Raw genomic sequence first — 58318 nt, forward strand, 5'->3', positions numbered from 1 at the left:
GGCAAGATGACGGTTCCACTGAAACTTTTTCAGAGGCTCCTGGGCCATATGGCATCCGCAGCGGCAGTCACACCTTTCGGGTTACTTCATATGAGAGCGCTTCAGCACTGGCTTCACGACAGAGTCCCGAGATGGACATGGCAACAGGGCACGCTCCGAGTGTCAGTTACTCCGGCCTACCATCAAACGTTCACCCTGTTGTCCAACCTCTCATTTCTATGGGCAGGTGTTCCCCTAGAATGAGTTTCCAGGCATGTTGTCTCAACAGATGCCTCCGCCACGGGCTGGGGTGCCATGTGCAACGGACATGCTGCGTCAGGCTCCTGGACAGGACCCTAACTCCAGTGGCATGTCAATTGCCTCGAGTTGCTAGCAATACATCTTGCTCTGCACTGCTTCAGGGGCAAGCACGTACTGGTCCTGATGGACAACACTGTGACTGCGTAAATCAACTGTCAGGGTGGTCAACAATCCCGCCGCATGCTCGCTGCCATCTCCTCTTATGGAGTCAGAAGCATCTGAGGTCGCTTCGTGCCAGTCACATCCCGGGCGAGCTAAATCGTGCAACCGACGAGCTCTCACGACATCGCTCTCACCCCGGGGTGTGAAGACTCCATCCCCAGATGATTCAGCTGATTTAGGAACGCTTCGGAGATGCACCGGTAGATCTGTTTGCCTCTCCAGACACTTCCCACTGCCAGTGGTTTTACACCCTGACCGTCGCCATGGAGGCTCTGGCACACAGCTGGCCATGGTGCCTTTGCAAGTATGCATTTCCCCCGTGAGCCTGCTCGCACAGACCACAGGACGACAATTCCTCTGAGGAAGGACCTCCTTTCTCAGAGGGGGGGCACCCTCTGGTACCCATGTCCCGATCTTTGGAACCTACATGTGTGGGTCCTGGAAGGTTTAAGTGAGATTTGGTTGACCTAAGCTAGTAGGGAAACACAACCTGGTCATCAGGTTCTTGCGAGGAGCTAGGAGGCTCAATCCACTCCTACCTCAGCAGATACCCTCTTGGGATCTCTCAGTGGGTCTATCTAACCCCGGCCGGGATATGTGCCCAAAGTTCCCACCACTCCCTTCAGGGATCAGGTGGTCAACTTGCAAGCTCTTTCCCTGGAGGAGGCAGATCCAGCCCTAGCACTGCTCTGTCTTGTCCAGTACGCGCACTCCATGCTTACGTAGATAGAACTCAGTGTTTGAGGACCTCAGACCAGCTCTTGTTTCAGGAACTCAGACCAGCTCTTTGTCTGTTACGGATGCCAGCAGAAGGAAAAGGCTGTCTCCAAGCAGAGGTTGTCCCACTGGATAGTGGATGCTATTACCTTGGCTTACCAAGCCCAAGGACTGCCATGTCCCCTAGGTGTGAAAGTTCACTCGACCACGAGTGTTGCTTCCTCCTGGGCGTTAGACATGGCGCCTCGCTAAGAGACATTTGTAGAGCTGCAGGCTGGGCGAAACCTAACAAATTTGCAAGATTCTATAATCTCCATGTAGAGCCCGTGTCCTCCCGTATACTCGCTTCAAGCAGCCAGTAAGTAGGACCTGCTCTGTGTCATTCACTTACTTTGCCATTCCACTCCACGGACTGGATGTGTGTGCTGATTTCCTCAGGTGAGTTTCACAGTTCTGAACCCTGGGTTCCCTTAGCACTGTTGACGTCTAACACCTGTGTGCTGCCCAGTTGACCAGCCCTCGTGTCGGATTAGGTGTCTTCATGTGTTGCGATTCCCCTGCTTGGGCAATCCCAACACGATATTTGTATTGTATTTCCACGGTAAGTCTCCTCTGTTAGCGCGTGTCTTTCCCTTAGCAAGACCACTCTTGCCTCTCTGAGGTTGAAATAGTCTCCACCCTCTGGCTGGGTATCTCAGAGATCAAAACATCCTCTGTGCTATTATTGCTATAGTTGTGGTGTGGACTTTTATTTTACATTTTTAATTATTTTTACAGCTATACCTTTATAACTTTCGTCCTTGGTGTGAACGAGCCTTTAAAGGGGAACTTGGCAACTATTTCAACTTAATAAAATAGTTTAGAAATCATTTGCATGGTTAAATAACCTGTTCTGGTGAGAATGGTGACTTTCCACGCTCCCCCCCAGTGTTCCCAGGCAGAAAACCAACCTTGCAACATGGGGACTAACGTCCCGGTAAGTTGGAAATTGGAAGTCTTGTGAGAACGAGTGAGAAACACAAACTGCTTTACGGCAATTCGACATTAAATATTGCTCATACAATGCTAAATCATAAATCGGATGTTTACATTACGATGTCCAGCAATCGATTTAGATAGTAAATTGGGTTACATTTTTTTTCTTTTTTTTCATGGTGTTAGTACCAAGAATTTGCACATGAATAAATGCATAGATCCGACTATTCTACATATGTACTTTAAAGGGAAATTAAGCAGTCAGTAAAGTTTACATGATTTACAAGATGGATTTCCATTATAATCAAAAATTATATAAGAAATATATAACTTGTCAACACCATGGTTGCAATACATGGTCAAGATCGGCGTCTTGACAGCAGATGTGCTATCGTGGCGTAATAATCTGTTTGGTTGTAATGTATTACTTACCTGAATGAAATGAAATCGAATGTATCGTCCTGTGGAATCATTAATTCACAGACAGCTTACGAAGATGTTCAACTAATAAAGATCTTCATCGCTGGCAAACAATATAGATTTGCAGATTTGCTTTCACTAGACTGTACTGTAGGTCCACGGCCACTTCAACGCTCTTGATGTTTTTAATCTTCCTGTTACGACTCCGAGTCGAGTGTGAATTGAAAGCGCTTCAGTGATTCAGTGCGTGCAGGAAACCGAACAGATCATTCAAACTGATTCACGAACCGATTTAGACAGATCTCCCAAATCTCGTTATATGCAGGGCTATACAAATTATGGTGTTATGGTGTATTAGGTGTAGCTCATACCTGTCAACTCAGGTATTCAGGTAATACATTTTACAACCAAACAGATTATTACGCCACGATACCACGATCCATCTGCTGTCAAGAAGCTGATCTTGACCATGTATTGCAACCATGGTGTTGACAAGAGACAGGAATATGATGGCAGACATCGCGAACAATGTTTCCATGTGCAGTTTGTTAACGTTAGACGTCGTCTTTTTGTCTGGTACTAATAAAGTTCACTCGCTAAACACTAAGTTAGCGTTAGCTAGTTCATGCTTACAGCTGTTAGCTAACAATGACTGTACCTAACGTTAGTTGTTCGCTGGTTCGACCAGCTTACATGCATCTTTCACTGTATTTTACTGAACTCAGCACAGAGCAAACCAACCCCGTGACGTCACCGGTTATAATACTGCACAATGGCGGCGCCCTTGCCGCGAAAGATATAACGGTGTTTCTTTCATATGTTAACATTTGTCATGTTTCTTATATAATTTTTGATTATAGTGGAAGTCCATCTTGTAAATCATGTAAACTTGACTGACTGCTTCATTTCCCCTTTAAAGCAGCACGATGCAGTTTTTGCTCTCTGGGTCCCCCTACAGTTAGGAAACAGTATTGTCTTCTACTACTTTCGTAAAATCAGTCACACGTGCATTTGTTGACAAGCCGACAGAGATGCGCGGATAAACCGCGGATCGGGCGGATGACGTGACGGAAAAAAATATTTTAATTAAATTCGGGCCGTGGCGGGCGGTTTCTAGTCTCGCGGCTGTCATCAGCAGCGCCTTGTATCACCGGATGGAGGCGGGAAAATTGGTCAAAAACGTTGGTGCGGATGGATGGCGGACGGATGATGAGTTTTGTGATGCGGTTGCGGATGAAATAATAGCCCATCCGCGCATCTCTACAAGCCGATACCGTCTTGAGTTCCACGTGGAATCTCTTCATCCCAGGTACATTGGTTAATTATTCCATAATTTCATGGGTTTTATTTTTTTTAACGCCAAAAGATCGCGTAGCTCACGTTTACAAGCCAGCGTCATAATAGTAGTCTATTGGCTACTCTTTTACATTATGGATAATTCAATTCAATGTTTGTGTGGTAGGTAATAGCCATATATCGTCAATATTATAATATCAAGCTACCATAGATGAATCTGCAAATTTGAAAAATCGATTTGCATTATAGCCTGAGGCAAGACACTTTCACCAGAAAAATAAATAAACAAACATGACTATCATGAAGATAAATGGAGGAACAGACAGATTCCGTAACATGGCCAGGCAGACAACAAATTAGAAAAAAAAGAGATAGTATGCAAGCAATATATTTAACTTACTAGTCCAAAAGCATGACGGCCAGGTCAGCATCGGTCGTGCACCCCTCCTCCTTTAGCTCACACCAGCGAGCGAACATTGGACCAATGTTGATCCTTGTCCTGGCTTTTAATTGGTCACTCTCGCTTTTTCTTTTTTTAGTCTCCTCTGACAAAACCTTTGCCTTCTTCCTTGTAGTAGTTGGTTCGGCCATGACAACAACATACAGACTGGTATCAAACGCTAGTTGGGCTCTCACGTCAGAATTCGAGGAAGTGGGGGGTGGTGGGGGAAGTGAGGTATGCCGTAAAGCAGTCGAATTTTGTAGTTCTTTTTGTGCTCTGGTTCCTACCCGAAACCCGAAGCGATACAGACACTGTCAGGCTATGGCAGACGTATCATTCAACCTACACATGAATTACACATATGATGTTTGTCAATTTAAAAGATACATTTTAAAGTCAAGAAAGTCGCAGTTTGATGTAAAACTGTTGAGGTATAAGACTGTGAAAATACGTAATTACAAAGACTACAAACCCAAAAGGCGCGCATGTGAGGTCTTACCTTTCCTCTCAATGAATGAAGCTAACTTTACAGAAGCTAACTTTACTGAAGCTAACATTTGTAATTTTTTCTATAGTCTTACGTTAAAATCGTAACGTTACGCCGTCATGCCTGTGTGTTTTGTACTACCAGACTGCACACACACATGCTTTGTGACGTACATAGTGCGAGACGAGATATGTAGTTCATTGAGTGATTTTCACATAAAACTAAATGTTACTCTTCTGTTTTATGACAAACTGTGACTTTCTTAATTATCTTTTAAATTGACAAACATCATATGTGTAATTCAGGGCACAGTTCAGACGGAATAAAAAGATAAGTTGTCTCTCGCCATTGACTACCATGAATATTTTTTCCGATATAAGGTCCCATGAGCCGGAAGCGGAGGGGCGGGGCTTAGGCTCTATAGAGATACAGCGGGTAAATGCTGGCCACGAATAATTTCTCGTTGGATCTGCACAAATCACGTAGGTGACCCATTTTGGTTTTAAAACTGCGAATTTCGCCGAAAGGTGAGTTTTCATGCCTGAACATTACAATTAATTATTTGATATGTTGCACTTTTTGTGTACATACATGTTTTTACATTGTACATATATTTTAAAAAAATACCTACATGTAATTACACTGTTGACTATAGACCAATTAGATTTTTTTTTTAAAGATACCGATTCTAACACAAATATTGACTGATACTGATATTTGTCACACTCTCTTATTTGAACTTTTGCCATTAAAAAAGATTTGATCATATTTTAAATTAGCAAAGTTAAAAAACACACATTAAAGTATACCAGCTGGTTTATTGATGCATCATCAAATAAGATCAATTGAGCAATGATTGGATCCACTTAACATTCAACAGGCCAACATAAATATAACAAAACAGATGCATATGAAATGGCAGGTTAAATAATGCCTTTCAGGTACAGAAATAATCAAATGTAAAATGTATTTTTCATTGTATAAATTGGCTATAAAGTTACAAAAGTTTAGTCAAGAGTGATTTTTTTTTTTGGTCTTTTGTTTGATTAACATTAAAACACAGCAGTGCAGCAGGAATATTAGGCTGCTGTCACTTTAAGAGCTGCACGGATCCAATATACTGATACACAATATACATCTCTAATGTTGACCTCTTAACCCAGCCTTAAAACCTACCCATACCACCAAACCTGTCCTAACCATAGACTGAATCCGAAATCGCCCCTATACCCTCAAATAGGGCAGTATATGAGGGAACAGACATTTGTAGTGTTGTCCGAAACCATAGTGTACGTTATTTAGTACACTCATTCTATCCCACAATGCACTGCAATAACGAGTACAGCCGATATCCGCTCAACGGCTGTCCGAATTCGCTCACTCGTTCTCTTACTCCTTCAAGTGACTAACGTAGGGAGTAGTGATTAAAGGTTTAGGGGGCGATTTCGGATGCAGCCAAAGACTGTAAAAAGAAGATGGACGAGACACCTTTACTCTCTTCAATTGTGGTAAGTGAAGTCTCGAGTCTGCGCAGTAGTGAGTGCGGAGTGAAAAAAAAACTCATTATGGCGGTGTGAAATAAACAGTTATGGAAACGTAGAAATTAATCTCCTCCCGAAAATCCAGAAATAAGTCTGTTGGCGCTTCAGTGAGTGACTTGACTACTACATTCAGAGGAGCTGTCAATCTCAGCTGTCAATCAGGACGTCACAAACTAAAACCTAAAGAACGAACACTTGAACTATCATCAGAGTGATAAAAACTGCCTAAAATGACAAAAAAACATTTGGAAAAAATTATTTGAAGTGTTATTTGATTGATTAGTTTGTTTCACGTTCCATTGCACGGAGAGGGCGGGGTTTAAGAGCTATACTGCATCCAGCCACCAGGGGCGATCAACTCATTGACTTCTATTGAAAATAATTTTTTTAATATATTTTTTGTAAATCATGAACCATCCCATTCAAGTTTATACATTTACATTTAAGCGAGACCATCTACATTGAGTTTCCCAGTGATCACAGCATCCCCTTTCAACAACAAGCTGAAACAATGAAATCATTGTCAATAATAAACTTGAATAAACTTTTATTTATGTACATCACACAATATACACACAAATCTGTACATAAATTCTCCAATTCACCAAAAAGTAATGCTAATTTTTTTTTAAAATACCACAAAAAAAAACGTTTTGCCAGAAAACTGACATTCGGTGTAAAAATGAGACGTCACTCAAAACAACAGATGCATATTAGAATGGAAATTATTAAAAATCTAAGAAACTAAAACATCCAGATTTTGTCCCCCTGACATTCTTTATAAATTTCCAAAAACGTTTGGTTTAAATACATTTTTACTTCTAAAACTGCACAGAGAGAGAACAGTGACGGAGTAAACCCTGAAAGTGAAGGTTAAAGATGAAGCGCTGCTGGAGACGAACACGCATGCGATGCTTACAGGACAAGAACTTTATCTAACACACTTTATCCTCCCCTTCCAACATTTAAAAACATGTACATCAGAAGCATTAGCACCAAACCAAGTGTTCATGAGGGAAACACTGAGGGAGAAAGAACAGATGAAAGAGTCATTTGCATAATTCGACAGTGGTGTGTGTGTGTGTGAACGGAAGAAAGAGTAGTTCTCCAGTTTTCCTGAGCTACTGAAGGCAGGAGCGGGCGTTCGCTCTCTTCAAGGCAGAATCGATGGTGAGAACGGAGGGACACTTGGTGTAAAGCTGCAGATTTATATCTAAAGGCTGTGCTGTTCAGGACTGATGATGCACTTCAGTACAAAACACCTCGTTACACAACGATAAAATAAATTAAAAGATATCAGAGATAGTTTCTGGCATTTGGTGGTGATTTCAAACTCTAGCTGCCATGAGAAGAAACCATTCTTCATTGACATCAGTTATAAAAATGTCCACTTAAAACAAAAGAATAATCTTTGGCAGCCACGTTTAAATACACAATCTCTGCTTTGGTTACTGAACATTGTGATAAACTGTGACGGTGTGTGTTATTCAGTGCCGTCTGAACACTGAACAGAAAGATATATGTTTGATATGCAGACACACTGCAAACAATCATGCTCTTCCTCAGTGTTTCTTTCCTGTTTCCTATAGGAATTATTCACTTAAAATTGTTTAAGTCTGTCATCATTTACTCGCCCTCAAGTTGTTTCAAACCTTTATGAGTTTCTTTCTGCTGAACACAAAAGATATTTTGAACAATGTGGGAAACCAAACTGTTGTTGGACCATATTGACTTCTATAGTAGGAAAAATAAAGTACTATAGAAGTGAATGGTGTCCATCAGCTTTCTGGTTACTGACTTTTTCAAAATAAAATATTCTGTTTAACAGAAGAAAGAAACTCATACAGGTTTCAAACAACTTGAGGGCGAGTAAATGAGGACAGAATTTAAATTTTTGCTTGAACTATTCCTGTAAATCAAGATACATTTACTGGAGACCCGAAACGACTGAAGACATTTTTGTTTTGTGAAAAAAACAAAAAACATTAAACTTAAGTACTTAAAAAAAACCAATATATAACAAATATCTTCCAGCTGGGTCTTAATTCAAAGGTTGTTTTTTTGACCCCGCTGACAGATTTTGTTCTTTTTTTTTTAAGTACAAACTCAATTTTTACATTTATTTTTAAAATAGCTTCTCCAGTGAATGTATCTTGATTGAAGAATATTTACTGTAAAGCTAGACAGAAACAGTGAGAGCTGCAGTGTGTGTGTGTGTGTGTGTGTGTGTGTGTGTGTGTGACTGTAAAGGCATCTGTGTGTGTGTGTGTGTGTGTGTGTGTGTGTGTGTGTGTGTGTGTGTGTGTGTGTGTGTGTGTGTGTGTGTGTGTGTGTGACTGTAAAGGCATCAGTGTGTGTGTGTGTGTGTGTGTGACTGTAAAGGCATCAGTGTGTGTGTGTGTGTGTGTGTGTGACTGTAAAGGCATCAGTGTGTGTGTGTGTGTGTGTGACTGTAAAGGCATCAGTGTGTGTGTGTGTGTGTGTGTGTGACTGTAAAGGCATCAGTGTGTGTGTGTGTGTGTGTGTGTGTATGTGTGTGACTGTAAAGGCATGTGTGTGTGTCTGTGTGTGTGTGTGTGTGTGTGTGTGTGTGTGTGTGTGTGTGTGTGTGTGTGTGTGTGTGTGTGTGTGTGTGTGTGTGTGTGTGACTGTGCAGGCATCAGTGTGTGTGTGACTGTGCAGGCATCAGTGTGTGTGTGTGTGTGTGTGACTGTGAAGGCATCAATGTGTGTGTGACTTTAAATGCGTGTGTGTGTGATGACTGTGCAGGCATCAGTGTGTGTGTGTGTGTGACTGTGACTGTGCAGGCATCAGTGTGTGTGTGTGTGACTGTGCAGGCATCAGTGTGTGTGTGCCGGTAAAGGCATCAGTGTGTGTGTGTGTGTGTGTGTGTGTGTGTGTGACTGTGCAGGCATCAGTGTGTGTGTGACTGTGCAGGCATCAGTGTGTGTGTGTGTGTGACTGTAAAGGTGTGTGTGTGTGTGTGTGTGACTGTGCAGGCATCAGTGTGTGTGTGTGTGTGACTGTGCAGGCATCAGTGTGTGTGACTGTGCAGGCATCAGTGTGTGTGTGACGGTAAAGGCATCAGTGTGTGTATGTGTGTGCAGGCATCAGTGTGTTCAGCTCAGACTGATGTGGCCTGGACTCGAGAGCGTGGCCTGCTCAGGCCTGCTGCTGGTACTGGCATGCGGGCTGTAGTTTGGTCACCTGACCGATGCCTTTGGTCACTCCCTCTCGGAACAGCAGCTTGGTGCCGAGCTTCAGATACTCCGGGTGTTTGATGAACCTGAACCCGACCACCGCTTTCTCTCCGGTGCGCAGCTCGTCCTGAAGCACACGATCACAGAGAACATCACACTCACAGAAGCTCCAGTGATCCACACACTGATCTGTGTCGAGTGATGCGGACAAAACACACTGATCTGTGTCGAGTGATGCGGATAAAACACACTGATCTGTGTCGAGTGATGCGGACAAAACACACTTATCTGTGTCGAGTGATGCGGACAAAACACACTGATCTGTGTCGAGTGATGCAGACAAAACACACTGATCTGTGTCGAGTGATGCGGATAAAACACACTGATCTGTGTCGAGTGATGCGGATAAAACACACTGATCTGTGTCGAGTGATGCGGATAAAACACACTGATCTGTGTCGAGTGATGCGGATAAAACACACTGATCTGTGTCGAGTGATGCGGACAAAACACACTGATCTGTGTCGAGTGATGCGGATAAAACACACTGATCTGAGTCGAGTGATGCGGATAAAACACACTGATCTGTGTCGAGTGATGCGGATAAAACACACTGATCTGTGTCGAGTGATGCGGATAAAACACACTGATCTGTGTCGAGTGATGCAGACAAAACACACTGATCTGTGTCGAGTGATGCGGATAAAACACACTGATCTGTGTCGAGTGATGCGGATAAAACACACTGATCTGAGTCGAGTGATGCGGATAAAACACACTGATCTGTGTCGAGTGATGCGGACAAAACACACTGATCTGTGTCGAGTGATGCGGATAAAACACACTGATCTGTGTCGAGTGATGCGGATAAAACACACTGATCTGTGTCGAGTGATGCGGATAAAACACACTGATCTGTGTCGAGTGATGCGGATAAAACACACTGATCTGTGTCGAGTGATGCGGACAAAACACACTGATCTGTGTCGAGTGATGCGGATAAAACACACTGATCTGAGTCGAGTGATGCGGATAAAACACACTGATCTGTGTCGAGTGATGCGGATAAAACACACTGATCTGTGTCGAGTGATGCGGACAAAACACACTGATCTGTGTCGAGTGATGCGGACAAAACACACTGATCTGTGTCGAGTGATGCGGACAAAACACACTGATCTGTGTCGAGTGATGCGGATAAAACACACTGATCTGTGTCGAGTGATGCGGATAAAACACACTGATCTGTGTCGAGTGATGCGGATAAAACACACTGATCTGTGTCGAGTGATGCGGATAAAACACACTGATCTGTGTCGAGTGATGCGGACAAAACACACTGATCTGTGTCGAGTGATGCGGATAAAACACACTGATCTGTGTCGAGTGATGCAGACAAAACACACTGATCTGTGTCGAGTGATGCGGATAAAACACACTGATCTGTGTCGAGTGATGCGGATAAAACACACTGATCTGTGTCGAGTGATGCAGACAAAACACACTGATCTGTGTCGAGTGATGCGGATAAAACACACTGATCTGTGTCGAGTGATGCGGATAAAACACACTGATCTGTGTCGAGTGATGCGGATAAAACACACTGATCTGTGTCGAGTGATGCGGATAAAACACACTGATCTGTGTCGAGTGATGCAGACAAAACACACTGATCTGTGTCGAGTGATGCGGATAAAACACACTGATCTGTGTCGAGTGATGCGGACAAAACACACTGATCTGTGTCGAGTGATGCGGACAAAACACACTGATCTGTGTCGAGTGATGCGGATAAAACACACTGATCTGTGTCGAGTGATGCGGATAAAACACACTGATCTGTGTCGAGTGATGCGGATAAAACACACTGATCTGTGTCGAGTGATGCGGATAAAACACACTGATCTGTGTCGAGTGATGCGGATAAAACACACTGATCTGTGTCGAGTGATGCGGATAAAACACACTGATCTGTGTCGAGTGATGCGGATAAAACACACTGATCTGTGTCGAGTGATGCGGATAAAACACACTGATCTGTGTCGAGTGATGCGGACAAAACACACTGATCTGTGTCGAGTGATGCGGATAAAACACACTGATCTGAGTCGAGTGATGCGGATAAAACACACTGATCTGTGTCGAGTGATGCGGATAAAACACACTGATCTGTGTCGAGTGATGCGGACAAAACACACTGATCTGTGTCGAGTGATGCGGACAAAACACACTGATCTGTGTCGAGTGATGCAGACAAAACACACTGATCTGTGTCGAGTGATGCGGATAAAACACACTGATCTGTGTCGAGTGATGCGGATAAAACACACTGATCTGTGTCGAGTGATGCAGACAAAACACACTGATCTGTGTCGAGTGATGCGGACAAAACACACTGATCTGTGTCGAGTGATGCGGATAAAACACACTGATCTGAGTCGAGTGATGCGGATAAAACACACTGATCTGTGTCGAGTGATGCGGATAAAACACACTGATCTGTGTCGAGTGATGCGGATAAAACACACTGATCTGTGTCGAGTGATGCGGATAAAACACACTGATCTGTGTCGAGTGATGCGGACAAAACACACTGATCTGTGTCGAGTGATGCGGATAAAACACACTGATCTGTGTCGAGTGATGCAGACAAAACACACTGATCTGTGTCGAGTGATGCGGATAAAACACACTGATCTGTGTCGAGTGATGCGGATAAAACACACTGATCTGTGTCGAGTGATGCGGATAAAACACACTGATCTGTGTCGAGTGATGCGGATAAAACACACTGATCTGTGTCGAGTGATGCAGACAAAACACACTGATCTGTGTCGAGTGATGCAGACAAAACACACTGATCTGTGTCGAGTGATGCGGATAAAACACACTGATCTGTGTCGAGTGATGCGGATAAAACACACTGATCTGTGTCGAGTGATGCGGATAAAACACACTGATCTGTGTCGAGTGATGCGGATAAAACACACTGATCTGTGTCGAGTGATGCGGACAAAACACACTGATCTGTGTCGAGTGATGCGGATAAAACACACTGATCTGAGTCGAGTGATGCGGATAAAACACACTGATCTGTGTCGAGTGATGCGGATAAAACACACTGATCTGTGTCGAGTGATGCGGATAAAACACACTGATCTGTGTCGAGTGATGCAGACAAAACACACTGATCTGTGTCGAGTGATGCGGATAAAACACACTGATCTGTGTCGAGTGATGCGGATAAAACACACTGATCTGAGTCGAGTGATGCGGATAAAACACACTGATCTGTGTCGAGTGATGCGGACAAAACACACTGATCTGTGTCGAGTGATGCGGATAAAACACACTGATCTGTGTCGAGTGATGCGGATAAAACACACTGATCTGTGTCGAGTGATGCGGATAAAACACACTGATCTGTGTCGAGTGATGCGGACAAAACACACTTATCTGTGTCGAGTGATGCGGATAAAACACACTGATCTGTGTCGAGTGATGCGGATAAAACACACTGATCTGTGTCGAGTGATGCGGATAAAACACACTGATCTGTGTCGAGTGATGCGGATAAAACACACTGATCTGTGTCGAGTGATGCGGACAAAACACACTGATCTGTGTCGAGTGATGCGGACAAAACACACTGATCTGTGTCGAGTGATGCGGATAAAACACACTGATCTGTGTCGAGTGATGCGGATAAAACACACTGATCTGTGTCGAGTGATGCGGATAAAACACACTGATCTGTGTCGAGTGATGCGGATAAAACACACTGATCTGTGTCGAGTGATGCGGACAAAACACACTTATCTGTGTCGAGTGATGCGGATAAAACACACTGATCTGTGTCGAGTGATGCGGATAAAACACACTGATCTGTGTCGAGTGATGCGGACAAAACACACTTATCTGTGTCGAGTGATGCGGATAAAACACACTGATCTGTGTCGAGTGATGCGGATAAAACACACTGATCTGTGTCGAGTGATGCAGACAAAACACACTGATCTGTGTCGAGTGATGCGGATAAAACACACTGATCTGTGTCGAGTGATGCGGATAAAACACACTGATCTGAGTCGAGTGATGCGGATAAAACACACTGATCTGTGTCGAGTGATGCGGACAAAACACACTGATCTGTGTCGAGTGATGCGGATAAAACACACTGATCTGTGTCGAGTGATGCGGATAAAACACACTGATCTGTGTCGAGTGATGCGGATAAAACACACTGATCTGTGTCGAGTGATGCGGATAAAACACACTGATCTGTGTCGAGTGATGCGGACAAAACACACTGATCTGTGTCGAGTGATGCGGATAAAACACACTGATCTGAGTCGAGTGATGCGGATAAAACACACTGATCTGTGTCGAGTGATGCGGATAAAACACACTGATCTGTGTCGAGTGATGCGGACAAAACACACTGATCTGTGTCGAGTGATGCGGACAAAACACACTGATCTGTGTCGAGTGATGCGGATAAAACACACTGATCTGTGTCGAGTGATGCGGATAAAACACACTGATCTGTGTCGAGTGATGCGGATAAAACACACTGATCTGTGTCGAGTGATGCGGATAAAACACACTGATCTGAGTCGAGTGATGCGGATAAAACACACTGATCTGTGTCGAGTGATGCGGACAAAACACACTGATCTGTGTCGAGTGATGCGGATAAAACACACTGATCTGTGTCGAGTGATGCGGATAAAACACACTGATCTGTGTCGAGTGATGCGGATAAAACACACTGATCTGTGTCGAGTGATGCGGATAAAACACACTGATCTGTGTCGAGTGATGCGGACAAAACACACTGATCTGTGTCGAGTGATGCGGATAAAACACACTGATCTGAGTCGAGTGATGCGGATAAAACACACTGATCTGTGTCGAGTGATGCGGACAAAACACACTGATCTGTGTCGAGTGATGCGGATAAAACACACTGATCTGTGTCGAGTGATGCGGATAAAACACACTGATCTGTGTCGAGTGATGCGGATAAAACACACTGATCTGTGTCGAGTGATGCGGATAAAACACACTGATCTGTGTCGAGTGATGCGGACAAAACACACTGATCTGTGTCGAGTGATGCGGATAAAACACACTGATCTGTGTCGAGTGATGCGGATAAAACACACTGATCTGTGTCGAGTGATGCGGATAAAACACACTGATCTGTGTCGAGTGATGCGGACAAAACACACTGATCTGTGTCGAGTGATGCGGATAAAACACACTGATCTGTGTCGAGTGATGCGGATAAAACACACTGATCTGTGTCGAGTGATGCGGATAAAACACACTGATCTGTGTCGAGTGATGCGGATAAAACACACTGATCTGTGTCGAGTGATGCGGACAAAACACACTGATCTGTGTCGAGTGATGCGGATAAAACACACTGATCTGTGTCGAGTGATGCGGATAAAACACACTGATCTGTGTCGAGTGATGCGGACAAAACACACTGATCTGTGTCGAGTGATGCGGATAAAACACACTGATCTGAGTCGAGTGATGCGGATAAAACACACTGATCTGTGTCGAGTGATGCGGACAAAACACACTGATCTGTGTCGAGTGATGCGGATAAAACACACTGATCTGTGTCGAGTGATGCGGATAAAACACACTGATCTGTGTCGAGTGATGCGGATAAAACACACTGATCTGTGTCGAGTGATGCGGATAAAACACACTGATCTGTGTCGAGTGATGCGGACAAAACACACTGATCTGTGTCGAGTGATGCGGACAAAACACACTGATCTGTGTCGAGTGATGCGGATAAAACACACTGATCTGTGTCGAGTGATGCAGACAAAACACACTGATCTGTGTCGAGTGATGCGGACAAAACACACTGATCTGTGTCGAGTGATGCGGATAAAACACACTGATCTGTGTCGAGTGATGCGGATAAAACACACTGATCTGTGTCGAGTGATGCGGATAAAACACACTGATCTGTGTCGAGTGATGCGGACAAAACACACTGATCTGTGTCGAGTGATGCGGATAAAACACACTGATCTGTGTCGAGTGATGCGGACAAAACACACTGATCTGTGTCGAGTGATGCGGACAAAACACACTGATCTGTGTCGAGTGATGCGGACAAAACACACTGATCTGTGTCGAGTGATGCGGATAAAACACACTGATCTGTGTCGAGTGATGCGGATAAAACACACTGATCTGTGTCGAGTGATGCGGATAAAACCTTCCAATCGTGATGCTAGTCACTCTACAGGAGACAACGTTTGAAGTGGATCAAAACCGTATTTGTATTCCGTATTCCAAATTTGTATTTTTTTCTTAAATATTAGCAAAATTCTAATTATATTAGAATTCTAAAGGTAAAAAGTACTGTACTGTCTCATGTGTCCACAAGCGAGCGCAATAAGCTAATATAAACCGAATCAAGCATCGAAGCTTTTATTGAAATGAAATGACATTCACTTTTTAAAGTGCATTAACTTTTGAAACAATTGTTCTTAAATAAAATAATTTCCTTAATGTGCATACATTAGGTTACAATAGTGCATAAAACTGTGTAAGTGCTTAATTGTAATTGTTATCTAACAATCTGTCAGACGGATAAAACGACTCACCTTTCCTTGCAGAGCCTCAACTGTGGCCGTCTGTCTAACGTTGCCCACATGAACAGTCACCTGGAAGCCCTTGTGGAAAGTTTTGGCATGGAAGAGTAAAACGATCTCTGCCTCAAAGCGCCAGCAGATATCAGGGTTCATCTCGGGACTAACCATCACCATTCCCTGCCACAGAACAAACACACACACACACCCAAACAACTTACACCGGCTCCAGTACTGAACACTTAAACAATCATCCTGTTTAAACCTAGATTAAATCAAGGTTTATCTAATAACTCTATTGCACCAAACTTCATAATTTGTTTTAATATCTCTTCTCTGATGATGTGGGCGGGGCAAACTGTCACTCACATGAGATCCTCCAATAGCAAATCACAACCATCCAATCAATTCCTCACGGATTACATAATCATGTTGAAAGGTCACGTGTGTTCCGGTTCAGAAATGTGGAGTAGTGGAAAAACTCATTCATCTCATTTTCTGCTCCAACTTCAAAATCGTCCGACATCATTGTTTTACATTTTATTTTGTTTTCTTGGTAAATGGCGTTTGACTTAGTCTTTGTACGTTCGCTTTGTAAACACTGGGTCTGTTCTTCCTCCTACCGTGACCTTTCAACCTGATTGTGGCGAACAGGACGGCCGAGGGATGTGAGAGAGCGGCGCGAGGCCGGTGGTGCGATTGATAATGAGCAACACCTGTGAGCACACCGGTCTCGCATCTCTCACGGAGGAGCGGAAGCATAAAGGAGGAACGACGACGTTGATGATCGAGAGAGGAACAGGCCTGTATTTTAGTTGAGTTTTGTATTTGTGTTTTATTTTAGCCAGCAGTCGTCTGCGAGTGGCTGCTGGCGGTATTTTAGTTTGTTTGGTTTTATTTTAATAAAGTATGTTTAAATGTTAAAAAAACAAAACAAAACTCAACTAAAATACAGGCCTGTTCCTCTCTCGATCATCAACGTCGTCGTTCCTCCTTTATGCTTCCGCTCCTCTGTGAGAGATGCGAGACTGGTGTGCTCATTATCAATCGCACCACCGGCCTCGCGCCGTTCTCTCAGATCCCTCGGCCGTCCTGTTCGCCACACTGATTGTGTAATGTGTGGCGCATCACAGCTAGTGCAAGATGAGCATTTGTGGTTAAAAGTATATAAATGTTTATTTTGTTAAAAATGTGCGCTGGTTTGTCTAGATCAGACTCTTATTCCTCGGCTGGATCGTGTCGAGACTTTCAAGCTGCACTGAAACTCACATTTGGACCTTCGACCCGTTGGACTCCATTGAAGTCACTATATGGAGAAAATCCTGGAGTGTTTTCCTCAAAAAACGTAATTTCTTTTCGACTGAATAAAGAAAGACATGAACATCTAGGATGACGTGGGGAGAGTAAATCATCAGGACATTTTCATTCTGAAGAGAACTACTCCTTTAATGGTTACAGGTGCAATCCACCCCTAGTGTAACAGCTCAGATTCAGTATCTTCTGCATCCTCCAATAGAAATGCTCACCTTTCGTAACAACGAGCGGTCGAAATCTCCGAGTGCCAGAGTAGCGGCCTGTCCCGCTCTGAGGACCCGACACCCAGAGCGATTCCTCTGGATACTGAGGACCGCCAGCTCCCGAAACTCCCCGTCATCCGTGGGTCCGACAACCAGCTGCTCCCCCTCTCGGCAGATCCCACTGCACACACACATACACACACACACACGCGTACACACACACACGCGTACACACACACACACGCATACGCACGCATACACACACACGCACGCATACACACACACGCACGCATACACACACACACACACACACACACAAACACACACACACGCACGCACGCATACACACACGCGCACATGCACACATGTGCACACACACACACACACACACACACACACACACACACACACACACACACACACACACACACACACACACACACACAGAGGCATTAGCAGTGTTAGCGGTAACTCATTACAAGAACTTGAGTTATGTTATCAGATTACGTTTTCAAGTAACTAGTAAAGTAATGCATTACTTTTAAAATTACTTAAAGGCAGGGTAGGTAGGTTTGAGAAACTAGCAGAAAGCCACGCCCCCAAAACACATGAACGCGTGATGCCGACCGCTTAGCTGGAGGACCCGTTTACCGGTGCGGAGCGCAGTGCATGGAGGGACGTTACCTTTTTCTGCCTTGTTTGCCTGCACTGACTGTATATGCAGGTACAGGTGGTACTGGGAATTTGACTGCTCTTTCTCTGCCACAATTGTGAGACTTCCTAGCTTCCCAGTATAGGCCTGTACGCGCCTCTCCTCTTCCGAAATGAGCAACTCAACCGAGTGCACGCATGTGGGCAGCTCCTGTTGCAGCAGTGCTGGTAGCCATAGCAACGAGGGAGAGTGACAATTGCCCAGTCAATCAGAGCACTCGGCCCAAATGGAATAATGAGCTGTGTTTATTGCAGCCCTGAGAGGACTACAGACACTCTATTTTTATAAACTCCTTTTCAGAGTACTTACATTTTAGATATGTATTGGTATATAAAGACAATTTAAATAAATTTGGTAAAAAGTGTTTTAGAAACACATTGCCTACCCTGCCTTTAAATTAAAGTTACTTTTTCAAATAAGTAACACAATTTACTTTGTTTTCCCATTTATTGACTGACAGCTCTCCTGCCCCAATGTTGAGACAAATCGAAGTGCAGAGGCGTTTAGCTTAAACATGACGTTATTGTAGTTCTAGATTAAATGTAAGCATTTACTCATCTAACGTGTACAAAAAAGAATATTCCTCAAATAAAAAGTATACTATACTCTACCTATACTGTACACCACTGTACTCTACCTCTACTGTACACCACTGTACTCTACATCTACTGTACACTACTGTACTCTACCTCTACTGTACACTACTGTACTCTACCTCTACTGTACACTACTGTACTCTACCTCTACTGTACACCACTGTACTCTACCTCTACTGTACACCACTGTACTCTACCTCTACTGTACACTACTGTACTCTACATCTACTGTACACCACTGTGCTCTACCTCTACTGTACACCACTGTACTCTACATCTACTGTACTCTACATCTACTGTACACCACTGTACTCTACCTCAACTGTACACTACTGTACTCTACCTCTACTGTACTCCACTGTACTCTACATCTACTGTACACTACTGTACTCTACCTCTACTGTACACTACTGTACTCTACCTCTACTGTACACCACTGTACTCTACCTCTACTGTACACCACTGTACTCTACATCTACTGTACACCATTGTACTCTACCTCTACTGTACACCACTGTACTCTACATCTACTGTACTCTACATCTACTGCACACTACTGTACTCTACCTCAACTGTACACTATTGTACTCTACCTCTACTGTACACTACTGTACTCTACCTCTACTGTACACCACTGTACTCTACCTCTACTGTACACCACTGTACTCTACATCTACTGTACACCACTGTACTCTACCTCAACTGTACACTACTGTACTCTACCTCTACTGTACACTACTGTACTCTACCTCTACTGTACACCACTGTACTCTACATCTACTGTACACCACTGTACTCTACATCTACTGTACACTACTGTACTCTACATCTACTGTACACCACTGTACTCTACCTCTACTGTACACTACTGTACTCTACATCTACTGTACACTACTGTACTCTACATCTACTGTACACCACTGTACTCTACCTCTACTGTACACCACTGTACTCTACCTCTACTGTACACCACTGTACTCTACCTCTACTGCACACCACTGTACACTACCTCTACTGTACACCACTGTACTCTACCTCAACTGTACACCACTGTACTCTACCTCTACTGTACACCACTGTACTCTACCTCTACTGTACACTACTGTACTCTACCTCAACTGTACACCACTGTACTCTACATCTACTGTACACCACTGGACTCTACCTCTACTGTACACCACTGGACTCTACCTCTACTGTACACCACTGTACTCTACCTCTACTGTACACCACTGTACTCTACATCTACTGTACACCACTGTACTCTACCTCTACTGTACACCACTGTACTCTACATCTACTGCACACCACTGTACTCTACATCTACTGTACACCACTGTACTCTACCTCTACTGTACACTACTGTACTCTACATCTACTGTACACCACTGTACTCTACCTCTACTGTACACCACTGTGCTCTACCTCTACTGTACACCACTGTATTCTACATCTACTGTACACCACTGTACTCTACCTCTACTGTACACCACTGTACTCTACCTCTACTGTACACCACTGTACTCCACCTCTACTGTACACCACTGTACTCTACCTCTACTGTACACCACTGTACTCTACCTCTACTGTACACCACTGTACACTACATCTACTGTACACCACTGTACTCTACCTCTACTGTACACCACTGTGCTCTACCTCTACTGTACACCACTGTACTCTACCTCTACTGTACACCACTGTACTCTACCTCTACTGTACAACACTGTACTCTACCTCTACTGTACAACACTGTACTCTACATCTACTGAACACAACTGTACTCTACCTCTACTGAACACTACTGTACTCTACCTCTACTGAACACTACTGTACTCTACATCTACTGAACACTACTGTACTCTACATCTACTGAACACTACTGTACTCTACATCTACTGAACACTACTGTACTCTACATCTACTGCACACTACTGTACTCTACATCTACTGAACACTACTGTACTCTACATCTACTGAACACTACTGTACTCTACCTCTACTGTACACCACTGTACTCTACATCTACTGAACACTACTGTACTCTACCTCTACTGTACACCACTGTACTCTACATCTACTGAACACTACTGTACTCTACCTCTACTGTACACCACTGTACTCTACATCTACTGAACACTACTGTACTCTACCTCTACTGTACACCACTGTACTCTACATCTACTGAACACTACTGTACTCTACCTCTACTGTACACCACTGTACTCTACATCTACTGAACACTACTGTACTCTACATCTACTGAACACTACTGTACTCTACCTCTACTGTACACCACTGTACTCTACATCTACTGAACACTACTGTACTCTACATCTACTGAACACTACTGTACTCTACATCTACTGTACACCACTGTACTCTACCTCTACTGTACACCACTGTACTCTACCTCTACTGTACACTACTGTACTCTACCTCTACTGTACACTACTGTACTCTACCTCTACTGTACACCACTGTACTCTACCTCTACTGTACACCACTGTACTCTACCTCTCCTGTACACCACTGTACTCTACCTCTACTGTACACCACTGTACTCTACCTCTACTGTACACTACTGTACTCTACCTCTACCGTACACCACTGTACTCCACTGTACTCTACATCTACTGTATTCCACTGTACTCTACATCTACTGTATTCCACTGTACTCTACATCTACTGTACACCACTGTACTCTACCTCTACTGTACACCACTGTACTCTACCTCTACTGTACACCACTGTACTCTACCTCTACCGTACACCACTGTACTCTACCTCTACCGTACACCACTGTACTCTACATCTACTGTACACCACTGTACTCTACCTCTACTGTACACCACTGTACTCTACCTCTACTGTACACCACTGTACTCTACCTCTACTGTACACCACTGTACTCTACCTCTACTGTACACCACTGTACTCTACCTCTACTGTACACTGCTGTACTCTACCTCTACTGTACACCACTGTACTCTACCTCTACTGTACACCACTGTACTCTACCTCTACTGTACACCACTGTACTCTACATCTACTGTACACTACTGTACTCTACCTCTACTGTACACCACTGTACTCTACCTCTACTGTACTCTACATCTACTGTACACTGCTGTACTCTACCTCTACTGTACTCTACCTCTACTGTACACTGCTGTACTCTACCTCTACTGTACACCACTGTACTCTACCTCTACTGTACACCACTGTACTCTACCTCTACTGTACACTACTGTACTCTACCTCTACTGTACACCACTGTACTCTACCTCTACTGTACACTGCTGTACTCTACCTCTACTGTACACCACTGTACTCTACCTCTACTGTACACCGCTGTACTCTACCTCTACTGTACACCACTGTACTCTACCTCTACTGTACTCTACCTCTACTGTACACCACTGTACTCTACCTCTACTGTACACCACTGTACTCCACTGTACTCTACCTCTACTGTACTCTACCTCTACTGTACACTGCTGTACTCTACCTCTACTGTACACCACTGTACTCTACCTCTACTGTACACCACTGTACTCTACCTCTACTGTACTCTACCTCTACTGTACACCACTGTACTCTACATCTACTGTACTCTACCTCTACTGTACACTGCTGTACTCTACCTCTACTGTACACCACTGTACTCTACCTCTACTGTACACCAATGTACTCTACATCTACTGTACACCACTGTACTCTACCTCTACCGTACACCACTGTACTCTACATCTACCGTACACCATTGTACTCTACCTCTACTGTACACCACTGTACTCTACCTCTACTGTACACCACTGTACTCTACCTCTACTGTACACCACTGTACTCTACATCTACTGTACACTACTGTACTCTACCTCTACTGTACACCACTGTACTCTACCTCTACTGTACACCACTGTACTCTACCTCTACTGTACACCACTGTACTCTATGTACTCTACCTCTACTGTACACCACTGTACTCTACCTCTACTGTACACCACTGTACTCTACCTCTACTGTACACTACCTCTACTGTACACCACTGTACTCTACATCTACTGTACACCACTGTACTCTACCTCTACTGTACACCACTGTACTCTACCTCTACTGTACACCACTGTACTCTACCTCTACTGTACACCACTGTACTCTACCTCTACTGGACACCACTGTACTCTACATCTACTGTACACCACTGTACTCTACCTCTACTGTACACCACTGTACTCTACCTCTACTGTACACCACTGTACTCTACCTCTACTGTACACCACTGTACTCTACCTCTACTGTACACTACCTCTACTGTACACCACTGTACTCTACATCTACTGTACACCACTGTACTCTACATCTACTGTACACCACTGTACTCTACCTCTACTGTACACCACTGTACTCTACCTCTACTGTACACTACTGTACTCTACCTCAACTGTACACTACTGTACTCTACATCTACTGTACACCACTGGACTCTACCTCTACTGTACACCACTGTACTCTACCTCTACTGTACACCACTGTACTCTACATCTACTGTACACCACTGTACTCTACCTCTACTGTACACCACTGTACTCTACATCTACTGCACACCACTGTACTCTACATCTACTGTACACCACTGTACTCTACCTCTACTGTACACTACTGTACTCTACATCTACTGTACACCACTGTGCTCTACCTCTACTGTACACCACTGTACTCTACATCTACTGTACACCACTGTACTCTACCTCTACTGTACACCACTGTACTCTACCTCTACTGTACACCACTGTACTCTACCTCTACTGTACACCACTGTACTCCACCTCTACTGTACACCACTGTACTCTACCTCTACTGTACACCACTGTACTCTACCTCTACTGTACACCACTGTACACTACATCTACTGTACACCACTGTACTCTACCTCTACTGTACACCACTGTACTCTACCTCTACTGTACACCACTGTGCTCTACCTCTACTGTACACCACTGTACTCTACCTCTACTGTACACCACTGTACTCTACCTCTACTGTACACCACTGTACTCTACCTCTACTGTACAACACTGTACTCTACATCTACTGAACACAACTGTACTCTACCTCTACTGAACACTACTGTACTCTACCTCTACTGAACACTACTGTACTCTACATCTACTGAACACTACTGTACTCTACATCTACTGAACACTACTGTACTCTACATCTACTGCACACTACTGTACTCTACATCTACTGAACACTACTGTACTCTACATCTACTGAACACTACTGTACTCTACCTCTACTGTACACCACTGTACTCTACATCTACTGAACACTACTGTACTCTACCTCTACTGTACACCACTGTACTCTACATCTACTGAACACTACTGTACTCTACCTCTACTGTACACCACTGTACTCTACATCTACTGAACACTACTGTACTCTACCTCTACTGTACACCACTGTACTCTACATCTACTGAACACTACTGTACTCTACCTCTACTGTACACCACTGTACTCTACATCTACTGAACACTACTGTACTCTACATCTACTGAACACTACTGTACTCTACCTCTACTGTACACCACTGTACTCTACATCTACTGAACACTACTGTACTCTACATCTACTGAACACTACTGTACTCTACATCTACTGTACACCACTGTACTCTACCTCTACTGTACACCACTGTACTCTACCTCTACTGTACACTACTGTACTCTACCTCTACTGTACACTACTGTACTCTACCTCTACTGTACACCACTGTACTCTACCTCTACTGTACACCACTGTACTCTACCTCTACTGTACACCACTGTACTCTATGTACTCTACCTCTACTGTACACCACTGTACTCTACCTCTACTGTACACCACTGTACTCTACCTCTACTGTACACTACCTCTACTGTACACCACTGTACTCTACATCTACTGTACACCACTGTACTCTACATCTACTGTACACCACTGTACTCTACCTCTACTGTACACCACTGTACTCTACATCTACTGTACACCACTGTACTCTACCTCTACTGTACACCACTGTACTCTACCTCTACTGGACACCACTGTACTCTACATCTACTGTACACCACTGTACTCTACCTCTACTGTACACCACTGTACTCTACATCTACTGTACACCACTGTACTCTACCTCTACTGTACACCACTGTACTCTACCTCTACTGTACACCACTGTACTCTACCTCTACTGTACACCACTGTACTCTACCTCTACTGTACACTACTGTACTCTACATCTACTGTACACCACTGTACTCTACCTCTACTGTACACCACTGTACTCTACCTCTACTGTACACTACTGTACTCTACCTCTGCTGTACACCACTGTACTCTACCTCTACTGTACACCACTGTACTCTACCTCTACTGTACACTACTGTACTCTACCTCTACTGTACACTACTGTGTTCTATATATACTGTACACTGCTGTACTCTACCTCTACCGTACACCGCTGTACTCTACCTCTACTGTACTCTACATATACTGTACACTGCTGTACTCTACCTCTACTGTACACTGCTGTACTCTACATATACTGTACACCGCTGTACTCTACCTCTACTGTACACTACTGTACTCTACATATACTGTACACTACTGTACTCTACATATACTGTACACCACTGTACTCTACATATACTGTACACCACTGTACTCTACCTCTACTGTACACTACTGTGCTCTACATATACTGTACGCTACTGTACTCTACATATACTGTGCACTACTGTACTCTACATCTACTGTACACTACTGTGCTCTACATATACTGTACTCTACCTCTACTGTACACTACTGTACTCTACCTCTACTGTGCACTACTGTACTCTACCTCTACTGTACACCGCTGTACTCTACCTCTACTGTAATCTACCTCTACTGTACACTACTGTACTCTACAAATACTGTACTCTACCTCTACTGTACAACGCTGTACTCTACCTCTACTGTACACTACTGTACTCTACATATACTGTACACTGCTGTACTCTACCTCTACTGTAAACTACTGTACTCTACATATACTGTACACTGCTGTACTCTACCTCTACTGTACACTGCTGTACTCTACCTCTACTCTACACCGCTGTACTCTACATATACTGTACACTGCTGTACTCTACCTCTACTGTACACTGCTGTACTCTGCCTCTACTGTACACCACTGTACTCTACATCTACTGTACACCACTGTACTCTACATCTACTGTACACTACTGTACTCTACATCTACTGTACACTACTGTACTCTACATCTACTGTACTCTACATCTACTGCACACTACTGTACTCTACATCTACTGTACACTACTGTACTCTACATCTACTGTACTCTACATCCACTGTACACTACTGTACTCTACATCTACTGTACTCTACATCCACTGTACACTACTGTACTCTACATCTACTGTACACTACTGTACTCTACATCTACTGTACACTACTGTACTCTACATCTACTGTACACTACTGTACTCTACATCTACTGCACACTACTGTACTCTACATCTACTGCACACGACTGTACTCTACATCTACTGTACACCACTGTACTCTACCTCTACTGTACTCTACATCTACTGTACTCTACATCCACTGTACACTACTGTACTCTACATCTACTGTACACTACTGTACTCTACATCTACTGTACACTACTGTACTCTACATCTACTGCACACTACTGTACTCTACATCTACTGCACACGACTGTACTCTACATCTACTGCACACTACTGTACTCTACATCTACTGCACACGACTGTACTCTACATCTACTGCACACTACTGTACTCTACATCTACTGCACACGACTGTACTCTACATCTACTGTACTCTACCTGTACAGCGCAATACTTTACATGTAGCCTACTGTCATGTGTACATCTACTGTACAAGCGTGAATTTGTATTTCCTACAGCCTGAGGCTAATTATTTCACTTACATTGTAAAATGGTCTTTGCATTTGCCCCAAAATATAACTTTTTTGTTATAAAAAAAAAAACAAGCCCAGCCCAGGTGAAAAAATGTAACGCAAAAGTAACAATGCATTACTTTTCTAAAGAAGTAACTAATGAAATTAGTTACTTTTTAAGGGAGTAACACAATATTGTAATCCATTACTTTTCAACGTAACTTTCCCCAACACTGGTCATTAGACACGAACGGCATCTGTTTGGACACCACAGTCAATAGAGGAGAGAAGAGGACGTACCTGTAAAGAGTCCCACCAACTACTGTCCCCACATCTGGCACGGTATAGATCTCATCAATCTACAGCGTCACAACACACAGACACATTCATCAAGAGTTACACTATCCATCTGTCTGTCTGTTGGGTTAGATATTGCTATATAGTCAGAGAATACAATGATATTTTGGTTTGGGACAACAACAAAAAAAGAGTCATTGACTGAAATAGTGCTTCTCCAATGGAACGTTTTGATTCTGAATACAGAAGGAGCCAAGCCATTTAAGATTTTATAAACCATACACAAACTTAAAAAAAAGTCTAAAATTTCTCTATGATCCTACAATAATGAAAATGGTTTGGTTTTTTATCTAAAATTAGTAAAAACTCTTTTTTAGTTTTTTAGGGATTTTAAGGGTTTAATCACAGTTTCACCACCTTGACCACCACGTCACACAGTAAGACATGTGAGAAAAGATTGTAGTATGCATAAAAGTCTTATCTACATCAACAGAGAGACAATTTTGCCAAGAAAATTTGCCAAACTATATTTAATATTCCTCCAATTTTTTTACGATTCAAAAATTGATTTCTTTATTCCAGAATCGATATTAATTAAAATTCAATTGCTTTATTTTTGTCCTTGCTTGTAGATGAGGTTGACAGAAGTTAGCCACTTATGTTCCAAGAGAGGATAAAATGTGTCGTTGAAAGACGTAATATCTCAAGTGTACGTGTGGAAGAGATGTGAGACTGAGCGCACTGAAAGCCCTCGTGCTGCTCATGATGAGAGAGAGATAAGACAATACAGCTGCACGATTCATCTTTAAAATACTGAGATCTCAATTCAAACATACACGCGATCTTTTAATTTGTCTGTCAATTAAACTTTGACAAAATCATATCGCAACATTCAAATCTGTGTTGGCGCTGACCCGGAGAGAGTCGTCATGAAACCGCTTCACAAACAGTCTTTTCAACCTCAGAGTATCATTATTTCTGTGATGCAATAGTTTTAATTATCATAGAAGTACTTGGATAAAAGTTTGAAGTTCAAATATAAACACTGATGTCTACGATAGCGATCAAAATAGAGTAAATCAGCTTTTGATAGAAACTTGGTGCTTAAAATAACGCAATTATCGATTACATTGTTTCGCCACTAAGTGATGACAAGTGACTTAAAAAATGCATTTGTTATTGAATTATTTATTCAAGGGAATGTAGAATTGTATGATGCTTCTGAAATAAAAGTCAGAAAGATGTGATGAATTGTTTTTGTAAATATGACTCATACATCATGATTTAACTTTTCCCGAAAAGTCTTGTGTTAAAAAAATTGCAATACTTGTAGAATCGCAATTCTTAAAAAAATCGCAATACATATCGTATCGGCACCCAAGTATCGTGATAGTATCGAATCAGGAGATATGTGTATCGTCCCAGCCCTAATACCCATGCTAAAGCTGCAAATGAAAACTGAAATGTAGACAGTCTAGAAAGGAGAACTCCATGATTAACTTAGGTTTACGTAAATCTAAAAATATAGCACCAACAAATCCTCCTTTGTCAACTTTAAATTTTATTTGCTCTATTAAATGTAAAATAGCTGTTTCAGTAGAATGATTTACTCTGAAACCAAACTGGATACAATGTAAGCCAGTAACTGTGTTAAAGGGATAGTTCACCCAAAAATGTAAATTCTGTCAGTATTTACTCTCCATCATGTTGTTCAACCCCGTAAGACCTTCGTTCATCTTCGGAACACGAATTAAGATATTTTTGATGAAATCTGAGAGCTGGATCACTCCTCCATAGGCTTCTAAGGGATTGACACTTGTTCCCCGAAAAGTTATTATAGATATCGGTAAAATAGTCTAAGTGACTACAGTGGCTCAATCTTAAGTTTATCAAGCGACGAGAATACTTTTTGTGTCCAAAAAAAAAACATATTTCAACTATTCATTTCCTTCTCTATGGGCCTGGAGTGAGTTCACTAGTGTAACAGCGCAGCGTTTCTGTGTTGTACGTCACACGTAGGCTCATTATTGGCCGACGCTGGTCATGTGTGTGATGCGTGTGACGTACAACACAGAAGCGCTGCGCTGTTACACTAGTGAACTGACTCGACGCCCACAGAGAAGGACATCAATAGTTGAAATAAAGTCGTTATTTTTGTTTGTTTTTGCGCACAAAAAGTATTCTCGTCGCTTGATAAACTTAAGATTGAGCCACTGTAGTCACTTGGACTATTTTACCGATATCTATAATAACTTTTCGGGGAACAAGTGTCAATCCCTTAGAAGCCTATGGAGGAGTGATCCAGCTCTCAGATTTAATCAAAAATATCTTAATTTGTGTTCAAATTTAAGATTAAGCAGCCACTGAGAACACTGGCAGTTTATGCGTATGCGTCTGTAATTACTAGCTTCATAACGATCTCCAGATTTAAAACTAGGAGTAACAACGGCTTGTTTCCACGTAGGAGGAGAAACACTACATTCAAATGACAAGTTAATTAAATGAGTGATGACAGGGGTTAAAATATCTTTGTGAGTTTTACCACACATATCCAATTGATGAGCATCTCTACATTTAGAATTTTTCAACGAGCTAATAACTTTGTTGACTTGCATTTCATTTGTCTTGGTTAGATTAAAACTTTTACCTACATCATCAATCGGACTGATATTCATTCCCCTCTCGAAAATGTTTCAACTAATTCTTTAACTGAGTTAATAAAAAATCTATTAAAAGTAGCAGCAATGGCACAATCATCTTCAATTTGCTTTCCCTGAACTTTAAGCTTAACATCTCCTAGAAAATTTGGTTCCTTCCGTAAAAGAGTATTTATGTTTTTCCAAATTAGCCTCATTCATTAGATGAAGATAATAACTGGATTTGGCTACTCTAATTTAGTTCAAAAAATAACTCTAGAAAGGAGCGTTCCGATTTAATGAATATGTAATATAGTGCATATATTTATTTTACTTAACCTGTTTTTTAATTTTTTTAAATTAATACATGTCTTGAAAATAAGTTATTATTTATAATTCAAAAAGTTGATATAAAATGCTTGTGCCCAATTTAATATTTTTAATTTAACTTGTATAAAAGTTTGTATTTGAGTGTTGATCATTAAATCTAATTAACAAATTTGTTTCGGCTAAATAAAAAACTTTCAAATTGGTTTTTAATGGTTTACGGTCTCGGCATCACTAGAACTAAGCATTGTGAATGTGACCAATCTGTGCTTGTGTTCAACAGAAGTCAGTCAGTCATGCAGGTGTGGAGTGAGGACAGTTTTCAGGGTTAAATCCCACCATCAGCGAGGACATCTGAGCTTTTCGTAGGGGTAAAACTGTACCTGAAACTCGGTGAGCTGTTGCATGAGCTCCTCCTGCTCCTTGCTGTTACTGAGGGGAGGCAGAATATTCAAGAAGACCTTCAGCACATCGAGACTCTCGCCCGATACGCTGGACAGGGTGAAGATGGGGGTGATGCTGGGAAGACAACAGACTTTGATCAGGCGGTTTGAAGCCATGTCCTTCTTTCATCTTTGTGATTGAAAAGTTAGGTTTGTCATTCTCATTATAGGCCTTCGCTCCGGGTAGTTATAGGATCGAGCCTCCAGGCTGGTTCCCCGAGAACTAACGGTCCCTTATGAACGTTTTCCTGCTTGCGTTCGCAGCGCTAAGTGACGTGAGACGCGCTTGTTGTTGTGACTTTTATTTTGACGGCACTGAGAACGACTGAACACACAGCGCTCACATTCTCCTGTTCATTAGTTCACGATCTGTCTAACACTCCTGTCTAATACGTTATTAGATAGAGCTGTAATACATAGAAAGTATACCGTGATGAAAAATTATTAGCGTATGTCGTGTGGTTTATGTCCAGTGTTGAATTACATAATCATGTTTCTCTTCTCAAAGTTGCGTTGGGTTTTCTCCTCAGTGTAAAGGTGAAGAGCTTCATCTATCAGTGTTTTACATGTTCGTAGAGTTATTTTCTGGAGTAAATATATAGGCTATAATCTGTGTGTTCACACAGCTTTTTCAACAATGACGAGTGCTGGTGTTTCGCGTGCGTTCGGCCAGTTAGCGAACACTTGCGTCACTGTAGATCCTATAGCGCTGGTTTAGACTGACTCTGAAGGAGGAGTAAATTAGTTCCTCCAAAAGAGTTCCTAGAACTAAAATCGTTCCTGCGGTGCGAACACGCCGACATCCGGGAACTTTTGCTCAATCAAAAGGTTCAATCAATCAACTTTTATTTATATAGCACAATAAAAGCAACAGTAGCTGGCCATTGTGCTGTACAACTAAATATCCAAAAAACAAGAAAGACCACCAAACAAATGATAAAGGGAGTTTACATCGAAAAGATCAATCAGAAAATGTAAAGGTTCCTCCAGAGCGAAAGCCTCTACATTCAAGCTGTGGTGTTACTGTGGGTTTACATGTACGTCTGTGACTGTGAGCTGTTTAATACACAGATTATAGCCTATATATTTACGAACTCTACGAACATGTAAAACACTGATAGATGAAGCTCTTCACCTTTACACTGAGGAGAAAACCCAACACAACTTTGAGAAGAGAAACATGATTATGTAATTCAACACTGGACATAAACCACACGACATACGCTAATAATTTTTCATCACGGTCTACTTTCTATGTATTACAGCTCTATCTAATAACGTATTAGACAGGAGTGTTAGACAGATCGTAAACTAATGAACAGGAGAATGTGAGCGCTGTGTGTTCAGTCGTTCTCAGTGCCGTCAAAATAAAAGTCACAACAACAAGCGCGTCTCACGTCACTTAGCGCTGCGAACGCAAGCAGGAAAACGTTCATAAGGGACCATTAGTTCTCTGGGAACCAGCCTGGAGGCTCGATCATATAACTACCCGGAGCGAAGGCCTCTATAGTCAAGCTTTGCTGTGGTGTCACTGTGTGGTTATATGTACCTCGGGGACTGAGCGAACTTCTGCGCGGCAGTGACGGCGTCGTCGGTCGAGGACACTAGCATGGGCACCTTGTTGCAGCCGGGCTGCTTGAGGATCCGCTCCAGCTGGCGGACCGTTCGCTCCACGGTGCCTTTGGCACACAGGTCCACTTTACTCACGACAATGAAGATCGGCACCTTCAGCGCCATGGCCAGACCCAAGTGCTCACGTGTCGTACCCGCTAGGAGAACAACCAGAGGAAACGCCAAACATCAGGCGTTTAAAGAGTGTGGATGACACAAAAGGTTCGGAAAACAAGGAACAGAGTCTTAAAGTGCCCCAGTGTTGAAAATCAAGCTTTTAATGTGTGAATGTTTTAATAATGTCAAGGTGGTGTTTTTAATATGCTTTAAAGGAGTCATCAGAGGCCCATTTTACACAGGTTGGTGTGATTCTTTTGGGTCTTCATGTAATGTTTGTAACACACTTTGGTTAAAATTCCTCAATGGTTGTGTAAAACATCACCCTTTTACATCCTCAAAAACAGCTCTGTTTCGGTGCATGTCTCTTTAAATGATAATGAGCAACTAAGCTAGCAAAGCATCAAACTGAGCCACAGACATCCCTCTGTGAACTCTCCTTCTCTACGCAATCAGGATCTGATGGACCCAATGTTTTCTCTTTTTAAGAAGAGAGGGCAACAAAATCATCCTCGCTGCCTGAAGACTACATTTTGTATTGTTGTATTGTTTTCGCAACGGATTAATTAATACGCATTGGAATCAGTGTGCAAGGTTGACGAATGTTTAGGAGGACGAATACGCATACGGAAATTTCGGACTCAGTGTGCAAGGACCTGAAGTGTTTATTTTTGCCATACTGTTTGCTGGTGCAGATGTTTCAGGCCAACGCAACACTCATCAGAATGTGACCTAGCGTGTGTGTGTGTGTATGTGTGTGTGTGTGTGTGTGTGTGTGTGTGTGTGTGTGTGTGTGTGTGTGTGTGTGTGTGTGTGTGTGTGTGTGTGTGTGTGTGTGTGTGTGTGAAAAATTTCGCAGGTCATCTGAAAGGCGTTCGTTGAGCACCACTTGTTTTGACAAGCCCACATCAGCTGATTCACACACACTCAAGAGCATGAAGAGATGCAGTGCAGGTCATGTCCAGCAGTCTCTCTCTCACACACACACACACACACACACACACACACACACACACACACACACACACACACGCACAGTAAAATCTGTCCAAAGTTCACCCGCCATCTGAGGTTAATGATTGGAGAACTGGCCGAGACGGAGTCTGTCTGCATGGATTTGCTTATGGAGAAGTCTACTCGGGGAGTTTCAGCACACACGGCGCACCACCGTCTGTGTGCCGTTGCATAATTTAAGCGCTGGTGTCGCGTTGCAGACGGGGCATCGTGTTCTCCTCAAAACACTTGCATGACCCACTCGCCCAAATGTCTTCTCCTATTTCTGACACGCTACTTTCCACCAAACAAAACAACACAGCGATACATCAGGATCACAACATACCCACACCTCCTGTAGACAACAATCTGCTAAATATCACTCTTAAAAACTAAGCGGGACTGCTTTGCATATGGAAAATGCTCCATGACACAAACACAGTCAGTGAGATTATTTTTGATGTTTAACAACACGCAGTTGCACGGCAGGTTTTGGGCCGATATGATTTCAGTGTGAGCGGATCTACACTGCAGAAATGGAAACCAAACGGTGGGCAAAACTGGAACGTGGCACAGATTCTGCAACACCATGTTCTCCATCGCTCAAAGCCAGAACATGATGTTGCTGTAAAGTATATTTGGTATTCTGTGGTATGTTGTTTTTCTGACCGCACGCACCCTGACTTTAACACTAATATCTGAAATTACTGATCTTTAAAGGTTTCTGTGCACTAACATTGCCAATGTAACCCATGTCCATTTTCAAAACCTTTTTCTTGAAAATCTGCACTTGTTTTGCCAAATATTACTCACACCATTGGTTGAGCCAATGTGGTCCAAACGCTCAAACAGCGCAATATTCGGATAGCACTACAAAGCCTTTGTCTTAACAATAATATTAAGGGTAAAAAAAACTACAAATGTCTTTCTTACAGCTGTCTCTGCTTATTAAACTGGGATAGGAGGAATTGACCTATGGCTAAGCCACGCCCCCAAACCCGATGAGCCAATCACAGTGCGCATAGCTCCCAGTACACTCGGACATTCTCTGCTTCCTCGTCCATTGAAATGCATTGCAGTTAGTCAGTTTTCATTCGTTTTTATGTTTTTTTCTTGTTATTTTAAGTTTAAAATGTTCAAACGGTGCGCATGGAGTACATGCAACTCCGACACTAGGTATCCCGAGAGGCTGGGCGACGGTGTGTATTTTTTACCCTTTCCAAATTAAGCCACATCTCAACCGAGATAAGTGTCTGGATTAAGTTATGGTAGACCACAACACCAACTAAACGTGGATAAATTAAACAAGGATATCTACATCTGTTCTAAGGTAACGTTAAGTCAACAACTTATTTTAACGTTATCTTTAACAGCTCTAATGTAACGTTAGCCTAACATTAGAAAACGTTAACGTTAGCTTCTATCTGCGTTGTACATCATGTCACTTATCTTCATTAACGTATCTGTAAATAACCGAGATAACAAATGTTAGCAATGTTGTGCTGAATGATTGATGTAAATACTGTATCACCAAACTAACGGAGAGGTAACGTTACTCTTGGTAAAGATGGTAAAAATGCTTGTCCTGGAAACGTATGCAACTTAGACCTGTATATATTTAATTTGATCATGAACCATTAATTACATATTGAAGCACAACATTTTAGACAACTTTCTACCAAAATATAATCTATATAATCTTTCTGTCTCCAAAAATCATCAGTTGCCTCCTGTGAAATGTCTCCTACTGTGACAGCTGCCATAGCGCCCGTCACCGAATGCTGACTGTTTGTCCGAGTGAGTGGAGGGGGCGTGGCTTAGCCATAGGTCAATTATTTTAACCTGTTACCTGCCAGTTAAAAGCCACTCGGGACACTTGGCGCACTTATTTTAATGTCAAATTTCTCAATTTTCATTTTCCTTCAGTGCGTCGTCTGGGTTTGCGGTATATTCGTGGGTTTTCTCCAGCCAATTCTTTACCAGTCCAATCAGTGAACAGAGGGTGTGGCCGAGAACGAGGATGTTGAGGTCGTGTGCTAGTTGTGCGTCGCGACCAAACGCTAGCGATTGGTTATGGCAGATCCAATAGTTCTAAACTTTAACAGAGTACCCGCCTTCAAGGAAGTTAACGCTTGTCAATGAGGAGCGTCCAGACTCTCTGTACACACGACATGTACGAGAGTCTGGTAGGACCAGGCTAGATTTTATATGGGGTGAGAGTTAAATGGCACTGTGGCCTGCCGTCACAGATAGACTGATGCGTCTCAGGTTTCTCTATCCTTTTTAACTGGACCAGAGGTATTTTGGGGTGTGGAGGACAGAAGGAATGAGGGCGACACTTAGGAGTGCATTACATAAGATCATATGCTGGGATTATTGAGTATCCAGGAGAACAGCTGATTTAAGAGTGACGTGTCCAAACATTACAAGGTTTATTTGTGTCACTTGTCCGGCGTGATTTGACATCAGGGCCGGCACTAATCTAAGATAAAGCAAATCTAGGTTAAAGCAAATCTAGGTTAAAGCAAGCGGCAGTCCAGTATTGCTTAAACCGTTACACAAGCCCAAAGTGCTGTGAGAGCTTACCGATGCCCGTGTTGGCGCTGACGACGAGCATGGCGAAGTCTGGACAGTAGCTGGTTAAGCCGAAGATGGTGGTCTTCAGGTATTTGTGGTGGCCGGCCAGATCTATGAAGGTGATCATTTTTGAGGCACTCTCACAAATCTCCTCTGCTGTTCGGGACTCGCTGTAGTTCACCACCTAGATGAGAGACACCAAACGCTAGTATTTATTTATTTATTTTTGCCCTTCATTTAACCAGATAAACCTTTCTGAGATTAAAATCTCTTTACAGAAGTGACCTGGCCAAGATGAGCAGCACAACATTATCAAAAAAAGTAAACAAAGAAAAAAATCACCATAACATTAGTAAATAGTAACTCGCATCATGCAAAAAGTGCCACCGAAAACATTTCAATGAAAGCTCTGTCATCATTTACTCACCCTCATGTTCAGGGTTTGAGATTAACACCCGCCAAGAGCTGACGGGTTACACTGTCAGATCACGAGCCAATCTGGTGTTACTTCTTATGTTTACTCACTTTACTGGGGAAGTTCGTGTAAGACAAATCTGTGCAGATTTAGCCCAAATGCTGAGTCCTCATGATATATTAATACAGCGTATTACACAGAATCTGCTCATATCTGGATTACTCGAACACACACGTCACTACACAACAGATAACGGCACGCTTGTTCATTTGCATTGAAGATGCGGAGATTAAAAACATTTGGTTAACAGAAAAGACTTTGTTATTTTCCAACATCTTAAATGTTTTTGATGTTCTTTGTACTGTATTGATAAACACATTTTTGGTGAAAAGGATGAAAGAGGAATAGAGGAGATGCTGGATGACAGGATTTAGTTTGAATAAGGATATAATGTATAAAATCCAAATTTTATTTTATATATATATATATATATATATATATATTATATAACCTATGACGTAGTTGATTGGTTCTTTTCTTCTTCTTTTTTTCTTTCCGGCTAGTAGTAGTTCTGAATGGCCGGTAACTTAAATTTAGTAGCCAAATTGGCCGGTGAGTGAAAAAGTTCATTTAAAACCCTGGTCATGTCGTTCCACACACATAAGACTTCGTTTAATCTTCAAAAGACAAATTAGGATATCTATAAATAAAAGAGGTTTCAGTCCCTCCATTAAAAGTCCTCAACTTAAAATGCCCCAATTATGCTATTTTAAAGGTTCATAATGTTGTTTCAGAATCTCCTACAACAGGATTAAACACATCAAAGGTCAAAAACACTTTAATTACTCATAATACACATCGCAGAATCATCTCTTTTCTCTCAGTGTCTGAAACATTTCGGTCACAGATTCAGTCTCTCTAAGCCCCGCCTCTCTGAGAGCTGCTCTGCTGTGATTGGTCAGAAAGCAAACGCTCATTATCATATCTGAGTCTCAGCTCTTGATCACAGTGATATGAACAGTAACGATGGCGTGGGTTTTACCGTATCAATCTCAGAAAACAGCTTCTTCTCGACACGAACAACACGAACCAAACTCTTCCAGTCTCAGATAAACTGCAGTGTTTGAGGGCGGAGCTAAGAGACGCTGTTCAGCCAATCAACACCAGAGGCTGGCATTATGCAAATTAGTCACAAACCTACGCAGGTTCATCAGGAAGTGAGACTGAATTACTGACGACTCGTTTCAGTTCAGAATCACTTCTTTCTTTTGGGAAACAAAAACTCCATTTATCTGCACTTTTCAGACCTTCTACGTTCACAAACAGCTCCACTACACACTACGTGAAAGGGAACATTCAGAAAAAGCATAACAGAGGCACTTTGGTAGGCACACACTAGGCTTTGGTAACACTTTTTTTTCGATGGTCCACTTTCGATATTCTACTAACTATATAAGTAACTTTACAACTACATGTCAGTTAACTCTCATTAGAGTGTTAGGCAGTCTACTAATACTCTACTGACTGCTAGTTGACATGTAGTTGCAAAGTTACTTACAGTTAGTAGAATATCGAAAGTGGACCATCGAAAATAAAGTGTTGCCTATGCTTTTATTCACATATATAGAGCGCATTACAAAAGGAAAACAAGGAAGCTTGTGCATGCAAAACCAATGAGGTTTGTTCTATCACCATATGCTGTATTTTTTTTATTTTTTACAATGCATTTGTGACCTTTTTAGATATTTTAAGTTTTGATTATCTGGACATTCAATGGAGGGACAAAAACCTCTCTGGTTTCATTAAAAATATCTTGATTTGTCTTATGGGTTTGGAACGACATGAGCTTGAGAAACTGATGAGAGAGTTTTTATTTTTGGGTGAACTTGTGACACATATGACATGTTTTACCCTTCTCAATAAATTATAACAGTTTTACGTATACTTACGTATTACGAATAAGTTTTAATAGCATGTTTTCCTGAGCCAATTTAGTCCTCTTATCTGTTTTAATGTGTGTATGTCTTTAAATGATACTGGGTCAGCCTGTCATGTGACTGATCACATGACAGGAAACAGGAAGTAGACCAGCATAAAGGAGGCAGCATGGTAGTCAAAGGAGGGTCACAAACTTGATCACACACACTTGGACTTTCCTTTCCAGAAAGCCACACTTTATTGGACTATCACTTCTCTGGATTGTATATACACCGCTGGACACTTTCACATCGAGACTGAACAGACAACACTTAAGCAGTGTTTATTATGGTATGACGAAAGTGGACGTTTTTCTAGTTTTATTGTGTTTTAAGTGAATAGTGTAAACACACAATTCATTTATTCACTTATTACTGTTGTTCGTCTCATCTTTTTAAACACTCACAACCTCACACAGTTTAATCTGACCTCTATTTTTGACTCATGTAACTCAACTGATAGATAAATACAAATCGGGACACGTCCCAAACAAGTCCAGGCAAGAAAGAACTCGTCATTCAGAAGTGTTGTGTAAAGCTGAGTTGTTTACAACAGCCATTGCAACATCACAACCTGACATACTAACAAATTTCAATTGATGTGTGTGTGGTCACGGGAAACCACCAGTGTTTACGCTCTTCGGTCAACTAAGCTGACCATCTTTCCAAAAGCCATTTTGAATTAAAGGGATAGTTCACCCAAAAATTAGCCATGATTTACTCACCCTGAAGTCATCCTCGGTGTATATGACATTCCTCTTTCAGACGAATACAATCAGTTATATTAAAAAAATGTCCTGGCTTTTCCAAGCTTTATAATGGCAGTGAATGTTTTTTTTCAGTCCATAAAAGGGCATCTATCCATCATAAAAGGGCACTTTTATCATAGATGCACTTTTATCATAGATGCACTTTTATCATAGATGCACTTTTATGATGGACAGATGCACTTTCATGCATAATATAGCATGAATAGATGCACTTTTATCATGAATAGATGCACTTTTATGAATAGATGCACTTTTATCATGAATAGATGCACTTTTATCATGAATAGATGCACTTTTATCATGAATAGATGCACTTTTATCATGAATAGATGCACTTTTATGAATAGATGCACTTTTATGAATAGATGCACTTTTATCATGAATAGATGCACTTTTATCATGAATAGATGCACTTTTATCATGAATAGATGCACTTTTATGAATAGATGCACTTTTATCATAGATGCACTTTTATCATAGATGCATTTTTATGATGGACAGATGCACTTTCATGCATAATATAACATGAATAGATGCACTTTTATCATGAATAGATGCACTTTTATCATGAATAGATGCACTTTTATCATGAATAGATGCACTTTTATGATGGATGCAATTTTATGATGGATGCAATTTTATTATGGATAGTTGCACTTTTATCATGGATAGTTGCACTTTGATGGACTTAAAAAAAAAATTTAATAATAATAATAATATATATATATACCCATTCACTGCCATTATAAAGCTTGGAAGAGCCAGGACATTTTTTTAATATAACTCCGATTGTATTCGTCTGAAAGAGGAAAGTTATATACACCTGGAATGAGTTCAATGTGAGTAATTCATGGCTAATTTACATTTTTTGGTGAACTATCCCTTTAAGGTTGTTAAACTCACCACTCCTTTGCTGTCGAAGCCCAAGATCTCGATGCTGATGCTGGAGGTCCGTCCGGTCTGGATCTCATGAAGGTGTCTGAAGAGGTTTAGTCTCGCTCTCCCTCTCCCGTTGTCCAGCTCTCCCTGTGTGAGAACACCCAGCAAAGTGGACTTTCCCGAGTCCACGTTTCCCAGCACAGCCACTCGCAGGTCCAAGAACTGGAGACGCATCAAATAACACCATTAAAAGATTAGTTCACTTCGGTATTAAAGTTTCCTGATCATTTACTCTCCCCGACGTCATCCAAGATGTTCATGTCTTTCTTTATTCAGTCGAAAAGAAATTTGAGGAAAACACTCCAGGATTTTCTCCATATAGTGACTTCAATGGGATCCAACGGGTCGAATGTCCAAATGTGAGTTTCAGTGCAGCTTCAAAGTCTCGACACGATCCAGCCGAGGAATAAGAGTCTGATCTAGACAAACCAGCGCACATTTATAACAAAATAAACATTTATATACTTTTAACCACAATTGCTCATCTTGCACTAGCTGTGATGCGCCACACATTATGTAATCACGTTGAAAGGTCACGTAGGTCACGAAAGGACACGAAAGGTCACGTAAGAGGAAGAACAGACCCAGTGTTTACAAAGCGAATGTGCAAAGACTAAGTCAAACGCTATTTACCAAGAAAAAAAAATTAGGTAAAACAACGATGTCGGACAATTTTGAAGTTGGAGCAGAGAATGAGATGAATGAATTTTCCACTAAATGTGCGCTGGTTTGTCTAGATCAGACTCTTATTCCTCGGCTGGATCGTGTCGAGACTTTGAAGCTGCACTGAAACTCACATTTGGACGTTCGACCCGTTGGACTCCATTGAAGTCACTATATGGAGAAAATCCTGGAGTGTTTTCCTCAAATTTCTTTTCGACTGAATAAAGAAAGACATGAACATCTTGGATGACGTGGAGGAGAGTAAATCATCAGGACATTTTAATTCTGAGGTGAACCAATCCTTTAACACACACTTTAGACAATCAAACACAAATAAACACACACCTGCTGATCATCGGGCACTTTTCTGACGAGGACCTCGGCTATTCTGTGTGTCTCGTCAGAGTCGTAATCGACGTCCCTCTCTCTGAGAACTGTGATGTCTGCACCCACCCTGAACAGAGCAAAACACAACGTTACACTCCTATTTATCCTCACAAAAAACATGCCAAGAACATTTCAGCGAGAAGTACACTATCATACTTTTAAAAAGATTTGCTTATCACGGTAATATTATACTTAAGTGCCGACTGAATGTAATGATTTCGGACACTTAATAGCATGTTAAGTGCAATTAAATGAAAATGCATTGTAATTTAAATTGATATCAAATGCAATCACCCACTTACAAGCACATTTATTTGTCATTTCATACTTGTATTGATAATATATGTTACGTTAGTGCTGAATGGACTGACAAGCATTTATGGTTAACTAAAAAATACTTTAATGGCATGTCTAATGAAGCTACTATTCCATGTACTTTGTAATTAGAAGAATCTAAATAATATCTAAATAACAACATAACAATCTAGTTAAAATTATAATCAAGTACTTTATATAATGCATGTTTGTCAACATTAGAGCTACAGGATTCTGGATAAATTGAGAAGCACTTTTTTTTTTTTGAAGTCGTTTCAAATCAAGATCACGATTCTGAACAGACAATAAAACAAAATAACATGTAATTTACTAGAGATTCTGACAAAATGGTTATTGCTCCAGTCTCTTTAACTAATTTGAATGAATTATTTAATAAACTTCACTTGTTTAATTACTGGATAAATCAGTGTTTTTGATCGAATCTCGAATGATTCAATGACAAATAGATTTTTAGTAGTCACGTGTCGCCACCTACTGGTGTAACAATGTAACTGGATATAATCTTTATTTTAAGCGTCAAGTTCCTTTCAAATGGTAATTTGCTTTATTTTGATTGCTATCGCAGACATCAGTTGTTATATTCAAACAATAAACTTTTATCCCAGTACTTCTGTGATAATATGAATTATTGCAAGTCGGAAATAATGATACTGTGTGAAGCTGTTGCATATCTATACATAAATGTTCACTGTGATTGTACTCATCAAAGGTTTAATAGACATAGATCCAAATCTCATTTAAATATAAGATTGTGTGGGAACAAGGAACATAGTCATGTAAGTCTGCTCTCTTCAAGTACATTTAAACGAATAGTTCACCCTAAAATTAAAATGAAGTCATTATTTACTCACCCTGGTGTTGTCGTCCTTCTTTCTTTTATGGACCACAAAAGGAGAATCCCGCTCGCACTCGTTCATATTGTGCATCAAGCTTTTTTTTAAAAAGGCGCAAAAGTATCACAGAATGATGCCATGTGACACGTGTCGCTTATCCCAAGTGTTCTGGGGGTTTATTAAATTGAATTAATTTAATAAAAAAATAAAAGCACATTATTAAATAAAACGCCTAGAAATCCCCAAAATGTATCCCTGTACTTTCTTGATTAGTTGAAAATCTCCAGCCGTCAGATGTGAAGACCAACGATAACGTCTTGTAGCAACAAACACAAAGGATCAATTCACCTTGGAGAAGCAAGTACGTGGATTGTATTTTATGTTGTGTTTTTCTTAGTCTTGATTTCTCACATACTCAGAATTTTTGTTAAATAAAACATTAAATTCCATTTTAGTTTTTTTTTTACCAAATCCAGAATGCGTGGGATATACGACACGTGTAACATCAGATCATTCGGTGATATTTTTTTAAAGCTTGATTCTGGTCTCTATTCACTGCCATTATATGGACGAGCACAAGCGGGAAATGTAAAATATTTCCTTATTGTTTGTGTCCATAAAAGAACGAAGGCCAACAAATGACAATTTTCATTTTAGGGTAAACTGTCCCTTTAAAATGCCTTTATTTCATTATGTTATCATATATAGTACAGCCAGAAAAAAAACTCTGACTGAGATTCACCAAAATTCAGAGCTAGCATTTGATATATTCATAAGATAAAATCAATTTTATTATCATGCAGTGTGTAAGGTGTGTTTATGCTCGCACTTCTCAGCCATCCTGCGGAGTGTTTTGAGCGAGGCGTTCATGTCTTCCTCCGACAGGCCCACCAGTAGACCGTTGTCCTCCACACCGATCTGATACACGGCCTCGCCGCGGCCCTCCTGAAGCCTCCACTTCATCTGTGTGGCCAAGTGCTCGAAGCGGTACTGCGTCGGGTTCACCAGCTTCAGCTGATCACACACACACACACACACGTTAGCACTACGGTACTCGAGGCTAATGCTGTAAGTGCCTTAAACCCCTTTAGCTTTGACTTATTCATGATACAGCACTAGCCTACAGTACCTTATAGCTTTTATAAAACAGTTATCACACAATACAAATATTAAAGCCAAAAAACATGCATCAATGCAACTTTCATGAAGTAAAATCACCTTCCTTCCGCTGGAAAAAATAGTCCCTGACCGTGAACAGCAGCAGAAGTTACATACATTATTTCACCATTAGATGGCGGTAAACACTGTCTTTATGAGTGAGTCAGTCAGTAGAGAAGACTTTTATATTGAAAGGACTGAAATTTGTTGTGAACACGGAGAAGCAAGACAACTGACAAATGACTAGCATGTCACGGGAAACTCCTTAACGTTAACTGTTAAAAGGTCAAATATCGCAGCGGAAATTCAAACGGATTCTTTGATCACGAATACAGGACTGACCTGAAGGGAAATGCTATATCTACTGTAAATGCAGGAACACTCGCTTACTCGCTCACTCACAATACTCTACTCTATAAGCTTATCAATTAGAACATATGTTTACGTTGCTAAGAGTGGTTGCTAGGGGTTTTGTGTAGTGATACATAGAACTGTTGGGTGAAGCGTCTTTATCGTGAATGAAACCCCGCTATTGACCAATCAGAATCAAGGACTGGAACTAACCGTTTTATAAACAACAACACTGCTTGGCTGGATGCAGAAATGAGTGTTTCGATGAGATTTGTGCGTCAGGAACACAGACGTAATGATGGGAGTGTGTCCGTGTGACCAAATGTGATGCAGCTGCTTTGTTTGCAGACATTTAAAGGGGATATATCATGAAAATCTGACTTTTCCCGTGTTTAAGTGCTATAATTGACCCATGGCTAAGCCACGCCCCCAAACCCGATGAGCCAATCACAGTGCGCATAGCTCCCAATACACTCGGACATTCTCTGCTTCCAAGTCCATTGAAATGCATTGCAGTTAGTCAGTTTTCATTCGTTTTTATATGTTTTTTCTTGTTATTTTAAGTTTAAAATGGTCAAACGGTGCGCATGGAGTACATGCAACTCCGACACTAGGTATCCCGAGAGGCTGGGCGACGGTGTGCATTTTTTACCCTTTCCAAATTAAGCCACATCTCAACCGAGATAAGTGTCTGGATTAAGTTATGGTAGACCACAACACCAACTAAACGTGGATAAATTAAACAAGGATATCTACATCTGTTCTAAGGTAACGTTAAGTCAACAACTTATTTGAACGTTATCTTTAACAGCTCTAATGTAACGTTAGCCTAACATTAGAAAACGTTAACGTTAGCTTCTAGCTGCGTTGTACATCATGTCACTTATCTTCATTAACGTATCTGTAAATAACCGAGATAACAAATGTTAGCAATGTTGTGCTGAATGATTGATGTAAATACTGTATCACCAAACTAACGGAGAGGTAACGTTACTCTTGGTAAAGATGGTAAAAAGGCTTGTCCTGGGAACGTATGCAACTTAGACCTGTATATATTTAATTTGATCATGAACCATTAATTACATATTAAAGCACAATATTTTAGACAACTTTCTACCAAAACAACTGGGGAACTTTGTGGGTTTTTTTTTAGCAAAACATGTAGCCTTTTTCACTCCTCTTTTTCAACATAACTAAATATAGCGCCTGTCACCGAATGTTGACTGTTTGTCGAGTGAGTGGAGGGGGCGTGGCTTAGCCATAGGTCCATTGGGTCACCGGTGTTTCTACCAACCCAGAAAACATGAAAAGTGAAACCCAGTAACTTTGTTTTAGTGAGTCTTTCTCTACAAGCATGACAAAAAATAAGCCAATCAGATTTCCCTCCTTCTGATGTATGAAGGGGATCTTATTATAATATTACCGGCCCTTAATCTGCACGTTTATAATATTACCGGCCCTTAATCTGCATTTTATAATATTACCGGCCCTTAATCTGCATTTTATAATATTACCGGCCCTTGATCTGCACGTTTATAATATTACCGGCTCTTAATCTGCACGTTTATAATATTACCGGCCCTTGATCTGCACGTTTATAATATTACCGGCCCTTAATCTGCACGTTTATAATATTACCGGCTCTTAATCTGCACGTTTATAATATTACCGGCTCTTAATCTGCACGTTTATAATATTACCGGCCCTTAATCTGCATTTTATAATATTACCGGCCCTTGATCTGCACGTTTATAATATCACCGGCCCTTAATCTGCATTTTATAATATTACCGGCCCTTGATCTGCACGTTTATAATATTACCGGCTCTTAATCTGCACGTTTATAATATTACCGGCCCTTAATCTGCATTTTATAATATTACCGGCCCTTGATCTGCATTTTATAATATTACCGGCCCTTGATCTGCATGTTTATAATATTACCGGCCCTTAATCTGCACGTTTATAATATTACGGGCTCTTAATCTGCACGTTTATAATATTAGCGGCCCTTAATCTGCACGTTTATAATATTACGGGCTCTTAATCTGCACGTTTATAATATTACCGGCCCTTAATCTGCACGTTTATAATATTACCGGCTCTTAATCTGCACGTTTATAATATTACCGGCTCTTAATCTGCACTTTATAATATTACCGGCCCTTAATCTGCATTTTATAATATTACCGGCCCTTGATCTGCACGTTTATAATATTACCGGCTCTTAATCTGCACGTTTATAATATCACCGGCCCTTAATCTGCACGTTTATAATATCACCGGCCCTTAATCTGCACGTTTATAATATCACCGGCTCTTAATCTGCACGTTTATAATATTACGGGCTCTTAATCTGCACGTTTATAATATTACCGGCCCTTAATCTGCACGTTTATAATATCACCGGCCCTTAATCTGCACGTTTATAATATTACGGGCTCTTAATCTGCACGTTTATAATATTACCGGCCCTTAATCTGCACGTTTATAATATTACCGGCTCTTAATCTGCACGTTTATAATATTACCGGCCCTTAATCTGCATTTTATAATATTACCGGCCCTTGATCTGCACGTTTATAATATTACCGGCTCTTAATCTGCACGTTTATAATATCACCGGCCCTTAATCTGCACGTTTATAATATCACCGGCCCTTAATCTGCACGTTTATAATATCACCGGCTCTTAATCTGCACGTTTATAATATTACGGGCTCTTAATCTGCACGTTTATAATATTACCGGCCCTTAATCTGCACGTTTATAATATTACCGGCTCTTAATCTGCACGTTTATAATATTACCGGCCCTTAATCTGCATTTTATAATATTACCGGCCCTTAATCTGCATTTTATAATATTACCGGCCCTTGATCTGCACGTTTATAATATTACCGGCTCTTAATCTGCACGTTTATAATATTACCGGCCCTTAATCTGCACGTTTATAATATTACCGGCTCTTAATCTGCACGTTTATAATATCACCGGCCCTTAATCTGCACGTTTATAATATCACCGGCCCTTAATCTGCATTTTATAATATTACCGGCCCTTGATCTGCACGTTTATAATATTACCGGCTCTTAATCTGCACGTTTATAATATCACCGGCCCTTAATCTGCACGTTTATAATATTACCGGCTCTTAATCTGCACTTTATAATATTACCGGCTCTTAATCTGCACTTTATAATATTACCGGCCCTTAATCTGCACGTTTATAATATCACCGGCCCTTAATCTGCATTTTATAATATCACTGGCTCTTAATCTGCACGTTTATAATATTACCGGCTCTTAATCTGCACTTTATAATATTACCGGCCCTTAATCTGCATTTTATAATATTACCGGCCCTTGATCTGCACGTTTATAATATTACCGGCTCTTAATCTGCACGTTTATAATATTACCGGCCCTTAATCTGCACGTTTATAATATCACCGGCCCTTAATCTGCACGTTTATAATATTACCGGCTCTTAATCTGCACTTTATAATATTACCGGCCCTTAATCTGCATTTTATAATATTACCGGCCCTTGATCTGCACGTTTATAATATCACCGGCCCTTAATCTGCATTTTATAATATCACTGGCTCTTAATCTGCACGTTTATAATATTACCGGCCCTTAATCTGCACGTTTATAATATTACCGGCTCTTAATCTGCACGTTTATAATATTACCGGCCCTTAATCTGCATTTTATAATATTACCGGCCCTTAATCTGCATTTTATAATATTACCGGCCCTTGATCTGCACGTTTATAATATTACCGGCCCTTGATCTGCACGTTTATAATATTACCGGCTCTTAATCTGCACGTTTATAATATCACCGGCCCTTAATCTGCACGTTTATAATATCACCGGCCCTTAATCTGCACGTTTATAATATTACGGGCTCTTAATCTGCACGTTTATAATATTACCGGCCCTTAATCTGCACGTTTATAATATTACGGGCTCTTAATCTGCACGTTTATAATATTACCGGCCCTTAATCTGCACGTTTATAATATCACCGGCCCTTAATCTGCACGTTTATAATATTACCGGCTCTTAATCTGCACTTTATAATATTACCGGCCCTTAATCTGCATTTTATAATATTACCGGCCCTTGATCTGCACGTTTATAATATCACCGGCCCTTAATCTGCATTTTATAATATCACTGGCTCTTAATCTGCACGTTTATAATATTACCGGCCCTTAATCTGCACGTTTATAATATTACCGGCTCTTAATCTGCACGTTTATAATATTACCGGCCCTTAATCTGCATTTTATAATATTACCGGCCCTTAATCTGCATTTTATAATATTACCGGCCCTTGATCTGCACGTTTATAATATTACCGGCCCTTGATCTGCACGTTTATAATATTACCGGCTCTTAATCTGCACGTTTATAATATCACCGGCCCTTAATCTGCACGTTTATAATATCACCGGCCCTTAATCTGCACGTTTATAATATTACGGGCTCTTAATCTGCACGTTTATAATATTACCGGCCCTTAATCTGCACGTTTATAATATTACCGGCTCTTAATCTGCACGTTTACACACACCAGCCTGCATTCGGTTTCTCGAGCGACAACAGTGAGCAGTTCTAACGCACCGGCAGAAGATCCAGCAAAGCCTGAAACTGTTCTGTCGTTGAGCACAGACGAGCACTGAACACTACTGACCAGAACATGGCACCGCTGTCTTATAAACACCTCAGGAACTGTGGACACTTGTGTAAAAGTTCAACATGATGATGAGATGATCAGTGTAACTCCACAACAACTACATAAATGTCTCCACTAACATTCAGAAACTCTTCCTGAGTCTCTCCGTAAGGCTGCACTCGCTACTGGTTACTCTGGGATTCTGGATGAGTGAGATCGGCCTGTTTTGTTATTGCCGGAGTTTCTGAAGCTGGCGTAAAGACTCCGCCCTCTTCTGAACGGAGGCGGAGCAAAAGCTCATTTGCATTTAAAGGGACACACACTTGCATTTTTTCCTCACACTCAAAAAGGGGCAAATCTGACAAGCTATAATAAATGATCTGGAGGGAATTTTGAGCTGAAATTTCACATAAACATTCTGGGACACCATAGATTTATATTACATCTTGTGAAAAGGGGCATAATATGTCACCTTTAAATAAACAACAGCTGTAGTTTATAAAAAGCACTGCTAATCTCCTGCCTCTCGCTTACGTGCAGCAGTGACTCTCTGAGCGTTTACACCTGCTAGATACTGACTGTGCATGACATACAAAACATGATTAAACAAATATTCATGATAGATTCTGAATAGTGCTATGATGTACGGTACAGAGATGTTGGCTCGCAGAGAGTTTACCTTGTACTCAATGTTTCCCTCTTCAACCTGAAACAAAAGACAGGACAGAGTTGATGCTGAATGGAGGTCAAAAGTCACGCAGTTCAGTTTTCAAAAGCACAAAGACTCAGAAGAGAAAAGAGCTCAACGGCCCATTCAGAATAGGCTCTTCCTATACATGTCTTGCTGCTTTTATGCCGTGTAATGAATCTAAAATTATGTAAAAAAAAAAAAAAAAAAAAAACATTTTCTTGTTGCATTTTCATGGCACGTCAGATATGATAAAAGTGAGCTTTGCCATTGCAAACAAAACAAGCTCATTTCAACAATCACAGATAATGACTACATTAATCATCTGATTGACGACTTCTAGTGTGAAAGAAACACTGACTCATCTTTTCCCGCCTTTAATTCTCATATCTACAAACACAGCGGTTTCATATTACAGTCTCATAAAACATGGAGGTCATCATAGCAACAGGCCAACGCCTCTTTTTCTGTTTCTTTAATGATAGTTGTTTATTCCTTTCATTGCCAGACAAACAATCAAAGTGAAAACAGTGAATTCCCATGAAATGTAAATTCAAATTTTTTGAGCAAACTAAAATAAATGTACTTTAAAAATTACTTTGTTGCAACACATTTAGAAAAGAATGTATAAATGCTGCTCATTTTGTTTGAATTATAGTATATTTTAAAAGTCACATGGAATTTTACAGTAAATAACTATACAGTTTATAAGTAAATACCTAATATGAATATTTAGGGGGAAAGGAAAGACACCATGATAACATTTCTTTATATTTAACATAAAATGCATGTTTTTATTACACTATGAGGTTTTATTTTGCATTTCATGTGATTGAGTTTAGTGTTTATATAAAAAAGCTATATATGCTAATTTTATAAAATGTTTTTCTGCTGTACCACCTGTGTTATTATTATTATTACATTTTACAGTAATAACCCTAATAATAGTATTATAACCTCGAATAGGTACAAAAAATAACCAATGAAGTCCCAAAACCATAATACACAATATAAACCCGTGTTTGAAGGAACTGAGGTTACTGAGAGTAATTACAGTAAGATAAACGCAGGAGAACTGGATCAGCTGTTTAACACAGACAGATGTGATCGACTGTTGGCTCACCTCTGGAGGAAGATAAGGAGGATTATTGCTGGATTTTTGATACCGGGCTGAGCGATTTTTGCACTTTTTGCTGCCATTTTTCGCGGTTTTTCTGCTGGGAGCTCCAGTACTCGCAGCGGACCCGAACAGCTCCGACACCCGCGAGTCCATTCCTGTTCAAAACCCCGAGATAAAGTGATGAACTCCCGGCTCTGTCCTACGCCATTGGCCGGTTAAGGTTCAGGTTCAGATTCAGAGAGGTAGACACACAAGAGAGCGAGTGAAACATTATCGTATATAAACTCGAGCCGGTAGGGCTCAACCCCCCAACTCTCGCAACAATAACAACTCAACTTCCGGTTTAAGTTTGCGGAAGCGCGTCATGCGCAGAAGAATGGAATACTTATTTGGTTATACTGAATAAAGTTAGTTAACTGCAACTCTGTATATAGAATCGAACAGAATCAAATTGAATGGAATTGAAAATATCCTGTGAGAACACCAGAAGTGATTCCGAAAAAGGAAGAAGGAAGTCACTGTTGAATCTGCTGCAATCACTATGTAACTTTACATGAATAAACAGTGAAACAACATATTGCACTGCTTTTGCGTCAGCTTTGTTTTTTTGTTTTGTTTTTTTTTAAGTAAAAAAAAAACAACAAAAACAACGATTAGCCTAACAACACGCATAAACGGATCAAAACCTTTTCTACGGGGATATTTGGCTTTCAATTCACAGAAGACGGAAGATATTTTTGAGACAATTTCTTTATTCTGCCCTCTGAAAGCGTTGTGTAGGATTCGTTAAAAACGGTTGAGTTGAGTGTGTATTGTGTAGGCTATCGTCGAAACGGCGCCAGTAAGAGGAATACACACAGTAACACTGAAAGTATACAAACAGTGTTATGAAACTTTCATCATATGAATTCAATATTGGTATCAGAAGCATTGTGTTAATGACGTGTAGCCTATGTAAAAGTTATTACAAAGTGTTGTGCCACTCTTACACTGTTACACTCTTGACTTCTATTTTTCCAGTGTGAAAATATATTACAAATACAAACTACCTCAGAAATGTTTCTAGATCAGGCAGTCAATCAAATAATGAATGTAGAGTAAAATGTATTTATCCATAATCAGGATTAAAACTTTAATAAAGAAACATAAACTGAACAGTTTAAATCCCTTATAATATTTTAAGTAAATATATATTTTAATATAAATTATATAAAATAATTATAAAATATAATATTCTTAGCCTTAAGATAAGTTGTTTGAGAGATCTCTCTTTGAAAAAAAGTCCAAGGTAAGACTGACCTGTACAGAAATAAACAGTCACAGATATTTATTAAATATAGCAGTATTTTAGGTTTCTGTCACTTTAAGAGCTGTTGCACTGACTCAATATACTGATACACATCTGATTCTCCCAACAGTTTACTCTCACTGAAGACATAAACACACTGTGTTTACATGAAGACTTAGATTTTTACATATTTTTGTGTGTATTTGAACCACACACAGAAATCTACCTGTTAGTGTGCGAATACTGTTCAATTCCACGGCATATTACGCTTTTAATAACTCTTTTTAACATCAAGCACATCCCGCTCTTTATTACTAAAGTTTCTTTATCTCTCTAATATGTCAATAACTCCCGCCTACTAAAATCTGCGTGGCTATATTTCCATACCGCGATATATAAACAGAAAAAGTTAAATCGATTCACACTTTATATCATCGCCATGATAGATATCATTATATCACCCAGTCCTAGCAAGCACTGATGCTTAAACACATTAAACTGTCCATATGATGAAACCAACAACTCATTAACTATCAAGACTATTCCCCCCTTACTTCTATTCCTTCATGTTAACTCTAGACAAATCTGAATGATGTTCGGTTTTAACTTTAAACAACAAGCAGAATCAACCATGACATCCTCAGCGTATGTGAAAAACTGCCCATATGTGTGTGCGCAACTATTACCTTATTATTTCATGTTTTGTCTGTGACTTTTATAAGAATTTCCATGACTTTACAGAGAGGATTTTTCCAAATAACATACAGTCAAACCAAAAATTATTCAGACACCAGATATAAATTGATTTTTTTTTTCACTAGTGTGTGCAGGACTCTATAGTTCATTTATGTAAGTGAGGAGAGCTAAATAAAGTAAACTGTGAGATATTAATGTATACCCAAAAATGATTCATGCAGTGACTACCAGTAAAATTGAAACAAATTGGGACCAAAAATGATTGGAAATTATTCAGACACTTTGAGCTGATCATGTTTTGCTGAAGTGTTTTTTCTTTAATAACTAATGCATCTTTTTACACCACAGACTGAACAACATGAAGCATTGCTTGGTGATTGGTTGAGCTAAACTGGTATTATCTAATTGTGTAGTTAAATTTATGTGTGAGACAGTCTAACAGAAGGACAGACAAAACCAGTGAAATATCAACTGATTTAATAACTCTCAGTTCTGGTCATATTTTATTACCATTTTCTAAACTATAGCGAATCAACTGTGATAATGTGAGATATGAAAGGTGTCTGAATGAATGTTGTTTTGACTGTCGATAATAATGAGAAGTTATTATAATGTGATCTACTATATAAAGTAGATGATCATGAAACACTAATGAGAGTCAGTGTTTATCTGGTGTGTGTGTGTGTGACTCGGAAAGCAGGTTTAAATTTTATTTTGGCTGTATAATACTGAGTTATTACAAAGTAATACTACACTGGACTCTCATTACTGTTTGATTATGAACTGCAGTGTTTATCTGGTGTGTGTGACTCAGGAAGCAGGTTTCCCAGCGGCAGGAATGTGTGTGTGTGTGTGTGTGTGTGTGTGTGTGTGTGTAGACTCCCTCTGATTGGTCGAGTCTCTCAGTTCTGCTAAACACTGAGGAATGTGTGTGTGTGTGTGTGTGTGTGTGTGTGTGTGTGTGTGTGTGTGTGTGTGTGTGTGTGTGTGTGTGTGTGTGTGTGTGTGTGTGTGTGTGTGTGTGTGTGTGTGTGTGTGTGTAGACTCCCTCTGATTGGTCGAGTCTCTCAGTTCTGCTAAACACTGAGGAATGTGTGTGTGAGAAGCGGTTTCTCCTGTAGAGATCTGAGTATCTGAAGATGGACAAACACCGCGGCCTGATGCTCCTCTTCATCTGTGTGGGACTCACACACACGACACACACGACACACACTGCTCTCGTGGAGAAACTGGCAGACCTCAAGATCTGTGCCGACACACACTGTTCCTGTGAGTAAAACACTAGTGGACAAGATACTTTACAATAAGGTTTATTAGTTAACAACAATGTATTAACTAACATGAACTAATCATGAGCAATACTTACTGTGTTTGTTAATCTTTGTCAACGGTAGTTAATAAAAATACAGCTGTTCATTGTTAGTTCATGTTAGTTCACAGGGCATTAACTAATGTTAACGAGATTTTAATAAAGTATTAGTAAATGTTGAAATTAACACTAACAAAGATTAATAAAAGCTGTAAACGTGCGGTTTGTTATTAGTTCATGTTAACTAATGCTAACTGACGAACTTGTAAAATGTTACCGAAATGTGTTTATAATTTCAATAATTTGTACTTGAAGTCAACATACAGCTGTTAATTAATCGCTGTTGTCTAAAACCTTTTCTGTTTCTGATTTGTGTTAAAAGGTCACATTTTGCTGTACAAGGGCAGGTTTTACTGTGACAACTTGCCCCAGAGTTGTTTTCTCTCCCGGGAAATACTCTTAAAAAATAGAGGTTCAGAAAAGCGTTTTATCACAGCAATGACACAGAAGAACCATTTGTTTCCCCAAATAACCTTTCAGTGAATAGTTCTTAAATGATAGTTTTTACTGGTTGAAATTCAATTGTTGATTTCAATTGTCAAGAATTCATATTTCTGCGAGTGATGATGTCATTGTTGATATCAATAATTAATTTCCTGGGAATGAATAAAAGTCAAAACGGCTTGCAACACGAGCTCACTTGAGAAAACTCCCATTTTGTTCTAAATTTACAGTGTTGACGCTTTTTTTCCACACGAAAGTGTGAAAACTGATGGTCGAATTTAATTTATCCGTCTTACATTGGAATAGCTAAATTAATACTAGGCCTGAGTATTTAAGTGTCTATATTCTGAATATAATCTAAGTATTACACTATTAATGCTGTTAAAGCATTAAAGCAAAGATAGCGACACACAAACAAGTGACATTTCACCAGAGGTTTTCCATCCGGCTTATATTATTTAAGTTCTGTCATAAGTTCTGTGCGTATGGTCAATGATGGTGGAAATATTCAGTTTTTTTATAGCGCAGAATAACAGGTGTTATAACTAGCCCTAAAACTGTAGCTGTTCAGTGTATTTAAATAAGTATGTGGCATATCTCTGCCTCAGATGTTATCTCTGTGGCTCAAGCTCTCGAAGACTACGTGGCTTCAGACTGCAGATTCATAAACCTGAGGAGAGGCCAGAAGATTTATGTGTTTTCCAAACTCAAGCCTGGCGAGGGAGCGGGAGTCTTCTGGTCTGGAAGTGTGCGTCTCTAACATGTATTCTCCACTTCACATGTATCTCAGCTGATCTGTGACGGCCATGAATCATGCATCTTTGTGTTTGCAGGTTTACGGCGAGCGCTATGTAGACCAGATGGGTGTCGTGGGATATTTCCCCAGTAACTATATCAATGAGACGCACGTTTTTCAGAAGAAAACTGTTGAGATCCCAACGACTGTAAGTACGATTTAATCCACTGATATTGAAAAAAATAAAGTTTACATTATACTTTTTACTCTGATAATGCATTATACTCTCTCTCTCTGTAGGACATGGACTTCTTCTGTGCTTAAAGCTGCAATATGTATGTTTTTCGTCGCTAACCTCTTACAATGACAAAGGCGTATATGACGCTAAGCGGGATTATGGAACTTGTCGTCATGTCGATGGATCTAATATGTGTATGGATGAGTGAATACAGTGATGTTTTTAACATGACTGTGATGTGAAGCAGGGCGCGATTGCTAATGAGAGCGGATCTCAGCGCCACACGCGAGTCCCGCGGATATAAAGGAATAAGAACATTTCATTCTACCGAACTAACGTTACCCGCAAGTGCTGAATTACTACTCACACCGGTCAGTTTATTAGACGAATGAAACTTGTGAAGCTGTTTCACTTGGTCTACACTATCTAAACTGCATTTGAGTGTGTTAAAAGTTATAATGTTATTCTATGTGTTAGTTTGTCTGTATGAGACTAGCACTAAGCTAGATCAACGTTAGCATAACATACTGATCATATTCTATCATTTCATCATGTTGAGCTATATAATATTGATTAGTTGAATGCACATTTGCTCTCCTGTCTAATAAAGCTCATGCAAGAGTGGCCCTAATAAAGCTCATCTAATAAAGCTAATGCGACTTCGACTCTGTTGAGTCGAAGTTAGCCGCGGACGCTAGCTCTCGGCATCTCGAAAACGCCACGCTGATATTGATCCTCATTTTATTTCTCCATTTGTCCCAAAGTCTGCTTTCCATGATCCATAATGTTTGAACGAAACAACAATAGCGTGAGCAAGACGTAATACCGCTAGACGTAACGCAGTTGTCCACGTCTGTCGCCATGGTTACTATGGCAGTACGAGCGGAAACCAGGGATAACGCGGAGATTACGTCATTCACAGGCGACAAGTGAACATGGACGAGCCATTATTTAAAATGGGAATTTCTCCGAAATTAAAAATCTTGGGGAACTTTTGGGATAGTGTTAGTACACAACTGCAGGAAATATATCACACTGTGGAAGTGATTTTTGGGTATTGTATTACAAAAATCTTACATATTGTAGCTTTAATATCCACAACAACATGTCAAGGCCCTCCAGCTCTAGTTAGTGTTGAATCCAAAACTTATTTAACCACTTCTACTTTATATAAAGTTAAATAATTAAAAATTACTAATTATAAATTTGCCAATAAACCAGTTTTATTGATTGCAATAAAGACTTGAAGCGAATGAGAACATTGGAATAAAATAATAAACATTCACACGCAAAACTTTTCCAACAATTTAAATGTTATTTATTTTAATGTGATGACCAAAAAACAAATTTTTATGTGGAAAAAATGTAATATGTTCTATATGTTTGCATTTTCTTATATTGATAGAATCTCAGAAACATGATGGTAATGAGAACGTGTGTGTGCATGACCTCTGTATACGTGGCTGGACAGGGAGAAATGTGTGACTAATGTATGACCGTGACAGCAGGGCCTCTACTCAAGGATACAATATGATGAACAATATTTCAGTTATGGGTAAATATTTTCCTTGGCCTAGAAAGATAACACTCTGGGAGTCAAAACTATAAAGGATGAAGCATGCTGTCACATGAATCGGGATGTCACACTGTCTCATTGCTGACCTTTCCTTGCAAGCGAATAAATAAATAATAATAATTTGTAGAAACACTTTTGTTTAAAAAATAAAAGACATTAATTCCCACTATAACCAGTAGATGGCGGCAGAGGAACTTTATCGGCTTCCAGAAATAATGTTCTTCAGTGATCTGAACTCACTCTTTTCAACCAGTGGATTTGCATGACTTCTCCAGTTGTTCATGATAAGGATTAAAGAGAAGGATATTTGAAAAATATTTTTACTTTGTTTCTACCCAGTAAAATATTGTAGAGCTTTGGCATAAGAAAAATGTATATTCTTTACAAAAATGCCCATGCCCCTTTTAAAGGGGTCGTATGATGCTATTTTAAAAGTTCATTATTTTGATTATTGGGTGTAATAGAATAGGTTAAACGATCTTCTTTTGGCCTGATTTAGTTGATTTGGGCGGAGTGGATTTGAGGAACCTTGACATTAAGCAAAGCCTGTGAATGCATTATCTGCTAGACAACACTATAAATACAATATAGGTAGATCTAAATCTGGATGATTACTTATATCAATGTTATACCGTCATAATTCCCCAGCCCTTACACTGGTTAAAGCATTACATAACTTTATGCAAATTTACAGATTTGAGTTGACCCTTGGTCGTACTTCAAGATAAGAGAAATCAAAGTGACGGGGACATCAATGGATATTCAGTGTTGTAGAGACTTTTAAAGTAAGATTTTCTTTGCACATGTTATCGAAATATTTTACTTTGCATCTGAAACTAGCTAAAGAATGAAGACTTTCATAGTGGACCTTTAATTGTCCTTGAAATTCAGTAGGCTATTGATGATGAGTTGAATGAGTTGTGCTTTATAAATTATTATTTTTTAAATAGTCAGAAAGTATTTGATTATTTTGAACAGATTATTAATTGAGCGATCTGACTAAATGGCATTGCCTGGAATAGGCAGCAACTTATGTAGAATTTAAAAGTTGCACCTATAAGTTTTTTCTATAGTATGATGTATGACTATTTACACAACCTTAACTGAGGTCCACTGAGTAACAACATTTTTAAAATTCCACTTTATAAACTTAAATTCGTAAGTCGACATGAAAGCTCATCTTTTGTTCCTCTATTGTGTCGTATATCCGAGTGAAACGCTTCTGGAACAAGAACAAATGTGGGCGGGGCTTGATTGTGTCTGTGGGGAGTTGATTGGATGGTTGGATGGTTGTGGTTTGCTATTGGCTGATCTCATGTGAGTGACAGGTTATAGCTCCGCCCACATCATCATCATAGAAGAGAAGAGTTGCTGCAAGAGGAAGTTATTCTAATTCAAGATTCCCAGGAACATCAATTTACAAACACAAATAAATCATTTATAACAAACACTGCAATATTTCATAGAAAAGGTGTCCTTTTTAAATTCATATCTTTAACCTAATGCCATACAATATACCAAAATATCCCTTATAGCTTCAAATCGGACTATTCCTCTGAATGTTATCCTTATTTACTCGTAGTTGTTCATTAGTTCATTAGTTGGCAGATGTCAGCAGTTCCTCAGAAGGACCCAGTGAAGGGCAGCTGTGTGTGTGTGTGTGTGTGTGTGTGT

The 58318-nt window shown here is 40.5% G+C and overlaps 2 protein-coding genes and 1 long non-coding RNA gene across 6 annotated transcripts; 1 reads left to right on the forward strand and 2 right to left on the reverse strand.

Annotated features, from left to right (window-relative positions):
- Positions 1-8772: 8772 nt before the first annotated feature.
- Positions 8773-50647, reverse strand: gtpbp2a (GTP binding protein 2a). 4 transcript variants are annotated; one of them, XR_013206006.1, is made up of 13 exons: positions 50301-50647; positions 49169-49195; positions 43121-43305; positions 41081-41189; positions 40037-40234; positions 35982-36156; positions 32224-32443; positions 30615-30750; positions 27272-27330; positions 17696-17867; positions 16185-16349; positions 9448-9667; positions 8941-9046 (listed from the first exon to the last, which is right to left on the reverse strand). XR_013206006.1 is itself a non-coding variant. In XM_077237638.1 (12 exons), the coding sequence occupies exons 1-12, from the start codon at positions 50448-50450 to the stop codon at positions 9503-9505; spliced, it is 1761 nt and encodes a 586-aa protein (XP_077093753.1). In that variant the 5' UTR covers positions 50451-50647; the 3' UTR covers positions 8773-9502. The 4 variants fall into 4 exon arrangements, 1 of the variants encoding a protein (XP_077093753.1); XR_013206007.1 differs by lacking the exon at positions 8941-9046 and adding an exon at positions 9132-9171; XR_013206008.1 differs by lacking the exon at positions 8941-9046 and adding an exon at positions 9205-9227.
- Positions 25839-26715, reverse strand: LOC143745511 (uncharacterized). The gene is made up of 3 exons (XR_013206009.1): positions 26659-26715; positions 26340-26455; positions 25839-25885 (listed from the first exon to the last, which is right to left on the reverse strand). It is a non-coding gene; the product is annotated as an uncharacterized LOC143745511 (long non-coding RNA).
- Positions 50648-53180: 2533 nt separating the features above from the next.
- Positions 53181-56961, forward strand: LOC143745425 (otoraplin-like). The gene is made up of 4 exons (XM_077237526.1): positions 53181-53550; positions 54703-54842; positions 54928-55038; positions 55131-56961. Exons 1-4 carry the CDS (start codon positions 53421-53423, stop codon positions 55152-55154), a joined length of 405 nt encoding a protein of 134 aa, XP_077093641.1. The 5' UTR covers positions 53181-53420; the 3' UTR covers positions 55155-56961.
- The last annotated feature ends 1357 nt before the right edge of the window (positions 56962-58318 follow it).

Source organism: Siphateles boraxobius, unplaced genomic scaffold (genome assembly GCF_051911475.1).
Source record: "Siphateles boraxobius isolate OS27281-9 unplaced genomic scaffold, OSU_SipBor_1 204, whole genome shotgun sequence".
NCBI lineage: Eukaryota > Metazoa > Chordata > Actinopteri > Cypriniformes > Leuciscidae > Siphateles > Siphateles boraxobius.

Coding starts and splice junctions, on each gene's coding strand:
- gtpbp2a (XM_077237638.1), bottom strand. CDS start 50,450: ATGGACTCGCGGGTGTCGGAGCTGTTCGGGTCCGCTGCGAGTACTGGA. Junction 43,306..49,168: donor AGGGAAACATTGAGTACAAG/GTAAACTCTCTG, acceptor GTGTGTGATCAG/CTGAAGCTGGTGAACCCGAC. Junction 41,190..43,120: donor CTCCGCAGGATGGCTGAGAA/GTGCGAGCATAA, acceptor TGCTCTGTTCAG/GGTGGGTGCAGACATCACAG.
- LOC143745425 (XM_077237526.1), top strand. CDS start 53,421: ATGGACAAACACCGCGGCCTGATGCTCCTCTTCATCTGTGTGGGACTC. Junction 53,551..54,702: donor TGCCGACACACACTGTTCCT/GTGAGTAAAACA, acceptor TCTCTGCCTCAG/ATGTTATCTCTGTGGCTCAA. Junction 55,039..55,130: donor CTGTTGAGATCCCAACGACT/GTAAGTACGATT, acceptor CTCTCTCTGTAG/GACATGGACTTCTTCTGTGC.